Source organism: Halichoerus grypus, chromosome 9 (genome assembly GCF_964656455.1).
Source record: "Halichoerus grypus chromosome 9, mHalGry1.hap1.1, whole genome shotgun sequence".
In the NCBI taxonomy this organism is placed as follows: domain Eukaryota; kingdom Metazoa; phylum Chordata; class Mammalia; order Carnivora; family Phocidae; genus Halichoerus; species Halichoerus grypus.
The window spans coordinates 2,311,311-2,381,985 of NC_135720.1; the positions used below are offsets into that span (position 1 = coordinate 2,311,311).

Here is a 70,675-nt window from a genome sequence, read left to right on the forward strand (position 1 = left end):
CGTCATTGAGTGGACATGTCGTCCCACACAGTCGAAGACTCGACGAGGACACGAAGTACGGGACACTCTGCTGAGACACTCAATCTTTGCTTTCCAGGCAGATTACCAAGAAGGTAAAGAAAAACTTGTCACGACCTCTTATCAAGAGCAGGCCAATCATCCAAGAAAACTTTGTCCTTTCAACAAGAGAAAAAAAAATTCTCATTTTGTACCGATGTACTTTGATAGCAAGACTCATTCCTTGACAACCTAAATCCATTCTGACCTCAGCCAGCTTGACCACGTACAAATTTCCTTTTCCACGTTTCCTTTTCTACAAACTTCTACAACTTCTTATCTCCATTCAGGTTTTGTTCCTCATTCTGGAACAACTCATCGTTCTACCTTAGGACAAAATTACTCACTTTTCTCCTTAACAACAAAAACAAACCTGTCCACACCTTTCCTCATGCAAAAAAGCACAGTATACTTTCCTTAGATAGTGGTTTCCTTTCAGCTTTAGTATTTCTAGTGGTTTTTAATTATATGTAGTGATTCAAAAATTTAACCCTTAAAATCCTTCATTTTAGTAAAAACCAAGAAAAACTCGTGGGCTCTGTTACACTGGCATTTTGGGGATTGGCCAGTTTATAAATACATCTCATAATTTCCCAAGTATATTCTTCCTCATATTAAATATTTCAACATGGCACAAAAATGTTTACAAATAGGCTCAAATATCTTCGTTTCCTCTTCAATGAGAAGCCAAAAGTAGATAATCTACATTTCAGTATTTTATCTTATTTGGGAAAGATCAAGGTATTTAATGACTCTATCATTTAATTCACTAAAATTTTAAGGTTTCAGGGCACCTGGGTGGCTCAGTCATTAAGCATCTGCCTTTGGCTCAGGTCATGATCCCAGGGTCCTAGGATTCGAGCCCCGCATTGGGCTCCCTGCTCAGCGGGAAGCCTGCTTCTCCCTCTCCCTCTCCCCCTGCTTATGTTCCCTCTCTCACTGTGTCTCTCTCTGTCAAATAAATAAATAAAATCTTAAAAAAAAAAAAATAAAATTTTAAGGTTTCAAGTTACCAAAAAGATTTTGGAAGACATTTTTAAGTAGACATACCATAAAACATAATTATTCTTGAAAAGTCTATTTATAAACCTTTATCTTACCTCTATTTAATTTACTTGCTCTTAATGATTATAGTTAGATTGTTCATGAAAATTTTATGAGACACTCCATCATCTTAAGTTCTTTCTCCCGCTGACAAATTCCTTAAGAGAGGTAAGATGAGCCCACTTGACTTTCAGTAAACCCATGTAGAATAAAAGTTGTATGTCACATTGTATTTGATATTGATAACTCTGAAGACATTTTTAATTAATTTTAATTAAAGCAACAAAACACAAACCAGCTTTTATCTACCAAAGATTATCCTAGATCACGAGTACTTGAGAAACATCTAGGTTAGTTTCTATATTTTTGAAAGAACACTTAGTTTTCATAAACACTTCTTTTTCGTCAAGCCGAAAGGAAGTCACACCGGCCAAGGGGGCTTTCCGTGAGCCCAGGGCTCCTGGAAAACAGCCACAATCACCCCACTCGGTGCTCTCGTGCATGTATGGTTAGCAGAAGCCCGTCTGTGACTCGAACCTTCAGACTAAGGATACCTACAACCCAGTAGGAGAACCTCGTAACCGTGCAGGTGGTGGGGTGTTCTGGAAAGAGCGAGGCTCTAGTGTGAGGGCCGAGTCCAAGCTCTCTGCTTTAGACCACAGGGCCCAGCCCTGCCCCTGTCCTTCGTGGGGTCGGTCTCACAGAGTAAACGGCATAAAGTGTTGGGCCAAACGGAAAGCACGTGCAAAGGAGAGCCATGAGTGGAGAAGCGGCTTCCGCGAGGTCAGGAAATCTGCCTTTGGGGCCGGGCACAGGCCACGGGCCTCCGTCTACCATCTAAAACCCCACATTGGTGGCTCTCCAGCTTCCATTTTCTTCCTTCGCAAATGGTTTCCATTTTTAAAATTCACAGTTATTCAGTATTTCTCTGATACTCAGAGCACGCCTCCGGGTGTGGTGCGGACTCCGCATCCCCGCAAGCCCTTAGTCATTGACTGTGCATATCTGTGTCGCACTCGTGTTCTCCTGAGAGAAGCTGCCAGCAGCGTGACTTTGGGCAGACCGTGTAAGTTCACTGAATCTGTCCTGCCTCATCCGCTGGGGGCCGGGGGGAGCATCTCTATTTCATAGGGTTGCCATGAGAACATCATTAAGTGAGATGAGCCAATCGGCCAGCCAGCTAGCTGGGGAAAGACGGCCCAGACCTAGCAGTGAGACGAAGAAACGGTCCGGTTTCCTCTCAGCAGATCACCAGGACTGGGTCTAAGCCCCCCAGGGTGGTTCTACAGGACTGTGCGCCGCCGATCGATTTTCTGCTGACCACACGACTGTACATCTCTGCAGGGATAATAAGCTAACTGACTGAAATGGACAGTTACGCAAATTATTTTTTTTTGTTCAGTAGAGAGTCAGTAAATTTCCTGTAGAAAAAATAACCCCAGATGCTACTTTCCTATTAGATATTCTAACCGATTTTGCATCTACTAGAAAATTTATTTCGACATTCTTGGCTGTATTTCTGTATGTGTATTTGTGTCATATGTGTACACACACACACAAATATACAGTTGACCCTTGAACAACACAGGTTCTGCATGAATCCACTTATACACAGGGTTTTTTTTCAATAGTTGCAGTATAGTAATATACATATATTTTCTCTTGTTTATGATTTTCTTAATTTTTTTTCTAGCTTACTTTACTGTAAGAAAAAGTATCATATTTTGTATAAAATGTGTTAATCGACTGCTCATGTGATTGGTAAAGCTTCTGGTCGACAGCAGGCTATTAGTAAAGTTTTTGGGTGGTCAAAATTTATACCTGGATTTTCACCTGGGCAGGGGATCAGCGCCCCAAACCCGCACAATTCAAGGGCCAGCTGTATATGTTCTGTTCTTCAAATTTTCTCTTGAACTAGCTGTAACAACGGTCTGGTTCCCTCATTGATTAATGATGTGAATAAAATCTGTGATATGTGTCTGTTGAAAATTTGCATGAGAGTCATGGTTTTACCTTTTTGAAAATTATGCCTTAACAACGCCCAGTGGATGAGCGTGAGTGGTCCTGAGCCACAGACACCGCACGTGGTGAGCAGCGAGGCCACCCCCAGACCCAAGTCGTCAGGCTGGGCAGGCCGTGGCGGAGGAGGCCGTGGAGAGAGGAGGCCATGGCGGGAGGAGGCCGTGGAGGGAGGATGCCGTGGCGGGAGGAGGCCATGGCAGGAGGAGGCCGCAGGGCCTTCTGGGCAGACTCAGCCAGAGGCTGACGTAAAGTTCCTGCCCATGAAGCGACCAGGGATGAAGGTGCCTCAGACAGGCCTCCCGCGCTGGGGACGCCCGTGCTGCCCACTCAGAGGACAGCGGGAACCCCCACCCTGTAAAGCACTTCGCACACCCTCTCATCTGAGCTCAGGCCCCCTGGTGCGGGGGTGGGGAGGGGACTCGGTGGCTCGGGAAGTTTGCGAAGTGTAGCTGCTCGGGACACGCGGGGCTGGCTCCACGTATTCCTCAGCGGCTCCAAGGCCTGAGCAGCCGTGGCTCTAACGCTCTGCAAGAGTGCTCCAGCTCCCCAGCTTCGGGGCGCGGCACCCGCGTCCACGGCACCCGCGTCCACGGCACCCGCATCCACGGCACCCGCGTCCACGGCACCCACAACCATGGCACCCGCATCCACGGCACCCGCATCCGCGTGGCACCCGCGTCCATGGCACCCGCGTCCACGGCACCCGCATCCGCATGGCACCCGCATCCGCGGCACCCACGTCCATGGCACCTGCGTCCACGGCACCCATGTCCATGGCACCCGCATCCACATGGCACCCGCATCCGCGGCACCCGCATCCACGGCACCCGCATCCACGGCACCCGCATCCGCGTGGCACCCGCATCCATGGCACCCGCATGCATGGCACCCACTTCCACACGGCACCCGCGTCCACGCGGCACTGGGTGACATCTGGCACGTGTCCTGAAGAAGGCGTGGCTCGGAGGGTGAGGAGAGTCCCAGCCTCGCACACCATGACGGCGGGAAATCACACCTCCATAATCTATCGCTGAGAACAACTTCTGGAAGCTGGCCCTGCTGGGCCCTCTTTTGGGTTGAAGCGTCTTTCTCTCTGAGTCTCTAGAGAGTGTGAAAGGAAAAAGCGATGTGTAGAGCATTCAAGAAGGTCCCGGGCACGGGGGATCAGGCTTCTGGTCCTCCTTGCTGTCTGGAAGGTGTCTGGGTGGCTCTGGAAGCCAGCAAAGGCATGACTGGGAGCCGAGAGGTGAGACAGGACAGAGGAGCCTGGATCCCTGACAGCCAAGGTGCTGCCCCCAAGGGATTCCTCCTTTTAGCTGAGAGAGGAGGACACGTTCACAGGGTGAGCCACTGGAATTCATGATCCTCAGAGCCAAGCCTAGCCTTAGCTGATGCATGCACGGGACACATGCAGGAAGACCGGAATTCTGGTCACAAGCTGAGTCACCCTGGAAGATATCCTCTTCAACAGCAGTGACAATCGCCTCTGCTGGGGACAACTGAAATCATCAAATACTAACTTTTATCCAACAATTAAAATATAAAAGGCTGGCTTCACGCCAACTGTTCAAAGCTGAACACCTGCGATGCTTCACAGATCTAATGACCAGGACTTGTAACTGTAACTCACTTTCCATCTTGAACGTGGCCTCACAGTTGAGCTCTGGCATGAACCCAGCCTCTCCTCCAGTCTGCGCTCATATCATGTTATATTAATGTATAAATGCACACCACCCCAATGAAAATGCCAACAGGCCTTTGTTAAATATAATAAATTATACTACATTAAGAGACATAAAAATTTGGAAGTGTTGAGAACACCAGCTGGCTCAATTAATGTCATCTGTAATTTTTCAGAAGGGATGATGCAGTAAATGTAGCCTGATGGAATGGACACTGTCCTTGTCCCCACCCCGCCCCGCGGGGACCGGCCCCAGCCCAAGAGGTCACCCCTAGCCACACTCCCACCCCGGACCAGCTGGACCACCCCGAAGGGCCAGCCCAGAGTCAGGGCAAGCTGGGGCCTTGGTTCCAGGCATTTTGGTGGGAATCCAGCATTCCTTCCTAGCTGCGCCTTCCAGGAAAGTGCAGAGTGCGCCTGAGCTGAAAGCAAACCTTGAAATCCCTCACTCGGCCTTCCTGGAGAGGGACCTGTGGAAAGGCAAAATTCTTGAAAACTCTATGCCTTTGGCAACGTCTTGATTTGGATGCTCTTTGCTAGAAGGAGCCGGAATAGTGCGCAGCTGGACAGCTAAGCCTGTGTCCTGCCCAGGGCCCCGAGTGCACAGAAGGCATGTCAACCAGCAGTCAGGGTCAAGTCAGGGAAGGACCCCGGGGAGCCAGTGACTCGGGGGTTGCGGCCCTGCACCCAGGCTGGCCAGCACCCCCACCCTCCCTCTTGGAGTATGAGCTTTTCCTGGGGTGCTCGCAGCGAGACGAGCCCCAAGGGAGGGCGCGGAGGGGTAAGCATCCTGAGAGCGTGGCAGGTGGTGTCCCTGCTCCGATGGGATCAGCACACCTTACACCACCTGGGCCCCCCCTCCGTTTCCACTCCTCCCTGCTCCTGTTTCCTCACTGCCCTGTCCAGCTTCCTTCCCCACATGCCTTGCAAACAGTCCGTCTCGGCGTCTGCTTCCCGGGGACACCTGGAAAATCCTGAGGATAAGGACAATGACCAGCTATCAGGACGCATCACAGCGCTTTGGTGACACGAACAGTGAGAGGTTACTGCAGAGACAGAGTGTTGGGACAGCATGCATGCCGGTGTAAGTGTAAGAACGTGACACCTGATCAAACGTCTGTGCAAAACGGTGTGAAGAGCATGGATTATCCAATAACATCACTAAGGCAAAAAGCTAATGATTTTGAAAAAAGTGAAGTCAGTCCCTTTACCAACATAAATTCCAGTTGATCAAAGACTTAAATGTAAAAAAAAAAAAAAAAAGACACATAAAAACAAAAAGAAAAGATAAAATATATTTGGTGTGGTTTTCATAAACACGACAAAAAATATACCATTGTATGTTTTAATAAATTAAATCTTAAAATCTGTGCATGGCCAAATACAGCATTAAACAAAAGAAGGGCTAGTTTGGTTATTCTGTTTTATTTTGGTAAGAACAGTTAACGTGAGGTTTACCCTCTTTAAAAAGTATAGAAAATAATTCCATCTATGTAAAAAAAAAGTCTGCATATGCGTTAAGACAGACATAAAATAGGACCAAGGACAGAGGTGGGTGTCAGGGACAGTAATCTTGACCGCCCCGCCTGCCAGAATTAACAAAGGGCATGCTCCTCGCCGGAGCAGGGACGAGCCCTGGTTACTTTTCCGCCGCACTGAGTCTTGATTTGTCTGGGGAGCCACAGATCCTCCTGCCTATTTCAGAACCATTCCGTCTGCTTGTGGATCCGACTCCATTCCACCCTGAGGTGCCCCTCAGATTTCGGCTTCAATGCTGCTCTGTGGGGCCCTCGTCCTCCACCTGGACCTGTCCTTCTAGCTGTTCAGGAGCTCCTGCAGGTCCTACGTCGTGGTTCATCTCAGTAGAAATTTGTCTGGATCTCCTGCTAAATGTTCCAGGATGGTGACTCTGCACAGCTCTATCTCTGGGTCCTTCTGCAGCTCCTGCACTTCACTGGTAGCCAGCAAATGCATGCTCCCTGGATGAGCAGACAGCACTTGGGGAAGTGAGTATGTGACAAGCTCCTGCAGAAGCAGCCCAGATGGTGGGGAGGAGGGAAGCCGCCTCTCCGGCGGCCTGCGTGGGTGGGAGAACAGGGCAGGGCTGCAGAGCCCCGGGGTGGTAGGAAGAGTCACATCTGCAAGCAGGACCCCCGGCGAACCAGAAGACAATTGTCTTCAGATCGGAGACCAACACGGGGCTTCCAGTGACGGTCGCAACTGAGTTCCTTGATGGAGCGACGTGAGCACGACGGCTGCGGCAAGAATCCTGACCGCGCACCCGCGACTGGGGAGTCAAACCTTAGAAGAGACAGGATTTTTTTGTACATTACAATTTTCCCTGAGACAAGGGTATATTGCCAGTAAGCTTATGTTACGTTTTTAGTGCTTGAAAACATAAAGCAAACGTGACTCAGGATGCACGACCGCCGGTAGCTGAGTGATAAGTGAAGAAAGAACTGGTACGATGAGCTATCCGTCCAGAGATCCTCAAGGGGCTCCAAACTGTGATATTGTGAGACAGGAAGACGTCCCCACCGGTCTCAACAGAGAGGTCGGGGACTAGAGCTCTCCTGAAGTCCATTTGCAGGGGAAGCCATCGGGGTGTGGCCGGGCCCTGGGACCCCATATGCTCTCCCCGAGGGGTTCCGTCCCAGCCACGCGGATGGCCTCATGCCAGGTGAGGGCTCCTTGAACACCCCGCCACACCCATGGGGGAATCGGACCAGCGGTGGAAATCTGACTCAAGCTGGTCCCAATCTGCCTCTTTCTGTCCTAAGACTTTTGCTTTGGGACTGTGAGAACTGAAGCAGCCTTTGCTTAGGGATGGAATTGAAGGAAAAAATTTAAACATGAGTAGAGCAGTGGCTGAATCAGGTAACCTGTCTCATCGAGGCTGGCCCTGGTCGTGCCCATCAAAGGGCCCTCACCTTGACCTCACTGTGGCAACTCAGCTTAGCCACGATGGGCCAGCTCGGGGAATCGTATCCAAAGTGAACTCCAGCGTTGCGTGTTGCCCTTAGCAAACCCACCCCCTCTCTAGAAGCTTCTACTGAGGCTCATCACTGCCCCGGAGGACATCCCAGGTGGGAGCCCCGGGAGGCTGCATTAGCGATCCGTCCCAGCCCACCAGAGCCGTCTGTGCACCGTTAGATCGGAAGACAGCGGGCGGCACGGGCTGTGTGCACAACGAAGGGCTCTCAGAACACAAAAGAACCACATGGTGGAGGAGCGAGGACGAGCTACTTGGCGCATCCAGGCTGGGGAGGGCGAGGGAAAGATGCAGACGAGAAACTAGTGTGAGGACCAGGAGCATGAGCTTCCCCCTAAGTCCTGGCTCCCAGCCCACTTCACAAAACAGAGCTCGGACAGCAGGGATACAGTGAAATACCATGACGTCAACTGAATTCACCATGTTCAAAAAACCAGATATTAGGGATTACTCGGAAAAACACAATTTTGCATGTAGAACCCACACACACAGCCCATTTTCCCAAGAAAACTCGGTCCCGAGTCCAGGGGCAGCCAGCTGTCGGGTTCAGGCCAGCTGACCCAGCAGGTGCGCTGCCCGCGCTTGGCGGGCTAAGAACACTCGGGAGACGTCTCTGTGCGGAGGTTCTTGGGTCCACACCATCTGGGCATCCTGCGTTGGGAACGCGGGGCGCACGGCCCCCGGGGCCGAACCCAGGCCCCCAAAGGCCGAGTTGCCCTGCAGGCAATACGGCCTAAGCACAGAACCCTTACTCATCTTGTGAGTCACAATCCCTCCCGGTTCTCAAAACACATCATCAGCCTGATTTCTCCCCGCCGCAGCAGAAGCGCCCTTCCCCACCCTGTCATGGCCTGCGGTCCTACAGGGCGTCCCCGTCCCCGAGGGGCAGGAGGTGCTTCTTGACTGAACAGCACGAGGAGGTGTGTGGTCCCCTCCCAGCCGGGGGCAGCTGGTCCTGGGGGGCCGAGAACACTGTGCAGTCGTGCTGACCTCCCCTGAGGGCCGGCCATCGCACGGGTCTCAGGCTGGGGGAGGGGGGGCCCTGCCTTCTCTCCAGCGCACGTCCCCCTGCGGCCTGTGTGGAGCAGGACTCGGGGAACAGGGAGCAGAACATGGAGGAGCCCTCTGCACCGCTGGTTGCCAGGCTGCCTCGGGGGCCCCAGCCGCACGTCTCGCTTCTTTCCGGCTCGGCACAGACAGACCAGGCCTCAAGGAGCTGCTGATCCTGTGGGAAACCGGCTTGAGGCTAGGTGATCACGGTGGCGGTATCCCCACGCTGGCAAAGGATGGCCTGCACGGCACGCGGGGCAGGGCAGGGGACAGAGCTAGGCTCCGTCGGGAAGCGCAGGAAGCTGGGAGCAGGTGGCAGATACCCGGCGCCTGTTTGCATTCGCTTCGTAAACCACTGGCGTTGGGAGCAGGTGGGGCCCGAGGACGTTCAGGAGAAGCTCAGAGGGGAACAGGTTAATGATTAAATCAGAAGCCTGAAAATAATTTGGAGTCTTAGTTTAATGTTTAGAGTTCTTCATAACAAAATTTCTTTAGGTAAGTCCATTTTCCTTTAAAAACTTTTATTCTTTATAAAATTACATGCTTTTTCTAGACATACGGGCATAGTATACAGGTGAATCGACCAGAGGACACACGCCCCGGACTGCCACACTCCTGTCGTCCAGCGAGGGGTTTGCTGTGAGTCCTGCCTGTGGGCTCCCTGCATGTAGCTGTGCACAGATGTGTGTGTGTGTGTGTGTGTGTATTCGTATTCTCATATACCTATATGTGCATGATTTTTCTTTTTTTCTTTTAACTCTTCTAATTTCTTTTTTTTTTTTTTTTTTTAAAGATTTTATTTCTTTATTTGACAGAGAGAGAGAGCACAAGCAGGGGGAGTGGCAGGCAGAGGCAGAGAGAGAAGCAGGCTCCCCACAGAGCAAGGGAAGCCCGATGTGGGACTCGATCCCAGGACCCCAGGATCATGACCTGAGCCGAAGGCAGTCGCTTAACCAACTGAGCCACCCAGGCGCCCCTAACTCTTCTAATTTCTTAATGTTTTTATTGAAGTATAATTAACACACAGTGTTGTATTAGTTTCAGGTGTACAATAGAGTGAGTCAACATTTCTGTGCACTACACAGTGCTCACCATGCGTGCACCCCAATCCCCTTCCCTCCCCCACCCCCCCTCCCCCTCCCCCACAACCACCAGGGTGTTCTCTGCAGTTAAGAGTCTGGTTTTTTTTATTTGTTTCTTTTTTCTTTATTTGTTCATTTGTTTTGTTTCTTAAATTCCACGAGATGATTTTTTTTTTTTATTAAAATGAGCTTATGCTGTTTTTGTGTGAAAACCGAGACCTCAGTAGAAGACTTTATAAAATGTCCTCAACCACACCGGGCTCTCTCCTAGTGTGCCTTTCCACATCTCGCTGGCAAATCTTTCCCAGAGAGAGTCAAGTGGTTCCCAGATAAGCAGCCACCGCGGACTTGTAATTTGCAAACAGGTTGCGCCACTTGCGAAGGAGGTATTGTGAGTGATTTCCCAGGGCGCTTTGGAGAAGTCGGTCGTTCTCCTTGCCACCAGAAGCAAACCAGGAAAACGTCCAGCGTTCTCCAGGATCTAAGAAGGCATATGCCACGGTAATGATGGGAACTAAGGAGGCACAAAACTAGGTAAAATCGTCACGCGCGGCGTTATTTAGTCTGGGGAGATGTAATGCAAACTTTATGGACGTCTGTGTGTTGTGGGATCAAAGGCACACAATTATCTTTGGAGATTGACCAAGGTAATTTTACATCCCTGCAGCTTTGCCCAGGCAGACAAAATGATGGATTGAGAACTACCCAGAACATTCTGGCGTAATCACCACTCGCCCTCATCCAGGATCGTGGGCAAATGTGCATTTGGCCCTTGGCTGTCCCAGTGATAGGTCCAGCTTTCTCAGCTGCTCCCAGGGCTCAGTGGGACCCTGTTCAATCAGAGGGCCTCAGGCTCTGGTCTGCTGGGCTCACAAGACGCAGGGCTGGAACTTTCACTTTCTGTGGGGAGAAGCCTGGTCCGGCTCAGCGCCCGCGGCACTGAGCAGCTGCGGGTGGTGGGCTCTGTCGCCTTGGTGGAGGTGTGAGGCAGGGGGCCGATGGGCTCTCCCTCCCCATCCGTTCTATCACGTGACCTGCTTTCTTTAGGCGACAGTGGGTACCCCACCTGAACTGCTGTGATTTCTCTATTTGCTTCGTGGTTTACTGCCTGTTTCCTTCAGGGGTATGAAACCTCCGTGGGAACGGGGGCCCTTGCCGGCCAGCACTTGGTTGGCCTCAGCACCCAGAGCTGTCTCTGGCACAGGGCAGGCCGGGGCAAGCGGCTTGACTGCCTGCAGAAGGCGGCTGGGCCGCTCAGGCAGCAGAAGGCCCACCGGAGGGAAAGGGACAGTGCACATGGAAAACAAAGAGGCGTGTGTGCATGCATGTGCACGCACGAGTGTGCACTAAACGGGCGCCTCCCTCGCCCCCACAAATACGCGAGTGTGGCGTGAGGACTTTCCCCTCTCCGACTCCTTCATGTTTCGACACTGGCAGGGCATCCCAAGCGCTCACAGCGACCTGCCTGTCTCCTTCTCTCTGGGACAAGATGAGGCGCCTTGGCCTTTCCAGACGTGGTGGCTCGGGGGCCCCGCAGATTCCTGCCGAGGATGCGGGCTGCAGTCAGGCCGCTCACATGGCCCAAGTGGAAAGGCGTGCGAAGGACCCCGGGGCAGGGAAGACCCAGGATCTCAGCACGGCTCCCAGGGCTGACATGCTTCGTGAGCACTGTGAGCGTGAACATATTTCGGAATATTTCAGGTCTCTCTCTGGGCCCTGATTCCACTGAGTTTGTCCTGAGGAGGGTCTTGGCTCTCTCGGATAAGTGATGGGAAGGAGCTGAAGGGACCTCAGCTGGGGGAGGACAGGATCCGGGATGGACCCCAGCCGCGTCCAGAGCACCGTGGCCAGCTCGGTCCTCACAGCCGCCGGCCTCCCCCACCAGCCAGCAGGCCAGCCTGCCCCTCCGAGGCTTCAGCTGCTTTGAAACACTTGCTAAGAGATTAACAGAATGTTTTCTGAAGCCAGAGTTGAGAGAATATAAATTGCCCTTACTTTAAAAAAGAAAAAAAGCACCAAATACATTTATTTCCAAAGTGTAAGAATTCCAAACATCAGCAATAATTTGCTCCATTCCTTACAAATACATTGCTCATCTTTATTAGAAGAAAGTATAACTAATGAATAGGACAAATTTGAATTTGTGGGCTGCTTTTATTAACAAAAATATCAGGTCTAAATGTCAAGAAAATTGATATCAATTTGCTTATATAAGTAATTTCTTCAAAAGAACAAATCACTGATGAGACTTCCCTGGAAGTGAGAGCGATCTTTAGCTTCTCAGCAGGAAGTTTACTGATGCAAAACGTGATCCTGTAGGACTCACACCTCCAGGAGCTTTCCGTGTCGGCAAAACAGTGGCATCTAGTGGCTGGTAAAATCCCCGCCTGTCAAACCCCGTGAGTCTCCAGAACCTTCATTCTCAGCCATGTGCCAGATGGCGTCTTTCATTTAATACCCAGTAAGTGATCGTGAGGATTCAAGCAGATCTACAAAACCATCTTCCTTCCTCTAAGTGATAAGGTGTTGTTAATTGTAAGGAATGAAGTGATTATTGGTAGTTTGAGCCATTTATACCTAAGTTTTCAGCCATTGGAAGCTCCCCAGGCCAGTTATGCGTTTCTCATAATGCTGACACGGCTGACAGGCCAAATCAGCTTTTGGGTTTCTGGAATTCCCCACTCTCGTCCCCGTCCCAGCCACGTACCTGCAGGGATGTGTAAATTAGTGGACACACACTTCTCAGGCTGGGTCCCTCCGATTATGAGGAAAGTATTGTAACTTCATCTAAACTTGTCCTCATCACATGAACAGTTTGGGCACGGTCTTGGTGGGCATCTCTTAAGAAATATTTTGGGAGAGCGACATCACTAAAATGACGACATATGTTGTCTCTGACTTCCGTCCCCTCTCCCAAGAAGGACAACTAGCAACTACCAGAGAACAACACCCCTGAGAGAATCCTAGAACACAGGCATGAGGCTGAAGTACCTCCTGCACCTCAGAGACCAGGACAGACTGTGTCAGCCGGACAAGAGAAGCCGCCAAACGGCCATATGGCCACATGTTACTACATCGTCCCTCCCTTAGGCCAACACAGCCCCACATGGAGAGGTCTCCCCTGAGCCGCTGGTTCATCCAGTGGGAAAAGGGAATCCAGGGTAACAACTAGCCTCTCCAGCATTGTGGGTCATTTTGTGGGAGCCCCTAATCTGATTTCATACCATGGGGATTGCAGGGGAATGTGCGGGACTCAACCACTGGGAATTTGACTGTGCAAGGGAAGGGGGGAGGGGCTTGCCACACCAGCGCCGGGATCTCGGCAGACCTTGTTCATAATTGCAGTGCCCAAGTAGTAATCCCCACGAGAGATTTTGTTCATCTGCAAAACCAAGTCGGGGTTATGGTCTGACCAGGGAACTTAGTGGGGTGCAGATCTGCCTGATTTGGATCCTCGAACAAGGAGTTCTGCCAGCCCTGGAGCCCAGTTTGCCCGTGCCCAGGCAAGGTGCTGAGTCACAGCCCCACTCACCGTGGAGAGTGCCTTCTAGCCCCATTCGAGCAGAAGGACTGGCAACAATTCCTGGAAGCTGTGCAGCCCAGTGGTGCTCCAGCCAAAAGGCCAGCAGGCAGAGCTGATGGCCCCCAGAGCAAAGCCACTACTGAACGTAGAGACTTCCTGAGCTACGCACAAGCAGGGAAATCTACACACAGCTAAGTTCCAGGGTAGCTCTTGGTCCCTCCCAACCAGACAGCTTGTTTGGTAAATTGAGAGTAGCCTGGAGCAGCTCCTGCCCAGGCATAGGGCCTGAGACAACCCCACCCCCTGTGAAGAGGGCCTTCCAGCCCCATCTGGCTAGAAGGCCTGGTAGCAGTTCCTGAAAGCTGTGCAGCCCAGCTGTGCATGAGCTGAGAAGCAAGCAGGCGGGCTAATGGCCCCCGGGACAAAGCCAGTACCAAGCATGGATGCTTCCTGTGCTGCACACAAGCAGGGAAATGAGTACAATGCCAAGTCCCTGGGTTGCTCCCAGCCCCTCCCAACCAGAGAGCTTGTTTGGGAAATTGAGAGCAGCTTTTCCCCTTCCCTTCCAGGCACAGGGGCTGAGACAGAGCCCCGCCCACTGTGCAGAGTGTCTTCCAGCCCCATATAACCAGAAGGCTTGGTGACAACTCCTAGAAGCTGTGTGACCCAGCAGTGCTAGAGTGGAGATAAGGACAGGCACAGCTGACAGTTTGCAGAGGAAAGCTCGTGGCCCTATTCTTCCAGGAAACTTGGGGTGTGGGTTGGCCTGAGTTAAGGCAAGAAACAAAGAACTTCACCATCTTTAGAGTGGTTTCCCCTGCTGTTCCTGGCCATCCCTGCACATCTAATTCATGGCTCAGCTCATCACTGAATACAGCCTTCAACCTGTAAGCAACCTAACCAAAGTACATGGGAAGCTGCATAGCCTATTTAATAGTCCTATGTACAGTGGCACTTGAACAGAGAGCCTAACCTGTGACTTCCCCCATCTGCAGAGCAAAACAAGGGGCCTCCCCTAACCAGGGAATTCTAGCTTGATTCAGGTCCCCAAACCATGAGCCATACAGGCTCTGGTCCTGTTGTCCTGCCAGGGCAGAGAAACTAATTCATAGCCCTATTTAGTACTGAATGTAGTACCTAGTCCTGACCATCTAGTAAACCTGACCAGAGAATCCAGCCAACTGTGGAGCCCATCCTACTGCCTCACTTGAGGGGTAGGGAACCAAACCAGCAGTCTTTTTCAACTGTTCTCAGTCAATAACACAGCCCCAATTCCCATCCACAGAGCTGGAAAAGTTTCCTTGCCAAAAATAGGCCATAATATCAGGGCCCATCTCCCCAAGGACATTACCAGCAGACACACCCAGAAACCCAAACAGAGCTGACTGGTGAAGAGCTGTCTCTGCCAGAGCAAACCTGTAACATCTAGAAGAGGAGCTCAATTACTCAGATGCACAGATACCAATGTAATGAATCAAGGATCATGAAAAATCAGGTACATATGACACCACCAAAGGAAACTAATAAAGTTCCAATAACTGACCCTAAAGAAATGGAGATCTGTCAGACAGAGAATTCAGAACAATCCTCTTCAGGAAGTTTAGTGGACTACAAGAAAACAGACAGACAACTAAACAAAATTAGGAAAACAATGCATGAACAAAATAAGAAGTTCAACAAGGAATAGCAACCATCAAAACAAACAAACAAACATATGAAATCTGGGAGTCAAAAAAAATACAATAACTGGACTGATGAATTCAGTAGAAGATTTGAAAACTAGACTCAACCATGGAGAATAAAGAATCAGTGACCTAGAGGACAGGACATTGGAAGTTATTCAGTCAGAGGAGCAAAAAGAAAAAAGCGTGAAAGAGTGAAGAAAGCCTATGGGAATTATAGCACACAATGAAAAGAAACAATATTCACATTAGGGAAATTCAAGAAGGACAAGAGAAAGAGAAAGGAACAGAAAGCTTATTTGAAGTAACAATGGCTGAAAACTTCCCAAACCCAGGGAGAGAAATGGACATCCAGATCCATGAGGTCCAAAGGACCCCAAATAGGTTGAATCCAAATGAGGGCTACATTGAGACACATTGTAATTAAATTATCAACAGTCAAAGACAAAAAAATAAAAATAAAAAGAATTTTAAGAGCAGCAAAACAAAAGATGGAAATTATAAAGGAAGCCCCATAAGACTAGAAATAGATTTCTCAATAGAAATTTTTCAGGCCAGGAGAAAATGGAATGACATATTCAAAATATTGAAAGACAATAACTGTCAACCAAGAATTCTATACCTGGTGAAGCTGTCCTTCAGAAATGAAAGAGGAATAAAAACTTTACTAAACAAACAAAAGCCAAGAGAGTTCATTACCACCAGACCTGCCTTACAAGAAATGTTAAAGGGATTCTCTGAGTGAAGGAAAGGAATGCTATTAACATCAACAAAAACATAAAAAGATAGTGCAAACCTCACCGGTAATGATAAATATATAGCCATGGTCAGATTCTGCAATATGGTAATAGTGGTGCCTAATTCACTTACAACTCTAGTTTAAAAGTAATAAAAAAAATGAAAGTATTAAAAATAACCATAACTACAATAGTCTGTTATTAGTTATACAATATAAAAAATATAAATTGCAATAGCAATAAGCTAAAATGTGAAGGGGAGGAGAAGTAAAAGTATAAAGTTTATGAATTTTATTGGAGTTGACTTATTATCAGTTTAAAATAAGATGTTATAAATTTAAGATATTCTATGTCAGCCTCATGATAACCACAAGGGAAAATCCTGTAGTAATTGTACAAAAGTACATGATAAAGAAGTCAAAACATACTGATACCAAAAGACATTAAAACACACACAAAAAAAAGTAGGATAAGAAACAAGATCTATAAAATAACCAGAAAACAGTTAACAAAAGGACAATAGTAAGTTCTAACTTATCAGTAATTACTTTAAACATAAAGGGATTGAATTCGCCAATTAAAAGATATAAAATGGCTGGGTAATAAAAAAAAAAAAAAAACACAAGATCTAACAATATGCTGTCTAGGAGGGATTCACTTTAGCCTTAAAGACACACATAGACAGAAAGTGAAGGGATGGAAAATGACATTTCAAGCGAATGATAACAACAACAATAATAAAAAAGCAGGGGTAGCTATACCTACACTGGATAAAACACACTTTAAACTAAAAATGGTAAAAAAGAGACAAAGAAGATTATTAAATGGTGATAAAAGGGTCAATACATCAAAAAGATATAACAATTGTAAATATTTCTGCACTCAACATCGGAGCACCTAAATATATAAAGCAAAAACTAACAGAGCTAAAAGAAGAAATCAGCAGGAATACAATAATAGTGGGTACAATAATAGTGGGGGACTTTATTACCCTATTCTCAACAGTAGAGAGATCATACAGACAGAGAATCAATATGGGAACAACAGATTGGAACAACAACATATGCAGAGCATTCTATCCAACAACAGAATACACATTCTTCTCAGGTGCACATGGATCATTTTCTAGGATAAACTATAAGTTAGACCACAAAACAAGTCTTACCAGATTCTAAATGGTTGAAATTATATCAAGTATCTTCTCTGACCACAATGTCATGAACCCAGAAATCAATAACAAAAGGAAATCTGGAAAATTTATGAACACATGAAAATTAAACAACACTCACCTGAACAACCAATGGATCAAAGAAGAAATTAAAGGAGAAATAAAAAAGTTTTTTGAGACAGACAAAAATGGAAACACAACGTATCAGAACTTGTGGATGCAGGAAAAACAGTTCTAAGAGGGAAGTTCATTTCAATAAATGCCAATATTAAGAAGCAAGAAAGATCCTAAATAAGCAACCAAATTTTATGCCTTAAGGTACAAACTGAACACAAAGTTAGAAGAAAGGAAATAATAAAGATTAGAGCAGAAATAAATGAAATAGAGAATAGAAAAAAAAAAAATAGCAAAGATTAACCAAAGTAAGACTTTGTTCTTTGAAATGATAAAATTTACAAACCCTTATCTAACCAAAGAAAAAAGAAAAAGGACCCAAGTCAACTGAGTTATAAATGGGAAAGGAGACATTACACTGGATACTACAGAAATTCAAAGGATCGTAAGAGGCTGTGATAAGCAACTATATGCCCACAAACTGGATAACCTAATAAAAATGGAAAATTTTTTAGAAATCTATAAATTAACAAGGCTGAATAAGGAAGAAATAAAAAATGTGCACAGACAAATTACTAGTAAGGAGATTGACTCAGCAATAAAAAAAAATCTCCCAATGAAGAAAAGCCCAAGACCAGATGGCTTTGTCAGTGAATTTTACCATTCAAAGAAGAACTAACACCAATTCTTCCCAAGCTCTTCCAAAAAATCAAGGAGGGGGGCCATTCCCAAACTCATTTTATGAGGTCAGCATTATCCTGATACCAAAACCAAAAAAGGATGCTACCAGAAAAACAAACATAAAAACTACAGGCCAATATCACTGATGAATATCAATGCAAAAATTTTCCACAAAATACTAGCAAACCAAATTCAGCACCACATTAAAAGGACCACTCACCATGAACAAATAGGATTTACAATTTGGAATGTGAGGATGGATAGTCTGACATACATAAATCAATCATTGTGATACATCACGTTAATAGAATAAAAGAAAAGAATCATAATCATTTCAATAGAAGCAGAAGAAGCATTTGACAAAATTCAACATTTATTCACAATAAAAACTCAACAAATTAGGCACAGAAAAAACATATCTCAACATAATTAAAACCATATATGACAAGCCCATGGCTAATATCATGCTCAGTGGTGAAAGGTTGAAACATTTCCTCTAGGATCAGGAAGAAGACAATGGTGCCCACTCTCACTGTTTCTATTCAACATAGTGCTAGAAGTCCTAGCCAGAGCAATCAGGCAAGAAAAAAAAAGTAAAAGGTATCAGAATTAAAAAGGAAGAAGTAAAATTATCTCTCTTTTCAAAGGACATTATCTTATATATAGAAAATCCTAAAGGTTCAACCAAGAAACTATTAGATCTAATCAATGAATTCAGTGAAGTTGCAAGATACAAAATCAACATATGAAAGTAAGCGTTTCTATACACCAACAACACATTTTCAGAAAAGGAAATAATTGAAATTGATCCCACTTACAATAGCATCAAAAACAATAAAATATTTAGGAATAAATTTAAGGAGGTGAAAGATCTGTACTCTGAAAACTACAAGGCATTGATGAAAGACATCAAAGAAGACACAAATAAATGGAAAGTATCCCATGTTCATGGACTGGGAACATTCATATTGTTAAAAAGTCAGTACTACCATAAGACATCTATAGATTTAAGGCAATCCCTATCAAGATTCCAAAGGCATTTTTTACAGAAATAGGAAAAAAACTCTTAAAATTTTATATGGAGCCACAAAAGACCCCCCAAAGCCAAAGAAATCCTAAGAACAAAGCAGAAAGCATCACACTTCCTGATTTCAAGCTATACTATAAAGCAATAGTCATCAAAAGAGTATGGTACTGGCATAAAAACAGATGAATAAACCAATGGAACGGAAGTGAGAAATAAACCCAAGCATTATAGAGTTAACTAGTGTTTGACAAGGGAGCCAAGAATACTCAATGGAGAGAAGACAGCTTTTTCAATACATGGTGCTGGGATAATTGGATATTCACTTGTAAGAGAATGAAACTGGGCCCATATCTTATTCCACACACAAAAATTAACTCAAAATGAATTAAAGACTTAAATATAAGACCTGCCACCATGAAACTCCTAGAAGAAAACACAAGAATAAAGCTCCTTGACATGAGTCTTGGTGGTGATGTCTGGATGTTATGCCTACAGCATAAGCAACAAAATCAAAAGTAAATGAGTGGGACTCCATCAAACTAAAAAGCTCTGCACAGCAAAAGAAACCATCAACAAAGTGAAAAGAAAACCTATGGAAGGGGAAAAATATTTGCAAACCATATATCTGATAAGGGATTAATATCCAATATATGTAAAGAACGCATACAACTCAATAGCAACAAACAAACAAACAAAAACAAACAAAAAAGAATTTAAAAATGGGCAAAGGACCTGAATAGCCATTTCTCCAAAGAAGATACACCAAAAGCCAACAGGTACATGAAAAAATGCACAATATCTCGAATCATCAGGAAACTGTAAATCAAAACCATAATGAGATATCACCTCACACCTGTTAGAATAGCCATCGTCAAAAAGACAAGAGATGACAAAAGCTGGCAGGATGTCGAGAAAAGGATCCCTTATGCACTGTTGGTAGGAATGTAAATTGGTGCAGCCACTGTGGAAAACAGAATCAAGGTTATTCAAAAAGTTAAAAATAGAACTACAGTATGATCTAGCAATATCACTTCTGGGTGTGTATCCAAAGAAAATGAAAACACTAACTCAAAAATATACCTGTACCCCTATGTTCATAGCAGCATTATTTATAATAGCCAAGACATGGAAACAACCTAAGTGTCCATTAATGAATGAATGGATAGATAAGTTGTGTATATGGATACCATGGAACATTATTCAGACATAAAAAATGTGGAACTCCTACCGTTTATGACAACATGGGTGGACTCTGAAGGCATTATGCTAAGTGAAATAAGACAAAGGAAGACAAATACTGTATGATCTCTCTTACATGTAGAATCTTAAAAAATAAAGTTAAAAAATTTAAAAACTCATAGAAAAAAAATCAGACTTGTGGTTACCAGAGACAGAGGGTGATGGGAAAATGGAGGAAGGTGGTCAAAAGGTACAAAATTCCAATCACAAGATCAATAATTACTAGGGATGTGAGGTAGCGCATACAGCTACAACTATAACACGGCTGTACATATGTCTAGGAAATACAGGGAAGTTTCCAAATCCTAAGAGTTCATCACAAGAAAGTGTTTTTTTCTTTTCTCTTTTCTTCCTTTTCTTTTTATTGTATCTATATGAGACGGTGGATGGTAGCTGAACCTATTGTGGTAATTATTTTATAATAAAGGTAAATCAAACCACCATGCTGCCTACCTCAAAATGACACAGTGATGTATGTGAATTAATTCTCATTAAAACTGGGTGGGGGGAGCATTTTGTTCTGCTAGAGAGCCAAGGCAGATTGTAAAATGCTGTTCATTTAAAAAGCCGCTATTATGAAGGATAAAAGGGCAGAACCAGGAGGGAAAGTGGGAGCAGATAGGATGAAAGCAATTATTTCCATGTGAACTGACTACCAGAAGGACAGTTAGAGGGACAGGGATGGACGTGGCTTGCAAAGACAGGAGCAGACTGAGGCTTCGTGACATAAGCACAGAGCCAGAAGGGTAGCTCCCTGGAGTTGTTCCCCAAGAGTCAGTGAGCAAATCCCAGAAGGTGGTTCTGGTACGTTTGAACAGTGGGTAACAGAAGAAAACCTCAGCTGGGTCTTGTAAGATCAGAGTGGAAGTTGATTGTGAATAGTTATAGACAGGCCAGCACTGAAGTAAGCTAGAATGTTGCTGAAAATAAAAACGAAACCAGAGTTCATTAATCGATAAGATTGGTGTAAAAAAGTGCATGTTATGCTAAGTATTAGATTTCTTTAAATAACTGTTCCAAGTGGTATTTTCTGTGAAAGTTAAAATGTCATCTTAGCCAGTTAACATTTCCTGGTGATGACTATGTGTTAGGGCTATTCGGGGGGCCTTCACAATTATTAGCTTCCTGAACTTTTGCAACTCTCCCCTTTCAAGAGGAAAGCGGGTTTGGAAAGTGGTGCGATTCCCATGAGACTCTTGGGCAGAGAAGTGACGGGTTAGGGTTTGCACCCACTGGTCTCATTTGTGTCCATGTTGGTGTCTTTTAGGGACGATGTTGCTTGCATGTCTGTATTAAGATGACAATCCACGTTTTGTCTGTATGTAAAACCATTATTTTCCTAAAAATTTTATTTTCACAAGAATAAATCAAGCTGCAAGGGCTTTCTCGTGCTCTTCAAAAGGAATGACATGCTCCCACGAATGGCGGGCGTTGCCAGTAACCTAACCATGTTAGGTCACCATCAGTCTAGACTAAATAAAAATTGCTAATTTCACAGAACTTTGGAAACAATCTTCAAACATCAAGTTCACTAACAACTGAATGGAACAATTGAATGAACAATTGGATAAACGAATGATTTAGCTTATTAACTGTGAGATATGGTTAAGTTCTTTAAAACCAGATGGGTGCTGCCCAATATGGTAGATGCTGCAACAGGTAGCTATTTAAAGTTAAATTAATTAAAATTAAATGCAGTGATGAGTTCAGCTCCTTAGTTGCACGAGCCATGTTTCAAGGGCTCAATAGCCACATCTAGCCTGTGGCTGCCATGGACAGTGCAAAAAGTTCTCTTGGACAGCACAGCTCTATTCAAAAAATCCCAAATCTGTGATCTGTTCTGAAGCTCAGCTCCCTGTCTAGTCAAGTCTGAGAGTTCCAGTGACAATTATCAGAGCTCCCTTTGGGACAACATAAAATGATGCATGTAAAGTCCTTTGCAAATTGTAAAATGCTATACTCAGGAGGTGTTGTGGTTTTGTTTTTTTAATTATTGCAGTGTTGTAAAATCACATAGTCTTTGAGATAACCAAAACTTTGGCCCTTGGATCTTCCAATCATGTTGTCATTTTCAGAAGTTACGCTATATATCTTGAAGCCCACATTTACACTTTGTTCTTCTTTTTTTTTTTTTAAGATTTTATTCATTTATTTGACAGAGAGAGACACAGCGAGAGAGGGAACACAAGCAGGGGGAGTGGGAGAGGGAGAAGCAGGTTTCCCGCGGAGCAGAGAGCCCGATGCGGGGCTCGATCCCAGGACCCTGGAATCACGACCTGAGCCGAAGGCAGATGCTTAACGACTGAGCCACCCAGGCGCCCCTGTACTTTGTTCTTTAAGACTGAAGTACATCTACATTCTGTACTATTGACGATTTCTTTTAATGCGAAAGGTACCATCATATATATATATACACACACATATATGTATATAATATATGTGTGTGTTTGTGTATGAAAATGATTATTTTACTGTAAGGACTTTATCTAGAAATTAATAGGGGAAAACTGCAAGTACGTACAAGCTGATAAAAGTCCTAATCTTTTGCCCTGTTAGAAAGTGGTTATTGTAGATCACAGAGAAGGTGAATGAGTAACAACCCCCATGGTGCTTCCTGGCGTCAGTGATAACCAAGTCCATTAACGCACAGGGGCCTTAATGAGCTGCGTGCCTCTCACACAGAGGAGAGAGAGAAGGGGACTTCTTGGTACAGACTGCTCTTCCTGTGCCCCGACTGGTTTCTTTAAGGGAACTACGACTCTACGTGTCCACTGATGGGTGACACCTTTCATCGGCATGATGGAAAGAAGCCTGAAGAATGTCCTTGTGGTTTCTTTTGGATTTCTGCTTCTCTTTACAGCCTATGGAGGTCTGCAGAGTCTGCAGGTAAGTGAGAACACTTGTGCGTGAACGTCTGTCTCTTGGCCTTCAAGAATCCCCATGGTCACAGAAGACGAGGAACGTAGAATTTCTGATTAACCAGTTCACCCCCAAATCCTCTCAAACAGTGGTTTCTATATGCGAGCTTGCAACACACAGCCTCACCCCGCCAGCAGGATTGCACAGCAGAGAGCGTGTGCTTGACCCTTGGACAAGGGGTATGGGTTGACTTAGTGATGTGATAAGACATTCTTCACCTTTGGATAGTTAGAGACTCAGGATGAATCATGGTGAATTCTATGGTTTCAGGACTTTGGCTTTGTGGTTGGGGTAGTAACGTGAATTTATCAAGTTTCACTAAATTATATAGATTCTAAGCCTCTTTAAGCAATACAGTGAATTTGGACAAAGTGGTCTCTATAAGTTTGACCCCTATGGTACTCTTTCCTCCTCGGGCCTCTCTAAACAGCTGTGGCAGGGGTCACATGTGCCTGGGAGTAGATTTGCTATATATGTCCCCAGATAGTTACTTTTTTTTTTTTTTGAAATGTATTTGGCATAGGGGCAGCCGTCCAGGGAGAGCAGACGACTCCCCCCTCCCCCCCGCCCCCCACACACCCAGGTCCTCCCCAGTCTGCCTGGGCTCCTGGGAATAGAAGCACCCACAATTGTTGCTGAGGCCCCTTCTTCCTTGGAAGACCTGAGATGTTAGGGAACCAGACCTCCAACTCTGGCGTGGGGCAATCCCCCCCCCGCCCACTTCTCTGCCTTCTTTCCTAGACCTGACCCAACATGTTTCCTTGCTTGCTGATCCAGAATATGTAAACATGGTTTAACTAGGACTCTCTCCATCAGTCAGGACTGGCCTAAGCAAAAGAATGCAATGACATGGACAGAAGTGACCTTAGGCATGGCTGTGTCCCCACGATGTTGGGGGCACCTGCCTGTCCCTTTGGCTTTCATCTGCTCAGCTTCATTCTCAGGCCTCCAGGGGGTGGTACAGATGGTCCCAGGTGTCTCCAGGGTCCCAGCCCTGATCCGAACTCACCCCTGGACCCGGGCGCCCACCTACAAGCGTCCCCCTGCTGCGGCCCTCTCACTCCTGTGGCTAATGGTCTCCTACTAGTCATTCAGATCTCCACTTGGATGTCCCCCCCTTCTCCCCCTTCCCTGCTCCCTGGAACCAAAGTCTGGATGGGGCACACTTGTGTGTACTCCCCTAGTGCTGTAGCAGGCTCTGCAGTAAGCCCGTGAGTCCCTGATGCCGGGAGGATGGTCACTACTCTGTGACCATGTCCCCCTGACTAAGACAGTCCTCAACACACAGGAGGCAATCAATGGATAACTCTGTGCATGAAAGTCAGCGGTGCATGCTAATCTCCAGCTTACCTACCTTCCCAGGCTCTCCATGGGCTTAAAGATCCGACCCTACTCCCCAGGACTGAGCCGGGACTCCTCACGGTGTAGTCTGGCAGGCTGCCCAGCCTCATCTTCCCAGCAGAGCTTCACGGCTCTGGACAAAGCAGCTAAATGTTCCCTGCTGCCTCTCAGCTCAGGACGAGGCCCATGCAAACTCATCCCCCACATCTCCTGCCTCCCACACCTCCCCCCCTTCCTCAGGTTACCCCCTCATCCTCCAGATCTCATTTGGTCTTCACTCCTTCTAGAAGGTCTTCCTGACTGCACTGGGCTAGCTTCCCTTGCAGGACTCAGGCCCAGTTGCAATGGCCTGTTCGTTGGTGTTACTGACCCCCGTCAGCTCCTGTCCACTATGCACTCCTGGAGGGCAGTGGCTGTTGTAATTTCCTTTGGTTTCGCTAGGGCAGTGCACGGAGCCTCTCCTGGTAAGTGCTTAAGGATGTATTTGTTGGGTGACTTAAGTGAATGTCCTACTTGCTTATGTGAGCAGGTCTTGCATAATTCAAATTTCACACGCACACGTACTCATCCGCATACAGTATTCTGCAGGTCTGCTCTTCTAACACATGCAGACGCAGGTGTTTGAACACCGGCATTCACGTAGAAAAGAAATTTGCTTTTAAAATTTGATTCCCACTTTGGCTACTGAAATCTGTCTTCCTTTTCAGTGGTTTGCAGTCAGATTTCATTATAAGTGACCAACATACCTTGCTGATTTGCAGCAGCACTGTGTGTGGAGGAGAAATTCTAGTGCACAGAAGTGCTGTATGCTTCTCATGAACATACAAGGAGCCAAGCTCAGTAACACAGGAGAATTTCATACGTTTGTATTAAGGAAACAAAAGGCTCAGGCTGAACCAACTCTCTCACTCCACACTCCTAGCAACCAGAGTCGTAAGCGGAAATTTCCAGATAACCCCTAAGTCAGAGCAGAGTGCTCAATTTCCATCTTCCAACCAGATTTCAGAATTTTCATGACTAGCTGTGGTTACTTTCAGTTTCAAATAATCCACAAATACAGTTATGTACCCGCTTTGGGCAAGGCATCGGGAGACATTTGGAAAGAACAGAATATTGCCCATGTTGGGGGATCGTTGTCAGCTGGGGTGACGTCGCGGGTCACCAGGTGGTATTGCTAGAGGTCAGGTGAAATTCTAGCATAGGATCAAAGCAGCGGTCTCTGTGGATGACGTTAGCCTGGAGCCCTTGGAGACGCTTGATCTACACTTGAAGAATGGGAACCCTTTGAAAAGCGAGGACAAGGAAGGTCAGAGCACGTCGAGGGGTGGGGCAGGAAAGGAAGAGAGAAAGAAGAGAGAATCTTGGAGTGGTGGGTGCTATGCAGAGCCAGAACTCAGCCCAAGGGTTTGGGGTCCACAGTAGACAGAATGACAGTGAGGAAGTGCCAGGGGGCTGCACCTGCCCTGTGCAGGGTACCTTGCCTCAGGACATTGTCTTGTCAGAAGGGGGACCAGCTAGGAAGGAATGTGAACAGTCCAGGCATTAAAGTACCAGCTTCCAGATCATCTAACTATCTAGCTGTGCATATGAATCTACAAGGAGACAATGTCCCCATCTTTATCTCTTCCATGGGGAAAATCACACCCATTTCTCAGCCTTAAAGGGGAGGAATGCAAAGCTGTTCTATTGACGGGAGCAGATGCCACAGAGGGCATGAGGCCCTCTGCCCCACCATGACCCCAGCACCGAGGGCCTCGGGTTTCCCCTCCCTAGTCTCTAGCAGCAGCTGACTCTCTGTTGGGACTGTGCTGGTTTCCCCCCACACTGCACCTGTCAGCTGGGAGGGGGCCGCCCACCAGGGAAAGCCTATTGCTGGTGGTCTCAGGAAACTAGCGCTGACCTAGAGCTCTTTCCCCTTGGCCACCGGCCTCTCTGACCCGGGTGGTTTTGTCCCCCACAGAGCAGCCTGTACAGTGAGGAAGGCCTGGGGGTGACGGCACTCAGCACGCTGTATGGCGGGATGCTCCTGTCCTCCATGTTCCTCCCGCCGCTCCTGATTAAGAAGTTTGGCTGCAAGTGGACCATCGTCATCTCCATGTGCTGCTACGTGGCCTTCTCCCTGGGCAACTTCTACGCCAGCTGGTACAGCCCACACAGCTCCCGCCCTGCTTCTGGGTCAGGCCTCAGGTTCAGCTGCCCGATGACACCCCACTGCATCCACTTTAACATGAGTGCTGCTTCCTGAAATTCCTCTCTGCTCCTGGACAGGATAATGTGGAGGTTTTCTTCCCATTTTTTTCTCATCAAGATGTCTCTGTCCCTTTTGCTGGGCCCATCTCCTCCCACCAGTTCCCAGCCATGACCTTCCCTCAAGTCTGTTGTGGGCCTTGAGCTTCCCTCCCTGCACCAGGGCACTTTTGTGGCCCCAGCAATGAGAGCTAGACCCTAAGATATCCAGGGTGAATTTCAGGGGATTTAGCAGAATGTGACCAATGGACCCATTGGTCCCACCATACCTTCATCCCACCACAGAAAGTGAACATGGCAGGGCTGGAGCTGGTGCGGGGGCCCAGCCTGAGCCCTGCTTACTCCCTGATTGAGAGGGATCCTCCGGGACCACGCTGTAAGAGCACCGGCCCCTCGCTCTTATTCCCAAGAACACACCTGTCAAACATCTCTTTGGAGGGATGCCCGTAATCATCCATGATTATGGTGACTTCATATTCTTCTTTTTATTACTGCCATAGAGTTTTCATACAGAGTCCTCAATGGAGAGGGTGAATCAATCAATCAATGTTTCAAAAATGAATAAATCATTTTAAACGTACAGCTGTTAGAAATACTCAAAAACCACCCAGCCTTACTTGTAATCTCAGCTCATTGTAGTTGCTTTCAAACACAAAGAAGTTCACTGGCAGTGAATTTCTCTCTTGCTAATGAACCTGAACCAGAAAGGGCACTGGGTTTAGTCATTTATCTGAGTCTGACGGATGGTGAATCCATCAACATAATAATGCTTATGATGCACTAGGCATGGAGCCTCCTTCTCCACAGAAGCAGGGAAGAACGGAGGAAGAAGAGGCATTGTCTGTGTTTTATTTTACAGGTACACCTTGATTCCCACCTCCATACTGCTGGGCCTTGGAGCAGCCCTGCTGTGGTCCGCTCAATGCACGTACCTCACCATCATGGGAAACACACAAGCAGAGAAGGTGGGAAAAGTTGGCAGAGATGTGGTGAATCAGTATTTTGGCGTCTTCTTTCTCATATTCCAGTCATCCGGTGTGTGGGGCAACCTGATCTCATCCCTGGTGTTTGGCCAGATGCCTACCCAAGGTAAAAGGGAATAGGGCTCAGTGATGGCCCCTGAGAGGGGCCCCCATCCCATCCACACACATCTTTATTCCATGACTCGGGCAGGTGAACTACCTAAAGACGTGGTTCTCAGCTGCCTGTGCCCCGGCCTCTCCTGGTTCCCAGCTGTTCTCCAGGACAGTCTGTGCAGGTCTGAGGGTCTGTCTTGTCCACAAGTGCCCCAGCAATTCGGACCCTGCCCTCCCAGGGGCAGGGGGAGCACTTGCAGAGCAGTGCCCGGGGGAAATGGAGGGTCACTGACAGTGGAACTCGGGTTCATGGAGCTATCGCTATCCTTTTAGACCAAGAACAGGCTCAACTGATTTATTGTCCCACTGAACTGATCCACTGTCCAGTGTCTTAAATGTTCCACATAAGACCAGTTGTCCCTTAACTGATTTCAACATCTGATGGCTGATGTCTTAACTCACGTCTTTACCTGACCTTGCCCAGACATGGCTGTAAAGTGTGTATCTGTTTAATGTCTGCACCCTTTGATGTCTGAGGATTTAAACCAAGGGCAGAGGAAATAAATCTCTCCAATTCTCACAGGCAACCTTTATTCATGGGGTGAGACGAGGGGGAAGGTCTTAACTCCTGACTCTTACCAGGATTATCCCTATCTCTCTGTCCTGGTCCTCCATCCTGCCATCCCCTATGAAGTCCCACCTTTGGGAAACTCCAAAATCCTCCTTCTCCTGTTTCTCATGTGATGTCATCACTTGCTAAGTGCATCTGAAGAAAGGAAACCATCGGGTGGATGGATACCCATTTTTACTCAATATTGCTTATCAAGGTCAGCAATAATACAACAGAAACTGGGATTAAGGTTCAGTCTCTACAACACGACTGGTGCGAAATGGAGTGAACAGCTTTACTTTTAAAGACATTCAGGCAAGTGAGCTTAATTCTCCAAGCGATCTCCAGACACAGACTCCGAGGAGTGAGGCATCCCAAGAGCCCTGCAAGGCTTCTCCGCCTCCCTCCAACCTGCCTCTCATTGTCTGTGCTGCAGGCATCACCAGCCAAGTTCTATGTGATGAGATTTCTATTATGACAACTGTTCTTTCTCCCGTGACATCTCCCCCCTCTCTCCAGAGACTCTGACGTGGTCTGAGAGTCGTTGATGGTACACATTTTATTCTTTTAGCAGATAGGGAAACTAACACTCAGAAGAGGTAGGAAAGGACCTGCTCAAGGTCACGGAATGGCTACAGATGAATCTGAAAGAGACCCCAGGCTTTCTGACGCCTATTCTAATGCTAATGTACCTTATTTCTTCTTGATTAGTTTGGAAACGGTGAGCATTTTCCTTATGTCCAGAAAGTCATACAACAAGCAGCCAGCATTTATGGCTCATTTGTCTCGTGTCTAAAATCACGCCTACAGATGTGTGCCCAAGAGGAAGTGTGTTTTGAGGTACTTGGTCACACAAGCCCACATCCCCTGACTTCGACCTATCGTGACTCTTGCCTGTGGGGTGTCCAGGCTCCTGCTAGCCACGCGATTCATTCCTCATGCCCCTGGTCCTATCCGTTTCCTGTGTTCTCATGTCACCTTTTTGCTTCCGATGGCACAGAGGCCATCCCAGAGGAGCAGCTCCTGTCTTGTGGGGCCAGTGACTGCCTGATGGCCGCGGCGTCCACCAACAGCACCCAGCGTCCCTCGCAGACGCTCGTCTACACCCTGCTGGGCATCTACACGGGTACGTGCTCACAGAGGGCGGAGCCCCAAGGAAAGCAAACCTAACTCTTTCCTGTGTTGAAAAACAGTATCTTCTCAAAGTGTAAGTATTCCTGCAAAATGTGTTCAGCGGGGTTGTACTCAGGTATTCTTCATATGAAATCAAATACAGCAGAACAGGGCTATCTAACAGTTTCCTGTGATGATAGAATCGTTTTTCTTTTGCAAAGTTCAATACAGTAGCCAGTGGCCATGTGTGCTTATTTATATTTTTATTAACAAATTAAAAATACTGTTCCAAAGTTACAACGGTGGGGATTGTTGGTCTCAAGGAACAGCCCAGGCCATGGAAATGCATTTCCTGCATCCTCAGCCCCCACATGAGGTTCCCCGCTGCGTGCCTTCACCAGCTCTGCCCACAGCTTGGGAGGGGCTGGCTTTGTGAACCTGGTGGTCCCAGGAACGCCCGGCCGCCACACGGTGTCACATCAGGCTGGTGAGATGAAGCAAAGAGAAAAAATAATTCAAGTCCTCTTTAGAGGTTGACGGGCCTAAGCTATCGGACTAGAAATGGTGGCTGAAAACCGTTCTGAGGGGTTTTCACTGCCTTTCAGAGAAGCGGGAAAAGCATCAGGCTCTTGGCTGATCTGTGGCTCCCAGAGCACTGAGTGTCGTTAGTGTTGCCAGAGACGGGAACCTGGCACAGGTACACGGATATCCTAAAACCAGGGAGGACTGAGAGGGCTTCTGGGTAGAGGAAAAGGAGTAAATACTAGCCCTCAATCCAAATAACACAGGGGTGCAGAAAGAGGGGCAGTCACACCCGTGGGATTAGGAGGGCACAGGTGTCCCTCTGGGGGAGCGAATAGTTGTCTTGAATGGAGTGTGTTTGCATAGTCAGCCCATTCACGTGGTTCAAAACGCACCCCCGGGGAGAGGGAAAGCCCCCTCTGTAATCCCCCTGGCTGGTCCGGCTGAGACCACCCCCAGTCGGTCGTTCCTGGACCCAGTGGCCCGTGTGACAGCGCGCCTCACGCCCTTCCTCTCTGAAGGCAAGCAGCTCCGCACAGGTCTTTCCCTCAGCTGCTCCCCGTGGGGATTGCCCACCTTAGCGGATAAGGAGCTGCTTCGTTCCTTGTCTTCGAACGAGCAGTACCCCTTGTGTTCGGGATGCACCCAGTTCCCAGCCCCCCTGTTGTGGGGAAACAATAAACATAAAGCTCAGCAAATGATAACCTCGTAGGACTTGTGGTCCCGAGAAGGGAGACTGGCTCCTGCTGGCAGTTACCTGAGGGTGAGGACGAGGGAACAGTGGCGGTGAGGGGCGCGGAGGGCCCCGGCGTCTCGCAGGGTGTGTGGTGCGGCCCGGAGGCTCTGCTCAGCCTCGGCAGCCTCGCTTCACTTAAGCAGGATTTGAAACCGATGCCCCGAAGGAGAGGAGTAGCCGGTGGTTCCCGGCTCCTGTGAGCCCCCAGCACCGGCCCTGTCTTCCCACCAGGGAGCGGCGTCCTGGCGGTCCTGCTCATTGCCGTGTTTCTCGAACCCATCAAAGATGCTCAGCAGGAAAGTGAAGGAGAGAAGTTACCTTTTTGGTCCGCCCTGCTGTCCACCCTCAGGCTTCTTCGAGACAAGCGCCTGTGCCTCCTGGGGCTGCTGCCCCTGTACAGCGGATTCGAGCAAGCCTTCCTCGCGGGCGACTACACCAGGGTACGAGAGGACTGCACGGCACGCGCACCCCAACACCCGTGCGTCTCGGGGCCCCTGCCCTGGGGCCGGCTGGGGGGCGCAGCTGCTGGGGCTGGAGAGCGGAGCCTTTGCTTCAGGAGCTCAGCGTCCAGGTCACTGCCCCCGTCCCCCCGGAGCTCGGCCTCATCTGCAGGGCCCAGCTCTCACTGGAGAGGTGTCTTCAGGGAAAGGGCGCAAGCTCTCCGGGAGTCATCCCCTGTGACAATTCCTTGTGTTAAGCCTGCCTGCAGCTCACGCTTTGCCCTTCTTTTAGGGAAAAACATGAAACCCACGAGGAACACTGGAATTCCTTCCCATGCTAGTTTTCAAATTATGCCTTTCAATCTGGAAATGGATTGGCTCTCGGGCACTGTCGCCCTGTCTCTCCCTAGACGCCTGCCTGCCCACGTCGTGCATAGGGAAGGCCTCTCTGGGGGCAGGCCAGCAGAGAGACACCTGTCCCCCGGGGCTGGCACAGCAGGAATGCGAGGCCACCGTCCACCACCATCCCTCGCGGCCTCAGCATGCTCACGGAGGTTTTGCCTCCATAGCTCCCCACCCACGTGCTTCGTGTCCTGAAGATCGTCCTGGGGTGCCATGGGAGGGATGCCTCAGACAGGGGTGGTAGAGAGCGGAGACTCCCTTTTCCAGAAAGTGCTGGTTGGGAGCTGGGGTGCCAACGGGCCGGAGAGCCAGGACCAAGGCTGCTCCTTGAGGATTGCCCTTCCTTGACCAGGAAACTTCTCTAGCTTCGTGCCCACCGCAGCTCCCTCCCAGGTAGACGTGCCGAACTAGCCAGATGCCCAGTTAAATCTGAATTTCAGGTTAACCACAAATATCTTTTAGGACACATACGCTCCATGCAGGATGCGTGCGTCCTAGATTCTCTCGGGTCCCCCCCGCTCCTGGGACAGTCTTGACGGAGAGTCTTGGAGTTCCAAAGACTAAAGACAAAAATGACAAAACAGTCCTTTGGCATTTGGCCACGGCCCCTCCCGTGGGCTTTGCTGTTGACCACGTGGCATGTGACCTCAGCCACGGCCCCCACCGTCCCAAAGCAGCAGAGCTTCCTGTCCAGCCCACTCGTCTGTGTGTCTGTCCTGATTCTGCCCGAGGACAGGAGTGGCGGGTGTGGGCGTGAGGGCGCGGGCCGTGGTAGCAGGCGCTGTCCCGGGTCCAGGCTGGGGCCACTCGGTACCCCACCGTCTGGTGCAGGAGCTCCCGTCTTTCTTCTTGTCTGCACAGAGATCCTGTTCATTTTCTTCACAACGGCTTCCTTTCCATTAGGATTTTATTTGTGGAGCTGTTTCAGGTTCATGGCAAAGTTGGCAGGAGGTGCCCGGCCCCACACCTGCGCAGCCTCCCCTTGTCAACATCCTGCCCACGGGGACATTTGTGCCAACCTGTGAACCTGCCATGATAGGTCATCACTGCCCACGTTAGGGGTCTCTCCTGGTGCTTGCGTTCTGTGGGTACGGACACGTGCGTAAGGACACGCGTCCACATTATGGTGTCACACCGAGAGGCTTTGCTGCCCCGAGAGTGCTCTGTGTCCCCCTGTTCATGCCTCCCCACCCTCTGTCAACTGTCTGGTGAGAGAATAGGAAATGACCAACTCCACCAGGAGCTGCTCCACTGGGCCCCGCGTAATTCCTAAGAACCCCACAACATACGGCAAAGGCTGCGTGGGGAGAATTGTGTGCAGGTGTCTGTCCTTGTTAGTTCCCACCCACCTTGGGCGTGCTCTCCTCCCCGGAGGTGGGGGGGGCGGAGGCCTAGGCGAAGGTCCGGGCCAGCCCAGCACGTCGGCCGTCCCACCGCAGAACGCGTGTCACCCGTGATCCCTGTCCCAGACTCGCCAGCACACCACACGCGGCCGGGTAACCTCCCCTGTGCTCCCCCTGCAGTCCTACACCACCTGCGCCCTGGGGATCCAGTTTGTCGGGTACGTGATGATCTGCTTCTCGGCCACCAACTCGCTGTGCTCTGTGCTGTACGGAAGTCTCTCCCAGCACACGGGCAGAATCGCTCTCTACGCGCTGGGTAGGTGGACCCGACGGCGCCCGCGGGTGGGAATGGTGGCGGGTGGACAGCGGGGCGTGGACGGGGGCCGAGCTCAGCTCAGCCAGGGGGTGTGGGTTGAGTGTGCGCGGCAGGCGGGGAGGCTTCCTGTCCTCGCCTGGCGGGACAAGACTGTGTTCTAAGCACGCCTCACCCTCTGTGTCTCTTGGGAAGGGGAGAAAGAAGAAGCAGAGACCGCGTGAATAATAAGGGCACTGACGAGACTGTGACCCGGGCGCCCAGTCCGGGCTCCCGTGTCTGCAGCCGGGACACAACGAGGAGGGGAAGCAAGAAGCACTAGTCAGCGTGCACCAGGGGCCGCGGCATCGGCATAGGTTTTCCCCTTTCATCCTTCCGATCGCCCTGGGTGCACACTGCCCACTTTACAGATGAAGAAATTCGGGAACAGAGGAGCGTGGCGAGTACGCCCCAGGCCACACAGCCACGGCGAATGCAGTAGGCAGCTCCCTTTTCTGCAATGTCAGAAGCTGTTCCATGCTACATTGTAGTCAGAGACGCCCCAGTGTCCGCAGGAATCATGAGGCCAGAACTCTCTCTTTTTTTTTAAAGATTTTATTTATTATTTGACCAAGAGAGAGACACCGCGAGAGAGGGAACACAAGCAGGGGGAGTGGGGGAGGGAGAAGCAGGCTTCCCGCCGAGCAGGGAGCCCGATGCGGGGCTCGATCCCAGGACCCCGGGATCATGACCTGAGCTGAAGGCAGCCACTTAACGACTGAGCCACCCAGGTGCCCCTAGGCCAGAACTCTTGACACCGGGGTAAAGTCAGGAGGAAGGAGCCTGGTGGCTCTGCCCACCTCTCTGTTCACATCAGCACCTGCTGGGGAGCCCAGCGACATCCCCATGCCCCCAGCACTCACTGAGAGCCCAGCACTCCCTTCCGCCCCTTTGGGTCTCCTCAGCTGGGGAACCATGACACTCCCCGCAAGGCGCAGGGGCTCATCTCCCCAGCCCTGCCTGGACGGTGAGGGGCCGAGGATGAGCAGAGCATCTCCCCCCACCAGGTGCGCCCTGCCGTGAGAGACTCTGAAGGGCACACTCGCGGGTCCCCCCTCCCCAGGTGCGCCCTGCCGTGAGAGACTGTGAAGGGCACACTCGCGGGTCCCCCCTCGCCCCCCATATGCACCCTGCAGTGAGAGACTGTGAAGGGCACACTCGCGGGTCCCCCCTCCCCAGGTGCGCCCTGCAGTGAGAGACTGTGAAGGGCACACTCGCGGGTCCTCCCTCCCCCCCCCAGGTGCGCCCTGCAGTGAGAGACTGTGAAGGGCACACTAGCCCGTCTGCCGGCACTTTCAGTGTCAGAATCCAATTGAGGAAGGCTGTTTGGTGTTTCCAGGAAATGTTTCCAGGAAAGATTACTTATATGTTGAAGCAAACAAAGCGGTTCCCTGAGCGTCACCTGGTCCCAGCCTCCCCTGGGCTGCGCTCACTTCCTGCTGGTTTCTGCCCTCTGTGCCCACAGGCGCGGTCACCCACCTGTCTTGCATCATCGCCCTCTTGCTGTGGAGACCTCACCCCCACCAGCTGGCTGTGTTCTTCGTGTTTTCTGGCCTTTGGGGCGTGGCCGACGCCGTCTGGCAGACACAGAACAATGGTGAGTCTCCTCTCGGGGGTCCCTACCTAGGCCAGCGTGGGGGACACGTGGTGGGCGGAGGACCCGCCATCCCGGGGCCCCCGGGGGAGGTGACGCACCAGGCAGCAAGCCTAGAGCAGGAGGCAAGCAGGGGGGCCAAGGGTGCTCCAGGTGCCTACGTGGGTTTGAGCGTTTATTCAGACCCAGAACACAAAAGAAGGAAATCAGCCGCGGGTACAACTTTCTTCCCTAAGAATGGTGGCCCCCTCGTGGCTTTCTGTTTGAAGAGCTTCCCTGAGCAGTGGCCCGGCCCACGTGCTAGATGCTGGAACCATGGGGCTGGAGGGGCCTTCTAGGCACAGTCGGCCCCGATGGGGAGAGAGGTGTGTAACCCCTGAGTAGAAGAGCAGGCAGGTCACTGTGACAGCGACCAAGCAAGGGGCATGGGAACCGGGGTGCAGTTTTCTGGGGAACTGAGTTGGGGGCGGGAGGGGCGGTCAGCCGGGGCTTGTCTGGAGGTCAGGCCTGAGTGGGGCCCCGCCTGGCTGTCCTCGGGCAGGGCTGCAGTGTGGGAGGCCATGGGGGGCCGGGGGGAGGCCGGGGCTGGGAGGGAGGCTGCAAGTCTGAGACCACGGTGCAGAGTCTGTGTCCCGAGAGGCCGCTTCCTGGTTCATAGAGCTGTCTTCCTGCTGTTCCTCACGTGGTGGGAGGGACAAGGGAGTGCTCGGGACAGGCGCATGAGGACACAGATCCAACTCATAAGGGCTCCGCAGTAAGACGTCCTCGTCCCCCAGAGGCCCCACCTCCTAACACTGTCACCATGGGGTTAGGCCTCACCCTATGAATCTGGGGGACACAAGTGTTCTGGCCGCAGCAGATGGGACACGCCGAGGGGACAGGCTGGGCCAGGGTGCTGGGGGTGAGGCGGAGAGGATGGGGGCCTGAGGGGGGCCCAGACTGCCTGGGGAGGGGTCCAGCTTTGCTCAGTGTTGGTGCAAGCAGCAGAAAGGGTCCAGGGGGGAAACGACAAGGTCCGCTCCATCGGGTTATGGGGGGACAAGGGGCTGCGGGTTCACTTGGGGAAGACAAAACAGAGCCACCCGAGAGGGCGCAGTGCAGAGCAGGAGGCCAGGGGAAGCGGGTCGAGGCAGGACGCGCCCGGGCCAGCTGGCGGGCAGGGCGTGAGGCCTCGGGGCAGCGTCCCCAGGGTGGGGGGATGAAGGGCAGACAAGCAGAGGCCGAGAGAGGACACTGCTGGGGGACTCGGCTCTAAGAGGTGGTTGTTTATAGGGTTCACCACTCACCATGATTGCTTTAGATGCAGAGTTGGGGACCCTGATGAGGACAGGGGAGATGGGGGGCCGGGGCCGGTAAAGGACAAGGTGGGGGAGCTGAATGAGGACTTGAGGATGAGGATGAGGGGGACAGGAGGACAGAGGGGTCCCCCTTGGCCCGGAGGAGGGCTGCCCTTTTTCGGGGGACCAAGGGAAGGGAGTGGGAAGGAAGAAGCTCAGGGAGCCTTGTCACCACGGGGAGAGGAGTCAGCAGGGTCCCCACGGAGCGCCAGGCAGCAGCAACCGCGACAGACAGCGTTACCGAGCTACACGGTCAGCCTTGGGGACGGCGGACAGAGCCTGCCAGCCAGGCACGCTCTCCCCCACACGCGTGGGGCCGCAGAGCAGAGCGCGGACGCCGGGGCGCTTGCGCGGGCGGGCTCTGAGGGCAGAGCTGGGATGTGGGTGCAGGCCCAGAGCCCCGCCGTCCTGTTGGGCAGTCTCGGGAGCTGGCCGGGAGAGTGGGGGGGGTGAGCCCGTGTGGAGCCGCCTGGTGCCCCGAGGCTCAGCCGCCCACAGAGCGGAGGACAGGCGGTGGTGACTTGCCACCAGTGAGCTGACACAGGACACAATGTGGGGCAGAGGCTACCCGAGGTCGAACCAGGCGATGGGGGTCTGTGTGGGGGACACAAGGCCCCACGGGGCTGGGCAGCGAGAGAGACCCAGCGGAGGAGGGGCGGGGGGCCGCACAGGGGTCAGAGGGCCTGGCCTGACAGCAGGGGCGCCCAGTGCTGGGCTGCCGGATCCAAGGCTTCTGGACGGGGTGCTGTGCACGGACGGCGCACTCCCGCTACACGGGGGGCCGCCTGCGGGAGGGACGTCCAGGTCACCATGCAGCGGTGGTCCGGGTGCGCAGTGAGTGGCCGGAGGCTCAGAGCAGGGGTCCCGCAGGAGGCCGGCGAGCCCCGGCGGCGACCGGAGCGGGGGGCCTGATGTGGGAGTCTGCGGCAGCCGAGCGGTTGGGGTGTCTGGGGGGCGCCTGTGTCGGCCGTGGGCCGCGCTCTCCACGGTGAGACGAGCTGAGGGTGTCGGGGCTGCCACTGGGAGGGGGGCAGGAAGCAGGGGTGTGGGTGGCACGCATGCAAGGCCGCTGACCGAGGGCTTCCATCTGAGGAGCTGACTGCGAATGACAGCCCTGAGTTTCCCACAGGCCCGTCTCCAGCCTGGGACAGGAAGGGGGTGCCGGGGGCCCCAGGATTTGGCTCCGAAGAGAGCCTCCTCCCCTCGTGACATCACGGCCAGCCCCGTGCTGGGAAACCCGTGGGGGCTAGAGAGTGGGTCAGGCCAGTCCGCAAACAGCACGAGGGCCGGGGCCTGGCCGCTGCCCCTACCGCCATGGTGGCCTCAGTGTCCCTGCGGTGGCTCCTTCCTCACGAGCCGCGTTGTGGCCAGCTCACAGAACAGTTGGAAAAACATCTTCGCACAAATCCGGTCTGCTGGATTCAGGCGTCCGGGCTTCCCGGCCTCCCTACCGCCTCGGGGGCACAGGTGGCTTTCGTCAGCTCCCGAAGCAGGTGACTGACGAGTGTGTGACTCCGAGCCGTGATGGAATGTGGTTGCAGCGGTGACAGAAACTGTTCACAGAAACCCGCAGGGTCACTCCAGAGAAGTACTGATTCCACGAGGAACGGTAGTCGGAAGCACCTTAGCTTTCTGGGCAGTCCAGAACTGTAAAGCAGGGACAGGTCGCGTCACCCGGGGGGCATCGGGAGAGAACTTCTCTCAGCCTCCGCGTGCAGGAGTGAGACCCGTGTGTTCCCGAGGACACGCGTGCGCCGTCTTGCCTCCCACGGTGTTAGCCGAGGCCGCTGAGCTCACGGGCAATTTTAAAGCATTTACACATTAAAAGCCAGGCAGGGGACTGGGGTACGGGGTCACATAATACCACATGCAGTAATGTTTCAGACGACTGCTGTGACCATGCTTGGCTTTCTTTCTCCCCGAGATGCAGGAATGATGACGGTTTTCACTGTCCTTTTCTTGCCAAGGACAGAAGAGCCTGGCAGGCAGAGCCCTGTCGAGATTGTGCGGACGAGGTTAGGTGAGGTCCAGCGAACACCTGGGATAGTCGAGCACAGGGGGTGGCTGAAGAAAGACTCCCTGGAATAAGGGTACTAATTTAAAATGAATTATTTCTGTCTTTATGTGCCGACAAAAAGTAACTTTTTTCAAGGAAACATCGGTTGTTGGGGGAAATTGTTCTTTTCATTACCTGAGCATTTCCTTTGGAGTCGAAGCCCGCAGTCATCCTCGCGGGGAGCGATGTTTTCATCACCCAGTCCCCTGCGGGCTGACTGCGCCGGGCTCCCGGCCACGCGGCGCGTCCTCGGGCTCCCTGTATTCACGGAGACTGCAAATTTTGCGTAGCTCCCGCCACACCCCCCGGAGCAGCTCTCTCTCATTTTTGTTTTTTTAAGTAGCGGGTTGGATTTGTCGTCTTATTCTCCCTGAACGTGTGTCTCTCATTTGGGAGGACACGTGAGGGGAGCCGCGCCCTTTCCTAATTAATGAGGCCGAACAGGATTCGGTGCAACTTAAGCCCCTCTCTGCCCTTGCGTCTCCGTTCAGAACCTGGCGTGGAAGCAGACTGGATGCCCGCGCGCCCCGGCCCTCCTCCCTGGGGCAGGGCTGGAACCGCTGCTCCACGGTCCCACGGGGCTCGGGGCGCCGGCAGCCTTGGGAGCCACGGATCTGGGCCACCGGCTCCAGTCTGCTCAGTCGCTCTGACAGTGCGGCAGAGAGGGGTGCTGTTGCCATAGCAACCCTTGCACACCAAGGCGCTGCGTTTGAGATTCAGAGTATCTGGTCTAAACATGCTCGCTTGCCCTGGTAGCCGCCGGAGGGGCTGTCTCAGGTTGATACACACAGAAAATCTGCCTGTGTCACATGCTCAGTTCACTGACCTGTCCTCTCCAAGCAAACAAGACTGCCCGAGGACAAGTCCACCCCTCATGCGCAGACAGGGGTCAGCCTCTGGTCACTCCCACCCGTGCCTTCCTGGGGAGGACGAGCCTGGGAGCAAGGCTTCTTTTCTTTTTAAATAAACCTTTTATTTTGGAATAATTTGAGTTTACAGAAAAGTGGCAAAGACAGTACAGAGAGTTCCCATGTACCATTTTCTTAGTTTCCCCTAATGCTAATATCTTGCAAAACAGTGGTATGTTTGTCAAAACTAAGAAATTAATGTTGGTACATGACTCAACTAAACTTTAGATTTATTTGGCTTTCTCCAGTTTTCCCACTTTGTGTGTCCCAGGGTCCCACCCAGGATCCCACCCAGGATCCCTCCCATGGTCCCTCCCGCAGTCCCATCCAGGGTCCCACCCAGGGTCCCCACTGCATTGAGTTGCCTCATGTCCTTGGTCTGATCTGTGACAGTTTCTCTTCCTTGTTGTTCATGACCTTGACACTCCTGAAGAATACTGGTCAGGTATTGTAGCATGTCCCTAGTTTCGGGTTGTCTGATGTTTCTCATGATTAGGCTGGAGTTATGGGCTTTGGGTAGAAAGACCCCAGAGTGAAGTGCTCTTCTCACCACATCCATCACTGACGATGTGAACCTTGATCGCTGGCCAGCCCGGTATCTGCCAGACCTCTCCAGAGCAGGGTTGCTGCTTTTCCCTTTCCACAGCCAATTTTGGGGAGCCAGTCACCACATCTAGCCAACAATCAAGGGGGAGGTAATTAACCTCCATCTGCTAGAGGGAGAGTCTGTACAAAAATCATGTATAATTCCTTCACTGGAAATATTTGTCCCTTCTCCCCAGTTTATTTAGTTATTTACTCAACCATTTGTCTTCATTACTATGGGCTCATGTGTGTATTATGTCCTTTGGGTCACAGTCCAATCGATGTTACTTGTTCTGTTGCTCTAACTGTTTTAGCTTTGGCCGTTGGGATCTTTCTGTTGGCACCTGTGTCCTTCTTCCAGCCATCTATTTCTGTTTTAGTACTTCCCTACCTCCCGGTACCACAAACTATTCCAGATCCATCTCCTGTGCCAGCACTAGCATCACCCGTTTCTCCACGGACCTTGGGTTCATTTGATTGGATAACAGCGGTAGAAAATAAGATTGGCGTGCTGGGCATGCTCATTGCATCTGAGATGACAAGGCTTCTGGGCCAGAGTGGGGAGATGGATGTGTGCGTGCTGACCCACATGCGCACATGTCTGTATTTCTGCATCTGCCTGTCCGTAGGGACCTCAAGTGAGGATGAGTCCACACTGGGGTCCCCGACTCCCCTCCAGCACCACGGGTTCATTCTGGCCCTCCCCCTGCTGATCCGTGACTTCCCTCTCTGACAAGGAGAAACCCGGCTCCCACTGTGCGCGCCACATTGCTTATCTGTTCAAACCTAGTCTACGTGTGTAGTGACTTCAGAATTGTTGAAATATGATTTTACCTACTTTGTTTTTCTCTTGAATGTCTTTCCCCTCTGCCCACTATGTCCCTAAGTAACTGTTGGAATTTGACACGATTAATGTGTTGCTTTCTTTATGTTCGGATTAAAATAGAATCCAGATCATGAGTAATTTCCTGAAAAGCCCGACTCGGTAATTTATAATCATCACAATCTAAATTTAATCTTGAAATCTAAAGCTGCCACACTATAGATCAAACACATTACTTTAAAATTAGCATTGCCATATTACTAGAATATTCATGGAATTGGGGTGTGTTTGCTCCGTATCTGCTAAGGGCACCCTTGTACCTGTTGGCCACAGATCATGGAAACACCTACCTCTCGCAGCCATTGTGTTTCAAACGTGGATCTTCCTCACTAGCATCTCACGTTTGATCCAGTTTTAAGTGTCACCCTCTAACAAAAGACAAGCGATCTTTATTTAGTGAGTTAGTTTTTATTTAAATTCCAGTTAGTTAACGTACAGTGTTATATTAGTTTCAGGTGTACAATGTAGTGATTCAACATTTCTATACATCACCCGGTGCTCATCGCAAATGTACTCCTTAATCCTCATCACTTGTTTAACCCAACGTCCCACCCTTGTCCCCTCTGGTCACCATCAGTATGTTCTCTATAGTTAAAAGGCTGTGTCTTGGTTTCTCTCTCTCTCTTTCTGTCTCTCTTTTTCCTTTTGCTCATTTGTTTTGCTTGTAAAGTTCCATGTATGAGTGAAATTATATGGCATTTGTCTTTCTCCAGCTGACTTATTTCAATTAGCATTATACTCTCTAGCTCCATCCATGTCATTGCAAATGGCAAGATTTTGGGGAAGCCTGGGTGGCTCAGTTAGCTAAGCATCCAACTTTTGATTTTGGTTCAGGTCATGATCTCAGGGTTATGAGATTGAGCCCCACTTAGGGCTCTGCACTGGGTGTTGAGCCTGCTTGAGATTCTCTCTCTCCATCCTCCTCTGCCTCACCCCTCCCCCCAAAAAATGGCAACATTTCATTCTTTCTTATGGCTGAATCATATTCTATTGTATATAAACAGCACCTCTTCTTCATCCATTCACCAGTCAGTGGACATTTGGGCTGTTTCTATAATTTGGCTATTGTAAATAATGTTGGTATAAACATAGGGATGCCTGTACCCCTTTGAATTAGTATTTTTGTATTATTTGGATAAATACCCAGTAGTGCAATTGCTGGATCATAGGGCAGTTCTATATTTAACTTTTTGAGGGACGTCCATACTGTTTTCCAGAGTGGCTGCACCAGCTTGCATTCCCACCAATAGTGCACCAGGGTTCCCCTTTCCCCGCATCCTCGCCAACACCTATTGTTTCCTGTGTTATTGATTTTAGCCGTTCTGACAGGTGTGAGGTGGTATCTCATCGTGGTTTTGATTTGCATTTCCTGATGATGGGCATCTTTTCATGTATCTGTTGGCCATCTGTAGAAAGACAAGAAATCTTTAAAATAACCTTAGGAGTTACTAAATCCCAGATCTTGTTATTAAACTCTCATTGTGGGTGTGCTTTCATTAAGGTGGCACTTCACAGCCTCGGACAACAAGGGCACCTTCTTCTTTTTTTTTTTTTTTTTTTTTTTTTTTTTAAAGATTTTATTTATTTATTTGAGACAGAGAGAATGAGAGAGAGAGAGAGCACATGAGAGAGGGGAGGGTCAGAGGGAGAAGCAGACTCCCCGCCGAGCAGGGAGCCCGATGCGGGACTCGATCCCGGGACTCCAGGATCATGACCTGAGCCGAAGGCAGTCGCTCAACCAACTGAGCCACCCAGGCGCCCAAGGGCACCTTCTTCTGAGCCTTCCAAACAGCCTCTTGTTTTCCCAAGCACACGAATGTTGTTTATGACGTATATCTGATCTTATATCTTTCTGATGGCCTCATCCTCCTGAGTTCTTCCCATGGTAGGCAAACAGCCGAGTAACCAAATCCAAGAACCTTCTGAGTGGTGACGTTTCCAGACAGGGTTGCATGAGACCTCGCTGCTGGCCTCAAACCAGTGCTGGAGAGGCTTCTCTTCCCTACGTCCCTCCCCTGAGAAATGTAGGGAGGAGGAAAGGGGTAAAGGGTAAGAACAGGATGAGAGCGGGCAAAGGAATGTGTGTGAACGTTCCACGTGGGCTCTCCCTCCCACAGCTGCCCATCCTGCCGGACGGGCAGTCCTAGCAAAATCCCTACAACTTTCCAGACTCCAGCTGCCCCAGAAAGAACAGTCTCTGGTGCAGATCATGGCTGGTGCCCCTGAGGCTGGGGGCAGACGTAGGGCTTGCTGTGCACCTCCCCCGCCCCCCGTGCTACAGGACCACACTCATATTTCTGTTTACCTCTTGTCTCATTCATGGGCAAACACGGCGCCTTGGCCTGTGCTCTGCTCCGGCTGCATGTCCTGTGTTACCTCGACTCCATCCCGGGGTGGGCTTTTGGGTAATAACTAGAAGGAGAGAAGACGAACAGGCAGCTCTCTTTGCGGTTACCCCGCAGGATGTGGGCTTGGGGTTTTACCCGTTGGCGCCCTACTGACTTCAGGAAGTCACTGTCCATCCACTGGTCCACTTGGTCATTCACTAAGTGCTTTGGCTGACACTGTGAGAGCATTGGAATTATTCCGGGTAAGAATGAGACACTTGGTGGGATGGCATCACGCAGAACCTGACAGAAGAACCACAGGGGGACCATCACCGGAGAGGTCTGGCAAAGGCACTTCCCACCAGGCCTGCCACATGCAAAGGCACAAGGCCCAGAAGCACGGTCAGTGGGCCCGAAGCAGGGGGCACGCTCCACAGTGACAGGCGGTGCCCTGGAGTGACAAGGTCAGGTCACAGAGGGACCTGCCCCCATGAGGAGAAGCTTGTTCTACCCCAGAGCCGGGCGGGGTCGCCGAAGACTTCCCCGAGTGGGAGTGACATGACATATTTACACTTTGCAAAGATCATCCTAGCTGCAATGTGGGGAGTAACACGGAGCAGAGTAAGACAAGAAAGGAGGAAATAGGTCAGTGTGGAGCAGACGAGAGACAAGGCAGTGAACAGTCCAGGCGAGACAGGTGGGTCACATGGAGAGGAGATCCAAACGTTTGGAGTCCAAATCCACTAATGGGCTGTGGGCTCCTCGATAGCAGATATCATGCCTTTTCATGTTGCAGGACTCAGTGCTGTGCCTGCCATGCAGTAGGGTGTAGACAGACAGCGGTGTAGACAGAGGCACAAGGGATCTGAACCCACAGTGTGTGACATGTGGGAAAGACCCGGCTTTGTTTCTAGACTGAAGAGAAGGAGGTAAGAGAGGGAGTCAGGCTGAAGGTGCAGGACAGGGGTTCCATGATGGGGTGAAGTCCCTGAGGGGACGGTAGCAGAGGGGGGCCTCTGTGCAGGGCCCTTTCTGGGTTACGGTGGATGGAGTGCACAAGGAGAGGTGTCCTTGGTGAAGAGGCAAGGCCATCAGCCAGAGGGGAGGGGAGGTGGCCCGGGCAGCTCAGGACGACAGAGCAGGATGGGCCAGCACTGGGCCTCAGCTTCCTAGCTGGTAACCCCGTCTGCACATCGGCCACCTCACTCAGCTCAGGAGATGGGGAGCTTCTGGTTCTCACCCAGGTATATCAAACATTTTACCATCCTGCAAACTGGAACAAAGATCATTTACTTTCATCTAGAAGCATTTATCAGACTGTACTATCCTGCTAGGACTGTCAACAGAGTACAACAGAGGGGCGGCTTAAACAACAGACATTTTTGTGTCTTACGATTCTGGAGGCTGGAGGTCTGAGAACCAGGGGTGGGCAGGCTGGCCTCTGCTGAGGCCTCGCTCCTTGGCGTGTAGACGGCTGTCTTCTCCTTGTGTCCCCACATGGTCGTCCCTATGTGCACATCTGTGTCCTGACCCCCTCTCCTTATAAGGACGCTAGTCGTGGGATGAGGGCCCTCTCTAATGACCTCATTTGCCTTAATCACCTCTTTAAATGCCCCGTCTCTGAATACAGTCACAGGCTGAGGTCCTGGGGTTAGGATTGCTTGTGTTTGTCTTTGCTTCTGGACTCCAGCGAAGGGCCAGGCCTCATCTAACCCAGGCTAGGCCTCCAAGCTCTGCTTCACTTTTCCACGTTCTCACTCCCCGAGTGATAGGCTGGACTAACTCCGTCCAGTGCTAACATTGCCTGAGTCCCGAATTGTATGTATAATGGTTCTTCACTGCTAACGAATGTCTCCAGACGTCCAGAATCCCCAACAGAAAACAATTCTGTCCTTTTAAGAAGGAAACGTTCCTGACTTTGTTGACAAAATTGGTCAGCCGAGAAGCTGCACTGCTTTCAGCAATAATAGAAAAAAACCATTTGAGGTTTTGCAGCAACATGTTCATGCCGTGTTTCCTCTGCAGCTCTTTACGGCGTTCTGTTCGAGAAGAACAAGGAGGCTGCCTTTGCGAATTACCGCCTGTGGGAAGCGCTGGGGTTCGTCATTGCATTTGGATACAGCACGTTCTTGTGCGTCAACATCAAACTCTACATCCTCCTGGGAGTCCTGAGTCTGACCATGCTGGCATACGGGACTGTGGAGTACCTGGAGGCTAAGAGCCTGGCCAGGCCAGCTGCCTCAGAACAGACAAAGCCAGCGGAGGGGGCGGGAGCAGAGACGGCCATGTGACGGGGTGTCGCAAGAGAGCTCTACCGGCGGGCCTCAGGCTTTATTATAGCTGATTCTTCACAACGGTGTCAGCAGTATTTAGCCGTCCTGAAGACAGAACATAGATCCATTTTTTTGTATAATTTTTTCCTATTCTAACAAGTTTTCAGTCCACCATGTCACCAGTGGAGATGGAGAGTATGCATGAAGGAATCCATTAATGTCGGACACAAAGAAGGAAGTTGAGAGCATCATCAGCCAACAGCAACTTGCTTAGGGAGAACCAACAGCTCCCACCTGTTGTACTCGCCGTCGTTGTTTGTGAAAATAATGAGTCGGACACTCTAATTTTACAAATGGGTAAACTGACATCCAAGCAAGTCAGCTGACTCCCTCTCAGAGTCAGTGAGTGACAAAGCAGATGAGAGTTTATGTCCCTTGAAGTTTACAGACTATGAGTTTCTAAATAAACGCAACTATATGATGGTCGTATCTCCCATGCAGATACTTTTATTCTGAATACTCACCTAGCTCACACACACCACGGTCATCACATAAGTGAGTTAGCATGCCTGCGACTACAATGCGTAAGGCTAACAACACGATAAACCTGGACCGTGGGCAGATTTGTTACCTGTTACACGTGCACCTTCCGATCAGGACCCACGTCCACCAATAGTCTATTCCCATCCTCGTCGTGTGTAACCCCTGCTAATGCTGGCTTCTGCCTCCTTCTGAGACGTCTTCCTTCTCCCTGGAGCTCAGCACCCTCTGGCGCCTCTGACGGTAGCCCTGGGATGTTTCCCTTTTCCCCCTTCACCCTGAGGTGCCATCTTTCCTCCTTGGTCCCTGCCCTTCACCAAGGCTGCTCCATCCGTGTCCCATGAAGGTGGCCCTTCTGCACATTCCCACACCTCCTGCTTCCCTGTGGGCAGCCCCCCTCTGACCCCAGCCTCCACCCCAGCCCAGCATTCCTCCGGGCCTTTAACAAAGTCCTATCATCTCCCTAAAACCTTTTCATGCCCCCCCCTTCAACGAGGCAAGTGTCTCCAGTCCCAGGGCGCACAGGAGGCTGCCAGGCTCCTCTCCAGGACACTCTGCTCCAGACCTTTGCTCACACGCTTCCTCGACCTTGAGAACCTTCCTGCCCCTCCACACCAATGCACCCAGCTTATGTGACTGTCCTCACAAGCCTAAGCAACTTATATTCTGTTGTATTTAGTTTTTTGTATGAGCATCTCCCTCAACTGAACCTTGAGCTCTGCCATGTCTGGGATACAATACCAGCAGGCACTTAGTGAATGTTTGTTGAGTGAAGAAAATCCATCAATAATTCAAAGAACTATTCACCCATTCCTTGGTCTCTCCATGAAATTCCAGCCAAACCCTGCCCCCCTCACCTGCTCCCGCAAGTCAATATGAGTTGAGTCTGTTAGCCTGGTCCTGTGGTTCCCCTCCGGCTGGCTCACTTGCTCCTCCACGGCCTCTGTGGACCCTCTGCCCACCTCGCATCCTCCTCATGTCTCCTTTGCTTCTGAAGGGAGGGGCCGGGCCTCCCCTTGTGTCTCCATCCGAATCATTTCTGCCCTCCCATCCTGCCTTCCATGACTTCTTGAAGCCCTCCATGGTCTCAACAAAACTGAGTCTTCATGTTCTCTGAATCTCGTGATGTTGTTTTCCCTTTTGCGTCACATTTGTCTGTAAGAACTCTTGACCATCTCCGAACACGGAGTTTCGGTTATTTCACAAAAACTCAAATGTATTTGTATAGAAGGCCTTCCACGAGGGGTAGATGACAAGCATGGTCCCTACAACTTGGAGGTTTAGGATTCCAGACATAAAGGATGTGCAGCTCCTGGATGCAAATCAGGATAAGACAGGCTGATTTGGAGCTGACCTTTGGTTACGCTCTTAGCCCAGAGCCTTTGCAAGTGAGACACCTTCACTTACTTAAGAATCCCTCATACCTTCCAGAGAGGCCCTTGAAGATTATCCTAGAGATAACGGGCCAGATTCTCCTGAGCCCGCTAGGAGTCTCCTGAGACATGGATGGCAGTGAGGAGGGCGCCTTGAGCCAAAGGTCCATGGAAAAGGACCCACAGGCTGAGAGCAGGGCCAGGAAGTACGGGCAAAGCGCTGCAGAGAACAGTAGGGGCACCAGTCCAAGCCCATGTCCAGCGTCAGAGCCCAGACACAGAGGGGACGCAAGCTGTCCTGATATTTTATGTTATTTTATCTTATTTATTTTGTTTTATTTTTTTAATGATTTTTTTTGCAAGGCTGGGGATGTGTCCTCTGTGACTGGGACCTTGTGGTTTCCTGACCCAGAGGCCGCCTGCTGTCGAGTGTCTGAGGGAGGGGATAGGCTGACCTGACTTAACGGGCAGAAGCTGGACTCTCTGTCCTGGTGCTAGGGGTGCTCGGCCCCTCCCTGCCTGGAGGGTCTCCCTGATCTGTTAGACCCTCGAAGATGAGAATGTGGGCAGAGGAGCCTGGTTTCAAACTTCAGGCCCAAACACCACCCTTGTCCCAACACCGAGAGCAAAAGCCATCTTGGTGAGGACTGCGAGCAACAGCACAGAGTCTCCGAGCGTCCCCACAGCAGGGATTTTGCTGCCTTGGATGATTTCACTCGAGGCTGAGTGTTCGCCAGAGTTCTTTTTTTTTTTTTTTTTTTTAAAGATTTTGTTTATTTATTTGACAGAGGGAGATACACAGCGAGAGAGAGAACACAAGCAGGGGGAGTGGGAGAGGGAGAAGCAGGCTTCCCGCAGAGCAGGGAGCCCGATGCGGGGCTCGATCCCAGGACTCCGGGATCATGACCTGAGCCGAAGGCAGATGCTTAACGACTGAGCCACCCAGGCGCCACCTGAGTGTTCGCCAGAGTTCTGATCAGATCACTGAGCACATGATCCTGTCTGCTCCTGTTGATGCTCATGGGAAAGTGCGCCCGATGCCAGGGCTGCCCAGAGCCCAGGCCTCCTCGAGGGACAGGAGGCCTGCAGGTCAGCCTGACGCAGACACGGGCAGCAGCTGCTTGGGGGCATTTGGCTGGTGCCAGCGGAGGTGCCCGGCAGATAGCACCTGCCCATCTGCCCAGCCAGCCGCTCGGCTGCGTCCCCAGCTCTCTCTGGAAGATCGCCTACGGCACGAGGGCCTTCTCTCTTCTCTTCCTGCTTCGAACTTCTTGGTGAGAAGAGTTTGAGAATGTGCCCAAGAACCCCGGTGCGGGGCCCGGACAGAGAGTCACCCCCCCGCCCCGCTCTGGTCTCTGCCTGGTCAGCAGGTGAAGGATGAATGGCCAGCGCCCGAGGTCACACCAGTACTGGATTGTAGCAGAAAGTAAGTGATTTCATCTTGCTCTTAGTACTCCTTTTCTACAGTGAGAATCTTGGCATTTCGTAAGGAATCATTAAGACAAAGTATTGTTGTGATGTCTGCGAAGCGCTGTGTACGATGGGGTGTCCCACCCCTGGATGAAGGTTAAAGTACAGGACTTCCCAAGCAACCCTAGGATTTGATCCAACAATCCCAACTCTCTTGGCCCAACTCCCAGGCCTCAGCAATAAATGCATACTGTGTTACTTGCTTAGAGTAATTAATAAGGGCAAGATTTAAAAAATCTATAATGTAGGGATGTATGTCACAATATATCATAAAAAACTTCCTGAAAATTGGAGATATATCTGAAAGAAAATGCTAAATGTAGAAATAACAAAGTTAAAAAGCACCTAATAAAGAGAAATGTGGTCAGAAATCTAGAGAGTCCCTCCAATTTGCTAAAATGAGCCCAAGTCCACAGGCAGCCAAGGCAATAAAAACAACCACAGATTATATAATCATCATTATTGGATGAAAGGAGCCTTGTCAGTGTTTTCAAAGAGAATCATTTTCTGGGTCCTAAAACATAAAGGGATGTTCAGCAAAGAATGCGGGCAAGCACAGTCCAACAGAAGTCCGTGTGTGTTTTAGGGCAGTTTGACATCCGGGACCCCTGACAGAGGCAGAGGGCGTGCAGTGGGAATGGGGTCCTGTGAACAGGTGGGGTGAGGAGGGCTAGGAGGCCAGGGAGGGGGGCTGCACTCAGTGAGGGCCTGGTCACTCTCTGCTTTACCCTGCAGGAGACTAGAAGCTTCTACTCCAGAGCTGGGGCCAAGGGCCTTCGGAGGTCCAGCCCTAACCCTAACCCTAACCCTAACCCTAACCCTAACCCTAACCCTAACCCTAACTCTGGCTGGTGAGGGTCTGCTCCAGCCTGGGCTTCCTATTCAGGGCATGACACCGGCCAGAGAGAAGACACATGGTACCATCAGATGAGAGCTGAGCGAGTATAAGGTATTTGACACCCACTTCCAGCTTCACGTCCAAATCAAAGCCAGAGATTCTTCTTCCTCCTGAGACCCTTTCCAGGCTCACTTCCGTGCACCTCCACTGGCCCAACTCCAGACTTCTCCCAGAAGCCCCTCCCTCCCCGGGCCACATGACCTGTGTCCCCCGCTCCTGCAGGCAGGTGGGCATCCCAATGTCCGGCCCATCCAGTGACCACCCTGCTGCTCTGGTCCCCCTCCCATGAAGAGCTACCCACAGGCATCAGGCCCACTGCTGGAGGCTCTTCCTGGACGCCTCTGCACCCCAGTTGTCACCCCCCATCAGTCACCAGCCCTGTTTGGGTCACCTGCTATTTGGGAATCTTCCAAGCCCCGTCTCTCCCTGTGGCCTTGTTGGCAGGTGACCCGACCGACCCTCAGAGTGTAAGGGTGACACACGGCTGTCCCTCCCCATCCACCAGCAATGACTGTTCTCTTTCAGGATGAAGTCCCAACGCCCTCACCTGGCGTACAGGGCTCCCCATAGCTTGTCCCACCTCACCCTGGCCCCCCACCCCTGTCCTTTCCCCAAAGAGCAACATAAATGTCTCTCGCATCTCTGCGACGTCGCAGTTATCGCTAGCTTTACGAAAATTCCTGTCCTCCTCCTCTGTCTGGCTAACGGAGTGCTCAGAATTCAGCTGAGAGGTCCCTTCTTCGGGGAGATCCTATAAAACGGCCCTGCTCCCTGCAGGCAGCAGCCTGCCTGCCTCGGGTGCCCTCTCAACGCGTTCCCAGCGCCTTCTGTCCTCTCTTCCATGCTGGCACCTAAGACGACCTGTCCCCTCCCTGCGTGAGGGCGGGACGGTGGGCTGATGACACAGCTGGAGGGTATCTGAGTCTGGCAATCAGGCCCTTTGCCTCGCTCCCTTCCCTGTTTGTTCTTCCCTCCCGCACGCGCGGGATGAGAACGCACTGCCCGGTGAGCGCCAGAGACCCCAGTGTGTGGAACCCCAGGTCCTCCACCTTCTGACCCCACCGCGGGGCTCCACCTTCCCGGGCAGGAGCAGGGGACCACGGCGGCCACACAGTGCCCCCTGGCGGGCAGGGGAGGCCACCGCCGCCTTCCCAGCCGTGTGGGCAGAGAAGGGCCTGTCATCCCGTCCCTGGAGGGTGACCCCTGCTCACCTGTTTCGCCTGGCCCTCCGAGCCCGCTCCGACCCCTCTCTGGAGTGCTACCCGCCTTCCCGTGGATGGTGCCTTGCTGGTTACTTCTCTCACAGAGAACCGAAACCTGACTCCGTGTGATGCCCCTTCGCCTGCCACCACCCCCCCCGCCCCCGACTTCCTTACAGAAACACAGCAAAACAGCAGGAAGCTTCCCTGCCAGGCTGCTCCGGAAGGTACAGCGCTTTAGCTAGGAATTCAAACCGTGGAGCAGAGCTGCCTCTGCGTGTCCCCCAGATGTTTTCCTGAAGTCTGAGGCATTCGTATTACAGAGGGGCTCTTTCCTTCCAGCCTCCGGCCGCGGGGGGCACGAGCTTCTTCCGCTCCAGCCATCACCACCCTGCAGGGGCTCAGAGACCCAGCGGAGACCCACATGGGTTCCCGGGGACAAGCTGCAGGGGCGCTGGGACCTGTCCACACCCGCAGCAAGCCGCAGAGCCCATTGACGAAATTCTGAGGCCAATGTGAATGGGATGCCCTTAAATAAAAGCGGATCTGCGATCACTATAGGGCCACGGATCTCATTCTATGAGAACCTCCGCTAGCACCAGCCAAATGCTCCCCATTGCTCTGTCCCTCTGCCCCTCGCTGACCTCCTGCCTGGCGTCCCCGCCACCTCCACTCCACACGCTTCTAGAGATGACAACCCTGATTTGTGCTGTCCCAGCAAATTCTGCGCGAGACTTCACCTGATCTGTGCAGCCTCCATTCTTGACTCCAACAAGCCCCAAGCAGGCCCAGTTTGCCCGGAACAACTCTTGCCACACGAGGAAATTGTCCAGTAAGCAAACGAGAAGGTGTTCACTCATGCACTCAGCAAGTGCTTGCTAAGTGCCCGAAGTTGCTCTGCGCATGCTCCCTACAGCAGGGGGCCTGACAGCAAGCCTCCGTTCTCAAGAAATTTGCTCTAAGCCGAGAACGTACAATAGGTCATTGGGTGAAAGTCTGTCTGAGGAGCAGGGCAGTAGGACGGGCGTCAGGAGTGATGCTGGTGCAGCCGTGGAGGGAAGTCGCTCCTCTGTGTCGGTGGAAGGGTCCCGCTTCTCTGACAGGTGCTATGAGGAGGGAAACCGCGGGTGCCCAGCGGAACGCAGCCCAGGTAAGCACGGGGAGCCGCCAACAGCCCGCCGCAGCCCGGGGGCCAGACGGGTGTGTGGGGAGGAAAGGCCAGACTCAAGGCCAGAAAGCAGAGCAGATCATGGAGGGCCTATGGGCCAGGTAAGACTCTGGGCTTTATTCTGAGCCATAAAGCACACAAAACTAAATGTGAGTGGCTACAACAGTGGGAATTGATTCTTTCCCAGTCTACAGGCTGGGAGTCCAAAATCAAGGTGTGGGCACGGTCGTTCTCCCCCCAAAAGCCTGTACAGGAACATCCTTCCTGCTCTTCCGGTTCCTGGTGTTGCCTGCGGTCCTGGATGTCCCATGGCCCGTGGATGCATCACGTGGCGGGCTTCCATGAGTCTGTGTTGTCTGTGTCTGTCTGTCTTTGCGTCTTTTCTCCTTTCTGATGAGGACCCCATGCATACTGAGTGAGAGCCCACCCTATCCAGCCTGACCTTGTCTCAACTACCCCTGAAATGACCTCAGAATGTTCTGGGAAGGACATGAATTTCCAGGGGACCTATGCACCCCAGTACAGAACCCACAAGAGACAGGAGTGACATGATATGTCTTAGTTTTCAAAGGCTCCCTCTGGCTGCTGCAAAGACGACTAGTCAGCACAGGAGTAAGACAGAGACTTACAAGCCATTGAACTGAGAAGCTGTTGAATCGTTCGAGCAAGAAAGGACTGTGGCTGGTACCAGGGCGGACCCAGGGGCAGGGAGTGGAAAGGGTGTGAAGGGCTCAGACTGAGGACGGGCTTGCAAGGCAGAGTCTAGGAGACGTGCTGAGGCAGAGGAGCTGAGCCACAGAAAACTCCAGAAGTTTGGAAGAGTCAAGTGGCCACTTTCCTAGACTGGGGAGGTTGGCAGAGGAGCGGGTTCATGGGACAGCAATCAGGAGCCTGGGGTGGAGTGTGTGAGACGTCGGAGGCTGGAATCTGTAGGGAGGGAGAGAAACGGGGACGTCAGCACCATAGAGAGTATGTCAAGGTCATGGCGTGGAAGGACACCAACCTGTGGGTGGGCCTGGCGAAAGCAAAGCCCTGGGGTCTGAATCCCTGCACCTTCCAGTCTTACGGGTCAGGGCGACCAGGAGGAGCCTGGAAGAAAGTGACCAGTGGGACAAAGGAGCACCCCGAGAGAGTGACACGGCAGAGCCCAGTTAGTGACCGTGTCCCAGAGACGGGTCGGCTCTGGTGTCGGCCGCTGGGGTGTGTGGTCAGAGGACGGTGGGGAACGGATCCCCGATTTGGCACAATGAGGTCCCCTGTGTCTGTGGCCAGAGCAGCTCAGTGGTGTCTTGGGGATGAAGACCTGGGCCAAGTATCTCAAAAGAGGAGAGAAGTGGATTCAGGGAGGATTTCCAGCCCTTCGCGGAGGGTTTCTCTGGAAAAGAGGCAGTGGCTGGAGCCTGAGGTGCGGGTCAAGGACCATTATGCAGCTGAAATGTTGGGCATTAAGATTATTCTAGTTCAGATTCCTTACATGATCATGATGAGAGAAGCAAGAACAGTCAGTAAGATTAATGTCACAGAGATAGTTAGTTGAAGAATTGGGACAGAACTTGATTTCTTAACTCCTGGTCATTTTTCTACTAAAAGGGTAGCTGATGAGAGTAACTCCAGATGCTATTCTTCAACTGAGATATATGCGCTTAATTTTTTGGAGCTTTCTATTGAATTGTAAAATAAAGACAGGAAATGTATAATTGTACAAGTACAGCTTGATAAAATTTCACAAACTGAATACATCCATATAACCAACCCCCAGACCAGGAAACAAAACACCTGTGTGGAGCCCCATGGGGACCCAGTCTATGGCTTCCTCTAAGGGCAACAACTTCCAAAACCATAGATTTTTTTGTTGTTCTTAATTATTTGTACTTCTCTCTTGATTATGCTTTTATTGTAAAAGTATTATGTTTATAAATGTCCTTCAAGAAGTACTGAAGTGATCCTGGTAATAAATAAAAATCCATTCTCAATAAACATTCACCCTCCTTCCAGTGAACCAGGTGCTATGCTTGGTGTAGTTTTCAGTGAATCTTAACTGGAAAGTGTCAAGGGCTTGGTCACTGGTTGGAAAGATCTTCAGGGGCAGAAAAGATTTCCAAGTTCCTGTAGATTGTGCTGTTTTTCACATCGCTCTCCCTTGGGCTCAGCAGATGGTAGAGGGGATTCTTTTTCTATCGACCACCTGGGGTATGAGTTTTGGCGCTCATTTGGTGGGTAGGACCGAGGTATTTAAAAAAAGGAAAATTCGACCTATTGGTTCAGTGTTTCCTTGGACTCCACCAAAGTTCTAGATTTAAACATCATAATGAGCCCAACTTCCTCTGGATCCTACCAGAGGAGTTAAGTGTGTCCTGGACAAGGAGCATTCGCACTTGAAGGTGAGATTACATGGACACTCATGAGGCCCCAGAGCCATGGATCACCAACCCCAAAGCTGTTGGCTCCAGCCTGGAGTAGAGGAGTAAGTGGTTCTGGAGAGGCGCGGCCGAGCGCGTGAGTGCCCCTCTGGCTCCATCATCGGAGCCCAAGCTCCAGGGTCTGTGTGGTTGAACACTAGGAGGCGCCCAGCCTTCCCTAAGCCTCTCCGTGTCTGAGGGGGACGGGACCCACAGGGAACATGAGCCAAGGGAGAACTGAGCCCACTGAGACATTCAGAGGAACCACCCAGTGGAAGAATGTGGGAAAGAATGCTCATTTTGGATGAAGCCAACACGTTCCATCTGGGAAGCGTGCCCTTAGAATGTCCTTGGATCTTGACAGCCTGCCCCCCTTTCTCAGAGTTACCGGCAGTCTTGGAAGCTCATGTGAACATCTCGAATTGAAGGGGAAAATTTTAAACTACTGAACAGATTTAGAATGTGTAGATCTCTAAACTACATGATTTTGGCCCAGATGCTCTTACTTGTGTCTGGATGCCAACCCTGTCTCTGTGCATCTCTCAAAACCATGGCCAAACCCCCCGTCATCTGATGCTCGTGAAGACAGCTGGGGGAAGGACTCCGTTACTCTGTTCTTACGTTATTTGCCGGCACATATGGTTGCAGGTAACAGTAGGTAATTAACTACGAATGAACATGTCAAGCCAGAAAGTAAAAATGCCTTGTAGGCTACAGACGATGAATTACTTTTATTCTTGGTTTGCTAATTAGGAAATCTGCAGCGTTTCCCTTCGCCTGACACGTCTCTGGCTGTTCTGTTGTGCAGTTTCTTATATCACGTAAAGGAATTTATTGGTCCTGCAAGGGTGTAACAGTGTCTGTAATTAAATACTTGGCATCGAAACATCAAACATTAATCAACAGAGTAATAAGACGCCGGAGCCTGAGTGAGCCGAGTACAAAGATCCTATGGCGAGGTACCTCGCCTTGAAATGCTGGGCGGATCTTCTTTGGTGTCCTCCCAAAGTCCACAGGTGTGGTGCACAGGCCCCGGGGGACAGAACGAGGGCGTGGGGGAAGGGCACAGCCTCGCAGGAAGGATGGTGCCGACTGGGGGCTCAGGTATAAACGTGGCTTAAAGAAACAAAGATTCATTTTGCAAACTCAACTGTTTTTATGTGGAAATGATCTGTTTTGAGATCCCACCAGGGAAAAGCACAAGAAGATCCCAGGTAGCCCCACAGAGGAGCTCACCCGCCTCTTCTTGTTCGTCTGTCCTACGCCCTGAGCCCCTCTGCGAACTCTGGTCTGCAGCTGACAGGGGCCAGGGAGCCTGGGCTGAATGTAGTCCCCACAGAAGGAAGAAGATCCTCGGGAAGAAGATGGAGGAGATGCAAATGAAGCCTGGGTCCATATCCGAAGGGCTTCTGAAGCCCTCAGCCCCTGCCCCTGAGATGATGTGTGCCCCCCTTTGTGAGGAGAGCAGGTTTGCATCACTGAGTGACCAGCATGGGTCCTTCCAGTTCTGCCCCTTCAACTGGGCTCTGCAGCGGCTAAAGGCGGACCACAGACCCCCTTGGAGTCATTCACCCCAAGCCGGGCTCAGGGACAAGTGCATGCAAGTCACACCCAGCACTGGAGGGGGCCCCAGTGTGTGCCTCCATCCCAGGACCTACTCCTCCCAGAGAGCTCAGGGGGCCGGGGCTGCCGGGAACGGCCAGTGTGCGTTCTGAGCAGCGGGGCCCCTGTGCTCCGGACTTCGTATGACTCAGGAGGAAAAGCCCTCCGTCCCTAGCTGGGCTGCATTGCTTCAACAGTCCAGCAAATACACAGAGTGCCTACTGTGTGTGGATCTGCAGCAAGAGGACAGACAGGGTAAGCACATTCTGTGACAGGTGGGCGGAGGAGGGAACTCAGCGGCACCCCACGGTGAGAGGGGCGGTCAAGCTGAACATCCCAAGCAGCCTGTTTTCCAAGAGCTGACGGATGCCACGGCTTCAGGGCAGAGCAGGACGCTGCCTGGTCCTGCAGCGTAGGGGGGAATGGTTTTCCCTAAGGTGAGTGTGAAGGGCGTGGGCCCCAGAGGAGGGGGCTGAGGGGGGGCATGAAGTAGGGATGCACGGAGGCCGCAACGAGGGCCTGGTGCCGGACACCGGGCTCACGGCCCTCACGTGCCGAGCTGGAAGTCGGGCCGGGAGGTGTGTTCCACTGAACAGAGGCTGAGGACTCATGGGAACGCCTTGAATGCCACGCTAAGAAGTGTGGCCTTCAGACGTAGACAGGACATTTTGAACGCTTTCCAGTAGGCAAAACAAAAAAACAAAAAACCAGCACCTTCTTATATGCAGTTTGCAAAGGGGCAAATTCAGCTCCGCAAGTCCTGGGAAGATGGACATTCTCACTTTAAGTCAGTTCTGTTCCATTGGTGCTTCCTGCAGACGGATGTGCGGCTCAGGGGTCTGGGGTAAGGCGTTATCGGATGTGGCCTTTTCCCTCGGGGAACTGATGGCTTTAGCAATAAAACAGAACCTATCATCAATGCAAAAAATAGTGCATGGGCACTGATTTAGAATAATTAAAAATTGTTCTGAGTTTAAGTTAATAACAACGCATTTCCAAAAAAAAAAAAAAATGGTTGCAGGGGACGGTCCCTCCTCCAGCACCTGGCTTCGCCCCTGCAACTACACAGGAGCCCACAGCCACTGCCTGTCCCTAGCTAATAGGAACAGAGTGCTTTGCACGTGTGAACAGCACATGAGCGGTGTGACGTGTCCCCTGTGTGCGCAGCAGGACGGCGCGTGTTCTTATATATCTGCGGTAGGGCTGAAGGCAAGACTGCACAGCAAAACAAGTTAACGAAACCATGTTTCCACATGGGACACGTGAACATCGAGGCTGCATGTAGCAAATCCCCAGGAATTCCAATGAAGGCAGGGCAGGTGCTTTTGAAATTAATGGTTGAGGTTCTGAAAGCAGAGACCTTTTTATAGAAATACGTGTGGTTTTATTCCTTTCATCTGTACATGTACGATGTAAACAGAACCACTGAGGAAGCCATGGACTGAGGTTCTTTAAGAAACGGGTTCTCTGCATGGGTAGAATCTGTGTTTGCTCTTGCAGCGTCTGGTTTCAGGGTCATCCAAGGAGGATCCCTCTCCTTGACCCCCAAATATTTCCCGTCTCAGTCCAATGACAACAGACATTCGTGGCACTCGGTCGCGTGGTTTAACACTAGCTGGAAACCAGTTCACACAGAAGTGGCCTGGGGTTGTTCGTCCCACAGGAGTGGATGAGCTGAAAAGGAGGTGTGCATAGAGAGAATGGGCGCCCGGGTGCCCGATTCTCTCTAGGGGTCCCAGGCTGGAAAGGAGAGAGTGTGAGAGCTAGCGGTCCTCGGGGCTGGGACGCTGGGAGCTAGCCCCTCCCAGAGAATTCCCACTCAGGAATCAGTCTTCCAGGAGAAGCAGTGGGCCCACAGCGATGGCAACAGGGCCCCGCATGCCCAGGGGGTGTCCTCACGGCGAGGAAAAGAGTGAGCCGGGACAGAGCATGACCGGGGCTGACCAGGCTCTAAGAGATCATCAAGCCCCGTGATTATAGTAACGACCCAAACAGACGTTTGGGTGCAGCTTCTCAGCATCAGGCTACAGCTGTTCCAAAGCTGAGTATGACATCGGCCGAGTCCCAGCCAAGGAAGACACGAGAGCGTGGCCTGCCCTGAGACGTGGGTCTCCGGCTGTGCGTCCCCCAGCTTCTCTGGGCCTTTACTTGCTCCTGCTTCACACACGGTGTCAGACGGTCGTTCTGTCCCAGGTGTGGTGTGTTCTCCACCCAGACGAGGCCTTTGAGCCGGGAATGTTCCGGCAACATTCCCAGTCACAGCCCGTCCCTCTCCTGACGGAGGTGAAAGCACATGGACTTTGTCCTGCGGGCCAGAGTACGCCGCTCCCTTCGGGGAGCAGCTCAGTGCGTTCTGGTCTCCTTCTGGAAGTTTTTACGTGGAGGCTGACCTTAGCTTGGAATGCCTCACGGGGACTCTTCATCCTTCAAGCCTCATTGGCGGACGGGCTGTTTCCAGTGTCTTCAGGTCTGTGGCCGTGCACCTGCCACGTGCATCCCACGGAGAGAGCACGTGGAAATGCAGGTGGGAGATCACGACTCTATCTCATGGCAGTGTATAGATAATAATTTCTTTGCAGTGCACTGGTGGAGAGTACATATTATTAGTAATTATTATTACTTGGACACATTTCTGGGCCAATCGTGATACATCTGCGTGACTGCCCAGGGAGGCTGAGAACTGTATTCCAAATAAAGTGTTTTCAAGCTGGAAGAGAATGTTTAACGGCCTCTTTTCAGGATAAAGTCTGTGGTCCCTGAGAGCTCTTCCAACGGGAGCCCCAGCTACATTCCGGTTTAGAACCATAGCCGTTAGGTTGACCAGGACCTCCACTTCCGTCCTGGGTGAACGGCACATATTTTAAAATAATTAACATGTCATATTCTATTTTCATGTTACGCATGTGTGTTTGCATATGATACTTACATGGCATAACACATTACTTTGCCTTTTAAATCTTAGTACAGCCCAAGTTAATATTTTAATTGTTTATTATAGACATCAATTAATATAAATTGATGCCTTTGCAAAATAGCCAGGGCTCTCTGCTTGTGCAAATAAAATACCCAGCACTGCCTTAATTATAGAAGTTATTTTATCTTTAATTAATTTCCTTGCAATAGCGGTCATTTCAATTTTCCTCCAGTACAGCTTACGTGTCACAGTCTTACAAGTCCAAACACCCAAATAAACATATAGTTACGGATTTAAGCACTTGGAGAAAAGGTGGAAAGGTCTAGTGCTTATTTGGTACAATGTCAGGTTTGGTGATGTCTATTTTAATTGGGAATAGAATTTTCCACTGAATTTTGGGTTCAAGACTGAGAAGCTTAAATTAGCCATAAACCTCTTGGCTTCTGACCTAGATAAATGAGATGTTATAATGTTATAAAAAAGGAGAGGAAATCTTGGGCAGAAGTGAGCAATGGAGTAGGAATCCTATGTCTACCTGTATTCAGTGTTACTTACCTGCGGCTGAAATGAAGGAAAAATGTATGACATCTTGTATTCCTCTAATGTACAGGAAAAAATGTAACCCCCATGTTCTCCCCTGCCCCAACCCCGCACTGGTCTGCTGGTTCATTCATTTATTCCACCAACGGGGCACCCAATGCGGGAACAGGGATTAAAAAGCAGCCCTGAGGTTTAACTCCTGTTTCAGTGGGTGAGGCGGACGGATGGCCACGTCAGTGGGTGTAAAGGAGGAAGTGCTCATTTTAAGGGGCACCAACGCTGGCCTGCAGCCCCTGGAGAGGGGAGACTCCCCCTGGTGACCCCGCACCCCCACCTCCCCTTCGGAGCGCAGACACGCAGACCCCACGCTCACCGGACCGGCCGGGCCGCCGGCAGCCCCAGCAGGCCTGCTGCAGGTCCCCGGAGCGCGGGGGCGCGGACCCCGTCCCAGCCGCATCCTGCCGGCCTCCCAGTCCAGCCGGCTGCTCCTCGGGGTAAACAAGCGTTCTTCTCGTGGCCAGCACAGAGAGGGTCAGACTCGGACAGTACTAGACACAAAGCCTCCTTCCCTCACGGCTGGAGAGGCACCTGATGCTGCTTCGAGGCGGCCCGCACACCTGACCCCGCCCGCGACTGGGCCCCACCGCCGGGGGCCCCGCCACTCTTGGCTCTCCGAAGGTCGTGCACCCCAGTGGTGCTCATGGGTGTTTCTTGCTCCTCTGCAGGGCCCCCCGGCTTCCGTCCAGAACCCCCAGGCCCGGACCCTCTGGGGCCACTTGCTCCTTCTCCTAAAAAGGTCACGTGGTATTTAATCATACAAAACATATGAAGGACAGGGACACCAGCAGCCACCACCCCGCTGACACGGACAACCTTGGTGTGGGTCACCCCGTGCAGGGGGCACGTCTAACCCTCTGCTGGGCTTTGATGCTCCTCCCCCTCTTCCTGCCTCCCCTCCTCCCCCTCCTCCTCCCTCACTTCCCCCTTCACCTCCCCATCTGCTCCCCCCTCTGCTCCCCCCTCTGATCCTCCCTCACTTCTCCCTTCACCTCCCCACTCTACTCCTCCCTTGTCTGCCCCCCATCCTTCCTCACCTCTCCCTTCACCTCCCCACTCTACTCCTCCCTCTCCCCTCCGTCCCCTCCTCCCTCACATCCCCCTTCACCTCCCCTTCTGCTCCCCACTCTGATCCTCCCTCACCTCTCCCTTCACCTCCCCACTCTACTCCTCCCCCTCCTCCTCCCTCCCCTCTTCCCTCACCTCTCCCTCACCTCCTCCCTCACTTCCCCCTTCACCTCCCTCTCTGCTCCCCCCCCCACTCCTCCCTCACCTCCTCCTTCAGCAGCAGGAGGCCAGCCTTTGGACACCATAACACAGGGGAAAGACACGTGCATTTCACGGGTGCTCCTTCTATGTCCATGGACCACGTGGCCACACCCGGAGCTAGAGCCTACCCGTGGCTGGTCCTGCCATGGCCATGAGTGGTGTTACCTTGTCACCTTCCTCCTTCCTAGAGGATTTCTTTTCCCTCAGCTCAGACCAAGGAAGAAAATGGGTGATTATGAAAATCTCCATGGATAACTTCACTCTTACCCACGAGGAAGACAGTCTGTTCCGCAATGAGACAAGGGTGACTGTCGGCTCGGCTGCCCGCTCCAGAAAGGGGCCAGGCCGTGTGGCGCCAGCATCTGCGAGCACGCCGAAGAGGCTTTGTCCAGTTTCCCCCAGCAGAGGGCCTTTGCCCCACAGGCAAGCAGCGCTGCCACACATAGAGTTACGAGAACATCTTCACTCCCCTTAACACGAGCACTTCCTCCTTTATAGCCACCGGCGGCGAAAGCCGTGTGACTGGGCTGTGCGCCACGTAATGCCGTGTGCGGGCCCCGACGGCGTGCCTTGCCACAGGAAGGGTCCTCGGCTGGCTCCTCCCCACTCGGTCACCACCACCCGTGTCATCTCCCCCATGGTGGCCTCTTCCTGCCGGAGGCTCAGTCCTGACATTCTCCTCCCAGGGAGGGCTCACGAATTGGTCCCCGACCTGTTTGTCATCCCTACACCTACTCCCCCCACCACATGCTTTCCTCAGTCAGACAGAACTATCTGCTGCTGTGAGCGTCTGTAAGTCTGAAAGAGGCAGGATGAAAGAAATGTCAGTAGCTCTCCAGATGAACTCTTATTGAGCAGAGAAAACTCGTAATGATGCATTTGGTTTCTCAACGAAATTTTAACAGGAAGACAGATACTCAGCTGAAAGAGGATCCAGGGCCAATGGCTACATAAGCTGCCCTAGTAAATACCCAAAGCCTCATTAGACCGTGTTCTTTACCTCTCAAGAGGACAACTGACTGGCTTTCTTGGTTCCGTGGTGAGAGGAAACCCAGGTTTGCAGACCGTCCTCAAGAGCCGAATTTCCTGGTCTGTTCTTGTCCACTGACCTGCGGAGCTGGGAGAAGGCCAGGCTCCTATAGCCACTGAGTGCTGACCCCCCATGAAACAAGGCTCTAGCCAGAACACCACACTGTCTCCTCTTGATAGGTTTGTTTCCAAGGCTGGGAGGGTGGGCGGTTCCATTCAATTTGGTTTGTCCTACTCAATATTTCCCACACAGCTTTTGTGAAATGGTAGCTGATAGAACAGAAATTTTAAGAGGGTTTCATGATCAAATAAGCTTGGGAAAGATGGCATATTTCTTGAAGCTAGAAAGAGAAAAAACATTTTCAACCATGTTTCATCCAGCTTCCATGATTATTTTGACTCTGAATCTTCTTCCCCTCCCCCCCGCACACATGAGTGCCCACACACACACTCTCTCTGCTATAATACCTGTTAATGTCATTGAACATAGTTTGAAAACATTGCTGTAAATTGCAAAGATTGAATTTCTTAATCACAGTGCCAGATCTGTAAATTCTGCGTGCTCCTCCTGGTCATAGCAGTAACAGCACCGACAAGGTGCTCGTTCATCTGTTGACGCTGCTTGTTCACAGCTCTTTTGGACACAGTTCTCGAGCCACCGCCCAGCCTGTCAGCAGCCTCGGGATCAGAGGCCAGCCATACTCTGCGGTTGGCTTCAGTCTGAAACAAGGTCGCTGGGAACAAGGTGTCTCCTTCGCTCCTTGACTCTGCCCAATTTCAAACCTGGAGAAGAAGGTGGGTGAGCAAGCTGGACCTCCGTCCCTCCCTCTGTCCTTCCTGACCACTTTCGCTCTGGCCAGACCGACTTCACTGTGAACGCAGTACCAAAGTTTCCTCCCATGGCATCATTCAGAGTCTCCCAAACCGCAGCATTTCCACCGAAATAAGCTCTGTATGCCTCCTTAAATGATAAATTGTGCACCAACATACTAACATTGTCAAAGAAACAAGTCAAAATTGCCTGAACTTGGAATTTTTGATTAGCACGTTGTTCTAGGACTTTGGAATATCAACATCTCCCCCACGAAGCTTTGACTTTGTTACCCTTTCCCCCTAGGTCATAAGGAAACATCATGCCTCACTATCGGTTTTGATTTTCTCAAAAGCTATCTTGTTTTCTTTCTTTGAAATTTCAGAAAGATGCCAAACATGCACTTTCTGGGTATCTTTGCGAACTGCGAGGCACGATCTTCACATCATCTTTGTTTTCACAGAATGTGAAAGTTCTAGAAACTAAGATTTTTCTTAACTATTTTTCTTGCAAGTTACCATGTGTTGGAAGGAACCCAGCCTCTGACCACTGGGGATATGGGGGAGTTACTGGTGGCCATCGCAGGTATCTGATCCAAACTCCTTAAGCTTCTCAGGCCAGTAAGACCCCTGCTAATCATATTAACACCAGCGCTTCATGCTTTTGCATGTCCAAATTCATCTAACTGTAGACAACTTGACATTTGCTTTTTCTAAAGAATGTTCCTGGTTTAGGCCAACAGGATTCACTGCACCTCCAGCCCTAGAGCAGAGTAGCCCTCAAGAGTATTGGTGGTGAACTGCCAACACTTTGAACATGTCTCTAAAAGGGAGAAATAGGCAGGTAATGTCTGGAGAGACAGACTGCACAGGGAGGCCCGGGTCTATTTTTGCAGGGGGAGCAGAGAGGTGGGTATCTGGTGAGACCGTCTGATGTGCGGGAAGGCACAGACCAAACGGCTGGCCATAGGATGTGGAATCTTTTATGGGTAAGCTCCTCTTGAAGGCGATCCCCCCTGCCCACCTGCTAATGCATTTCTGATCATCAATTTTTAGAAAAGAAAACCGTATTTCATGACAGAGGACGAACCTCCGGGGCCCATCCTGAAGCCGCTGGTGTTTCGCGTAGATGACAGCACACCCGAAATGGTGCAGAGTGTCCTGCTGGAGCGTGGGTGGGACAAGTTCGATCAAGGAGAGCAGAACGTGGAAGACTGGAACCTGTATTGGAGGACCTCCTCCTTCCGGATGACCGAGCACGTCAACATCAAGCCGTGGCAACACCTCAACCACCACCCGGGCACCACCAAGCTCACCAGGAAGGACCATCTGGCCAAACACCTGAAGCACATGAAGAAGATGTATGGCACGCCCCTGTACGAGTTCATCCCCCTGACGTTCATCATGCCCAAGGACTACAACAGGTTCGTGGCCGAATATTTTAGGGAGAAGCACGTGCTGGGCGCCAAGCACAGCTACTGGATTTGTAAGCCTGCCGAACTCTCTCGCGGGAGGGGCATCATCATTTTCAGTGACATTAAAGACTTAATCTTTGATGATACATACATAGTACAGAAATACATCTGCAACCCTCTGCTTGTGGGCAGATATAAATGTGACCTCCGCATCTATGTTTGTGTCACCGGCTTTAAGCCTTTGACCATTTATATTTACCAAGAAGGGCTAGTGCGGTTTGCCACAGAGAAGTTTGACCTCAGTAATCTGCAGAACAATTATGCCCATTTGACCAACAGCAGCATCAATAAATCTGGGGTCTCATATGAGAAAATCAAAGAAGTGATTGGTCACGGCTGCAAGTGGACCCTCAGCAGATTCTTCTCCTACCTTCGCAGTTGGGATGTGGATGACCTGCTTTTGTGGCGGAAAATCAACCACATGGTTATTCTCACGGTGCTCGCCATCGCTCCCTCGGTCCCCTTCGCGGCCAACTGCTTTGAGCTCTTTGGGTTTGACATTTTGATTGACGACAACTTGAAACCCTGGCTTCTGGAGGTCAACTTCAGCCCCGCCCTGTCCGTAGATTGTTCGGCAGACGTATCAGTGAAGAGGAAGCTTATCCATGACACTATTGAGCTGATTTACTCGCAGGGTCTAAGAAACGAGAGGACGGAATGTCGTGACGGTGCTAAGGGGAGCCGCAGCGTCTCCCTTGCCAAGCTGGACATGGGTAGACTCAACAAGGCTTGTAGCGCTCTGTCCTGTGAGTCCCTCTTACAGCTCACAGGTAGGACATTTAAGGATGAATCTGCTGTGAAGAAAGCCGTAAAAATATGTCCTGAAAATAAACATGCCTCCCAGCCGAGGGAAATGACGAGTAGGAAGAAGGACCTACTTCTGTCAACAAAAGAACCCCCCCAAACCAAGCCAAAGCTGAAGGGTAGACACTCGACCCATAAGACGCTCATTCCATTCATGTCACTCATTCAATCGTGCGTGGGCAAGACCAGCATCTCCCCGTGCGTCCCCTCGGACAACAGCAAGGTGCCAGATCTCCAAGCAGGGAACTTTGTGCTCATTTTTCCTTTCAATGAAGCTACTTTTGGAGCTTCTAGGAATGGATTAAATGTTCGAAGAATAATCCAAGAGCTCCAGAAACTAATGAATAAGCAACATCCCCACATGGCAGAAAAGGAAGCAAAAAGAAGGTAAAAGAGTCTTGGGGAAACCAGGGATTCCATCGCCAGGGACAGCAACGGCTCAGCCCTTGACCTCTGTATTCAGCACATCGACCACATCACTGGGACCCTTGATGTGGGTGCGTATGTAAATATAACTACTCTGCAAATTTGGACACATTCACGTGGTGATTAAATTATATGATATGAGTGGTTTATTTGCTCTGATTTCTTGGGAGAATGCCACCCAGCCTCTTGCCTGCACTTGGAAATGCTTTATTACAATTATACAGTGCACTTATTTAAACATGAAAAGATTACTAGAACATTTTTAAGGACTCTTATGTGAGAACAACACAAAAAAAGACCAAGGGTTAACTTTTTTGTTTTTTAACACACCATTTTTTTTCAAAATTATTTTTGTCAACTTAATGATTAAACAGTCATCTGGGGTAAAGCCAATTGCTGAAAACCTCCCCCCAAAATACCCAAATGACTCTATCAGTCCTAGGTCCTGGGCCCTAACTCAGACACTGTGCCACATAGCTTCCCACTGGGGACATCCATCAACCATATTCAAAAGGTGGCCCCCTCTGGGTTGGCCCCCTCACTGATAGGTTACCATGCCAGCATGTGACCTCAGAACCTTCCAGATGCAGCCCTGTTACCATTCCTGCCTCATAAGAAAGTATTGACGAGTCCTAAGACACAAAGTCTCCAGCGTTTACTTGAAAACATTATGCTGAGTGAAAAAAAGCCAGACACACGAGGCCACATGTTGCAGGATTCCATGCCGACGTCTGGAGTCAGCAAATCCACAGACACAGAATGAAGATTGGTGTTTGCAGGGTCCAGGGTGGGGGACTGGAGAGCAACTGCAAGTGGGTGGAGGGTTTCCTTTTGGAAGACAAGAATGTTCTGGTGATGGTTGCACATCACCATGAATGAATGTGCCAAATGTCACTAATGGGAAATTTCACGTTATGCTTATTTTCCCACAATGAAGAAGTTAAAGCACAAGTTAAGACAGGCAGGACGAAACATAGACTGGGGACGCAGGGCGCACAGCGGGTGATGCGGCCATAGAAAGAGAACGCAGGAAGTGATTGCTCTCAGTACCGGCGTATGATTACGTACTGCGATTGCACCTGCAGGTGCCCCTCAATGGCTAACGAAATTCTAGTGCTTGATCTGAATGGTTCAGAAAGAAAGGGGGAGAGAAAAAATCCAGCACTCTCAACACGAGGCTGTAATGCCTATTTTGTTCCTTGCCTGGTTTCATGCATAAGTCCATTTATTTGCTCCCAGTCTTGTTCCAGGAAAGATTTAAAGGAGTCGAGTGGGAATGTAAGTGCATCAAGATTGTTCTGATCTTTTATATCAGTTTTCCACTTTATAGTATTTGGCAAATGAAGAAAAGGTTCTTTTCCACAAATGTTGAGGTGCGCTCTAAGACCAAATCATGAGGCTGGCATTGCTGGAAAACCAGAGATTAGCTCTCATTCTCTCCGTGTCTTCAAATACTCACTCCTTCATCATGAGCCAGGTTTTAATGACTCAGCTGGGAGGATGAACGTTGCAGAGAGGAGTGAAGTGTGTGCTATTAAGGATAGATGATTTTATTGGGGCATTTGAAGTTTTACGGCAATAGCCTTGGGCCGTCTGTCAGGAAAAACATGCAAAGTCTGGGCAGTATATCTCTCAAATGGCAAAATGTGGGCCAATTAAACAAAAATCATAGTGGAGTAAGATAAACCTCAAATGCACCAGGAAACTGTGCGTAGAATTTGCACGCAGGTGCACACTTGTGTAAGGGACATGGAGGGAAAACATGAATGCAGTCTTGCTGAGGTAGGAAGGTCAAAACTACAGAGTCCAGAGAATTCTCCGGGAGATGTGGTAGTTCTTCAAAAAAATCCTTGGACTTTCACTTCTGGGAAAGTGGAATAGGCGTACATTTCCTCATACCTTCACTCAGTACAACTGAACACGTTGGCGCGTGCAAATAGACAAGCGTGAGGAGTCACAGAGGGGAGAAAGAAGGCAGTACCACTAGGGACCCCAAGAAAAAATAGGGTGTTGGGTTTCCTGGCTTTGAGGATTTGGGGGTGGGGTTTGCCTCATACTCCAAACTGGGCGCTAAAGTAGCTGCCAATGCAAGGGGACACAAAGACCCAAGACTCGTCTCCGAGCGGAGGACCAGGAGAGGGGCAGCTCAAGGGAAATGTAAGTAAAGGAGCCTGGGACGTGAATGGGGTCACTGACTCTGAGAAATCTCCCAGGGAGCTGGAAGCGCCTTGCAGTTGAAGGGGAAGATTCTTACTTCATTTCCAAACTGCATTCTATCTCCCCTGGACTCAAGGTTGGAAGAAACCAACAGCAGGGGACACAGGAAGTCACGCTGAGAACCTTCTGGAAGGAATGGGGAAGCTAGAAGTGTGCTCACTGACACCGAGGTCACACCGGGCTGGAAAGCAGTGGGGGGAGTGTGGCCCCCACCCCCCAAGCCCGCCCCCCGAGTGGGCGGAGCCTGAGCAGGACGTGGTGGGACAGCCCGGGAAGACAGGTGGCAGGTGCACAGCGGCCGGCCAGCATGAGACAGACCCACCGGCAGGGCTCAGAGCCGTGCCGCCGCCGCCACCTCAGGGGCATGCAGGGGGTCCGGTGGACATGGGCAGAAGGAGGGCAGCCCCCCGCGTGGTCTCTTCCAAACCTGACCCTCGAGACTCTTCCTGTCTGTTGAGCAGACTCCCCATGTCCACCTGCAAATGTGTGCGCTGATGGCACGGCCCCCTGTGGAGGAGGCTCGTCCAGGGCGTCTCCGCTCCTCTGCAGGGTGGACCCGGTCAGGAAGGGACGGTGGGAGGTAAGCCACATCCCCGCATCCTCAGCATCCTGAGATACTGATGTCCCCAAGCAGGCTACCGTCTGAAATCACTGTCCGTTACGGTCTCCCCGAGGGTTAGTTTCCCAGGGACTCTGCAGGGGGACGATGCAGGAGACGGGCTAGCTGAGGGATAAGGGAGGGTTGCTGGCTCGGGCAGGAAGGGACGGGGCCCCTGCGCTCCCTGCTGGACTCTGCCCTCCCCTGGCTCGGCTCACCTCTGAGTTGGCTCAGTCCTCCTACAGCTACATTCTGCTTTCCTGTGTGTCTATTTAGGTTCAGTCTGACATCTCGTTTTAGGGTCAGAGGGTAAAGAAATACCTCCTCTCTCTTTCATTCTGTGAAAAAGACCCTGACCCACGTCGTCCAGTGGGGGGATGACAGGGCAAGCCTAGGTCACATGGGTCCCCCTTATCCCAGGGAATGGGGGGTCGGGTGCACCCTGGGGGCCCCCCAGAGCCCCTGGAGAGCAGGAGGAAGACTTCCCTTGAGGAAAGCGTGGAGGCACAGTTCTCGGAAGAAGGGGTGCTCGGCAGACACAGGCAGCATTCGCCTGTGAAAATGGAAGGGTGGTCAGATGGGGAGCTGCAGGGAAACTGAGGCCTGGAGTAGTCCCTGAGGCCTCGGTGCGCCCTGAGGCCGCAGGTGAACACCAGATGGTGGGTAGCATCTGCTGCAGGAGAAAGTCACAGGAGCGTCGGCCTAGGATTCCCCCTTGGTCAGGACCGGACAGGACTGAAGAACACAGACAAGCAGCGGCTTTCGGCACCAGCGAGGGCCATACAAGAGGTCTGGCCTCCTGGAACTTCCTAGACCCTCCTAGCTCGTGTGCTCCCCACCATGTTCACCCACAGCCGCTCCCGGAGGACGGCCCTGGGCTTCAGGAGGAGGAGGAGCCCAGCACACCCCCAACCCCGGGAGTGTGAGTGTGTGGGGAGCTCGGAGCCGGGAGAACTGCCGTGCAGAACAGATCAGTGCCTTAACTGGGGTGAATGGGCATTCCAGAGACCCTTGTAGTCACCCCCCTTCCCACTTCTGAGCTGGCAAGCTGGGAGCAATCTGGCGGTGAGGGTCCTGGGCAGTGGGGCTGGCCGTGGGGCCCCCGGCTCTGTGGTGCTGCCACCTTGCAGAAACACGGCAGGGCTCCGAAGCCTAAACAAGCAGACCGCCTGTGTTAACAAGTGAAAACACCAGAGCTTTCCGGGGGCCGACAGGAAGAGGTCAGCAGGCTAGCTTGTACGGCGGGGAAGAACACGGGTGTCACGAAGAGGGTGCGCCCCCTTCCCCCGCTCCGGGGCGGCTTCCCAAAATAAAGGACACAATTCATTTAAGTTCTAAAATAACTAAAATATTATTTTCATTAAAAAACTGATTTGGGGTTGGTTTTAGTGAATATTCTATCATTAGATCTGTACTTACTACAAAACCTGGACACCTTCAAGGCTGATGGGGACTTTTTTCAGGTTTGTAGAGATGTTTCTGTTTTATTTTATTTTTCCAAGCATTTTCACATAAGTCTCTGCTGATTGGCCTCTGGGAAGCAGACCCAGGCCCCCGTGCTCCTGGGCTGGGGCTCTCGGGCCACGCGAGGCCGCCTCCCTCAGCCGGTGGCTGTGACCCGACATTCCTGCTAGAAGTTTCAGTATCTATCTTGCCTTTAATTTAACCAAATGCCTCGTCAGTTCTTCTTTAAAAAAAAAAAAGCTATATATCCAAACAAAATAAAGGAAATAAATATGCTGGATTGCTGTATTGGTGCTCTGCAGATCATGCTTTTCTCATTTTCAAGATCTGGAAACGCGCACATACTAGCAGACTGTGTGGTTTGGGAGGGGATTTGCAAGATTACTGATGTACTTTGTGATGTCAAGGAAAGTCTCTCAGGAGAGAGAGTATTTTTGTTCCTGAGAACCCTGGAGAGAAATAAGTCAAGCAGAGAAAGACAATTATCATGTGGTTTCACTCATATGTGGAACATAAGAAACAGCACAGAGGATCACAGGGGAAGGGAGGGAAAACTGGATGGGAAGAAATCAGAGAGGGAGACAAACCATGAGAGACTCTTAACTCTAAGAACCAAACTGAGGGTCACTGGAGAGGAGGGGGTGGGGGATGGGGTACCTGGGGGATGGGCATTAAGGAGGGCACATGTGATGAGCACTGGGTGTTCTATGCAGCTGATGAATCACTGACCTCTACCTCTGAAACTAATGATGTACTGTATGTTGGCTAACTGAATTCAAATAAAATAAATAAAATAAAACAAAGATTGTATAAACAACAAAAAGAAGAACCCTGGAGCACATCCCGTGGAGAAAGTCGCTGGCGAGAGGAGACAGGTTTAGGGCGATGGGCCCATGCAGGGGTACAAGGGGCCGAGGGTCAGTGAAGCCCAGGTGCGGGTGAGCGTGCGGAAGGCTGAGGGGTGTTTCAGCAGTGCTGGGGTGTCGCTAGGAGGTAGTGGGCTCTGGGCAGGAAATCCAGCTGCTGGGAGGGCAGCATCCAGCAGCAAATCTGTCACTGCGCACACGGTGCCGTCAGCAGAAACCTAGCTGCTAAGGGACAGGGAAGCCATGGAGCTTCTCACTACACATAGGGGACCACCAAGCGAGTCACAGAGCTAAGGACATTTTTAGTCTCATAGATTCACCACACTTTATCAGAAACTTGTGTAGGAATCCGGACAGTGAGGACGTCATGTGCCTTTCACACGGAGAGAATATT

The 70,675-nt window shown here is 50.9% G+C and overlaps 2 protein-coding genes across 9 annotated transcripts; both read left to right on the top strand.

Annotated features, from left to right (window-relative positions):
- Positions 1 to 10,325: 10,325 nt before the first annotated feature.
- Positions 10,326 to 45,746, top strand: UNC93A (unc-93 homolog A). Of its 8 annotated transcripts, none has more exons than XM_078054464.1 (9): positions 10,326 to 10,462; positions 22,848 to 22,985; positions 26,320 to 26,501; positions 27,466 to 27,695; positions 29,293 to 29,418; positions 30,895 to 31,103; positions 33,029 to 33,164; positions 34,666 to 34,797; positions 44,916 to 45,746. In XM_078054464.1, exons 2-9 carry the CDS (start codon positions 22,896 to 22,898, stop codon positions 45,179 to 45,181), a joined length of 1,371 nt encoding a protein of 456 aa, XP_077910590.1. In that variant the 5' UTR covers positions 10,326 to 10,462; positions 22,848 to 22,895; the 3' UTR covers positions 45,182 to 45,746. The 8 variants fall into 8 exon arrangements, with proteins under 8 accessions (XP_077910590.1, XP_035951585.2, XP_077910591.1 ...); XM_036095692.2 differs by having other exon boundaries at positions 10,327 to 10,429; XM_078054465.1 differs by having other exon boundaries at positions 10,327 to 10,429; positions 30,949 to 31,103.
- Positions 45,747 to 63,493: 17,747 nt separating this feature from the next.
- TTLL2 (tubulin tyrosine ligase like 2) lies at positions 63,494 to 65,227 on the top strand. The gene has a single exon (XM_078054469.1). It carries the CDS (start codon positions 63,506 to 63,508, stop codon positions 65,099 to 65,101), a length of 1,596 nt encoding a protein of 531 aa, XP_077910595.1. The 5' UTR covers positions 63,494 to 63,505; the 3' UTR covers positions 65,102 to 65,227.
- Positions 65,228 to 70,675: the final 5,448 nt, after the last annotated feature.

Bases quoted from the DNA above. Each gene is read 5' to 3' on its own strand.
- TTLL2 (XM_078054469.1), top strand. From the start codon at position 63,506: ATGACAGAGGACGAACCTCCGGGGCCCATCCTGAAGCCGCTGGTGTTT.
- UNC93A (XM_078054464.1), top strand. From the start codon at position 22,896: ATGATGGAAAGAAGCCTGAAGAATGTCCTTGTGGTTTCTTTTGGATTT. The intron at 26,502-27,465 runs GTACAGCCCACA...TTTATTTTACAG, and splicing joins GGCAACTTCTACGCCAGCTG to GTACACCTTGATTCCCACCT. The intron at 27,696-29,292 runs GTAAAAGGGAAT...CCGATGGCACAG, and splicing joins TGGCCAGATGCCTACCCAAG to AGGCCATCCCAGAGGAGCAG.